Consider the following 72089-nt stretch of genomic DNA (forward strand, 5'->3'; position numbering starts at 1 on the left):
GTTTGGGGCTGGTTCACCACTAATGTTCTGAATGGGTTCTCTGTGCATTTGGAGAGCTCTGGACCTCATGAAACCACATGGAAACAAGCACTGACCTTTGTCTCTGCTGCCATTTACATTGTCCCAGAGACACAGGAAACACCTTAGGGAACAAGTGAAACACAGAGCATCAAAGAGGACAGAGATGAGTGAGCTCTGGACTGAGGGGAAGGAGCAGAAAGCCAATGGAACTAAGATGTTAGGACTTTCAGCATAATGGGCCATGGGCATGAAGGCCGGGTCCCAGTGGGTCCAGGGATCCTGTTTTTTTCCGTTCAGAGGACCTGACAGGAAACCCAGGTTCCTAGGGGACCATGGAAGAACTTCCTTACAATCACCAGCCTGCTGATGGCTGCAAGTGTGGACAGCTGAGAGCACAAGAAGAGGCACACATTACTAGGGACAAATCCACCAAGAGTCACACCCTTGACTTTTCCCTTCATGTGAGCACTCAGGGAGGCTTGTATCCACTTTTGGGACAAATGACCTTTCATTGCTCCTCAAGTCTCTGGGGTAGAGAGTAAGAGGTCTCTCAAATGCTGCCCTATGGACTTGTGTTGACAAAGGGTTTCCCACACATACAGCTTTGGGGGTCTTGGTGATGGTGGCAGAACCCACAGTCACATCCACCTGAATATCCACAGTGAGGCCAACAGTTAAGGCAAGTGGCTTTAACATCCCCATGTAGTGGGGTCCCTGGAAGGGGTGGGATATTTATGACCATGGAGCAACGAGGGCTCCACAACTAAATGTGACCTCATCTCTTTTAGCAGCCCAGCATCCTCTCCACTGTTTCTAAGAAAGCCATCAATTACAAACTGTAAATCAGGAGCTGACGTGATTGACAGCTTAGAACGATGTCCAACGGAATGATGAACATGAGGTCTAGTGGCTCCCCTAGGTGTCCATCACCAGATGAGTGACATAAAGCATTGTGTGTTATGCATGGCAGAGGTTTCCTGAGCCACATGGAAGACGAGAATGATTCCATTTGTAGGAAAGAAAGTGCACGGCACTAAAGGCCATCATGTCAAGTGAAATAAGCCGGACACAGAAAAGCAAATATAATACAATTGATTTATCTCACAGGCAGAACCTAGAACGTAAAGAAAACTTGAAAGTGGAAGAGAGGTTTGGGGGGTGGGGTGGGGATCATCATGAGAGGGGGTAGGGAACTGAGAAGATGGTGGCAGCAGTGAATATGATCCTGAAATGTGTGCATGAAATGCAATTAAAAACTGTAATTTTGCACCGTGAATATATGCTTGTACAAATGGCCAGTCGCTTAACAAAGCAAGAAGCGTGGTTTATAAATCTCCATCTTCTGACAGGAGAGTAAAATCCACTCAGGAGTGACAGCATCCTGTATACAGTAAGCACATACTAAATGCTGATGATCCTGATGCTCTGATATGGTTAGTACAGCTCTGGTCATTTGGCACAATCCTGGACTAATATATGCCCTCAGAGTGACCTAGAAGAATAGAGTACCTTAGCTTTTGCAAGCCTCCCAGGTATCACCATGGCCCTGGGAAAGGATGACTTCTACGCAGGCTGAGGCAGAGGTATCTCTATTAAGGCCAAGTTCACTGAGCATCTGAGGCTCTAAAATCACCAGGGAATTGTGATCCCGGGGTATGGCCTAGCTGAACCTGCTGGCGGAGCTAAGCATGCTTCTGTTTAGAGATCTAAATGGCACGGCCTGGGCTCGTATCTTACCGCATAATAAATTGTAGCCCTCACGTTAACCGGTCAAGCTTCACTGATAACTGAAATGCCGGCTGCTGGTAGGGCCTTGATCAATACAATTTTCTATTTATAGGATTGGTACAAATGGAAGTTTTATTTAAATGAGACAAAGCCGAGAACTACACAGGCAATCGATCTGATAAGATACAGTAAAAGAGTTTAATTTCAGGGTGATATGCAGTACACACACACACACACACACACTAACACACCTTCCCCTGAGGTCTGAAGATGCTTCAGGCATAGCAATGTCCTGCACACACTCTCTTAAAAACCAAGCTGTGACAACATGCTGGGAAGCAGAGTTAAATAAAAGTCAGTCAGCAGGCAGAAGAAATAAGCAAGTTCATTAGACATTGTAGAAAGGTGCTGTTTTCTTTAAGCTCCCCAAGGAGATTTTGGACTTTAGTTCCTCTGCTGCTCTGTGATGCTGGAGAGGGCGCCATCTGGCCTGCCATTCTCCCATCCCTTCTAGAAATGAGCCTACCTAACTCTGAACCTCCATAGTTCTCCAGGAAGATGCCACTGTAAGGAAAAAGGCACAGGGAGAAGGCACATCCTAACAGCATCCTGGTACTTAGACAGCCACAGAGACCAGGTTTAATTACTAAACCCTTACAACTACAACCATACAACCTCAAGCAAGAGGATGGGAGCTGTGTTCCCCAACTGTGAGCAGATTTGAACACTTGGTTCCCAGCTGTCCTGGGAGGTTGTGGAACTTTTAGAAGTAGGACCTACCTGGAAGAAGCAGACCACCAGGGACAAGTTTGAAGGTTGTCTCCAGTTCTGCATCTGGTCTGGATTTCCACTTCCCTATCTCTTAAGATGACAAGGAAGCAGCATCTTCCTGACAGCATGAATTCAGTTGTTCCAAGTTCTGTGCCTTTCCCACCATGATGGAACGTACCCACTGAACTGTGAACCAAAAGAAGTCTCTGATCCTTGAAGTTGTCACATCAAAGGGGTCTGTAACTAACACACCAAGGTGTGGCTTCTCTGAGTCTACATATAGGCAGGCTCACAAACCTCCCCCATTGACTTCTGTTTATCCTCCAAAGACGGGGCCAGCAATTTTTCCATTTGCAGAGTAGTCATGGATATGCTAAGAAACCACACTTGAGGAGTGCTTGGTCAGAGCTTGGCAAAAGAAATGTACTCTTGGCCTTGGGGATTTGGCTGTGCTCCATGGAAGTAGGTAACCAGGGGTTCCTGAGCCAAGAATATGGGTGAAGTTGTTAAGCTGCCAATGTCAAGTCCCAGACAGCACCAGTATCAGCCTGGCATTGGCTTCCACTCTCATATCAGCAGGGAAAATGGCACTAGCCAGGCATGGAGGAAAAGACTGATCCGATGTTCCCAGGTGTAGTGGTATGATCATGCTGTCACCTGAATGGAAGGGAAGATGCTGGCAGTGGCTAATGTCACATCCTCCACGACATTCTCCAGAGTCCTCTGCTATGGTTGAGGTAGATGCTGACTCCATGGCCCCTGGGGATCCTAACTCATCAGTGCCATCTCAGTACAGCCATTCCAATGCCTTCGTCTTTCTTCCACTGTTTTATAACAATGTGGGGTGGTTCCCAACCCTTTAATGTGTACATTTTGTGTTATATTCATATATGTGCAGTGGCACATGTGCATGTCTATGGATATGTACATTCATTTGTGTGCAGTGGTACATATATATATTCATATATGTACAGTAACGTGTGCATGTGTATGAGTGTGTTACATTAATATATGTGCATTGGTACATGTACCTGTGGGGGGTATATATACATTCATTTATGTGTAGTGGTATGTGTGTGTGTGTGTGTGTGTGTGTGGATGTGTGTACCTGTGTAGAGGCCAACAACCACAGGACAACCTCAGGTGTCACTCCTCAGGCACCATCTAATCTGTGTTTTGAGAGAGAGTTTTTCACTGTCCTTGAGATCATCAACTAGGGTAGGCTGGCTGGTCATGAGCCCCAGGGAACCATCTGTCTCCGCCTTCCCAGCTCCAGGAATAGAAACGTGTGTACCATGCCCACCTTTTAATTTTTTTTTTTTTCATGGATTCAACTCAGGATCCTCATGGTCTCCTGGCAAGTACCTAAGCAGATAAGTTTTCTCTCCGGGTGTTTGTGTTTGTTGCTTTTTTTAAAACTTGCTTATTTGTTTTTTGAGAGGGTAGCCCACTGTCACCCTGGTTAGTTTTGAACTCACAACTCTCCTTGCCATGGGCTCTTGAGAGCTGAGATTGCAGGCTTGTGCCATCGTGTCCAGCCAGGGTCTGAGGAAAGGAGAGACGGGATACCTGTTTTCCTCCTTAGGATAAATCTGTCTGCTGTAATCTAGGGAAATGAAGTTTATCTTTTTAACAGCATTGAGAGACTTCATCTTGCATATTAGAAGTTCACCAGGTATTAGGTAATTTAGATTGTAAATTCTCTTCAAAGTGACCCGTCATCGTCTCTATATTTATTTTTTTTTTCTCTGAGAGGATGGGAGGCATAAAAGCAGACTTTGTAGTTTTATATCTGTCAGCTTGTCACATAAATATCTCAGTAACTACTGATCTTATCATCATAAAACTTCCATTTATATTGTTAGACATGTCACCTTAACCCACTGCACAAAAAGTCAACTGCACAGAAGATGCAAACTCATTCGGGGTGCAGGCCATTGACTCTTCACCTCAATGTCTTTCTGTCCAAAGGTCTGGAGTGGGCTAGAGGTGAAAAGAGACCCATCACAGACTAGGCTTCCAACAAAGCCATAGAGCACCTCCGAAGCTTTGTTCCCCACACCAAAGGGTACCTCTGCCATGTGGACACAACCAGGTCCTTTAGAGTGGTGGCTACCTAGTGAGGGCACCATTACAAAACACCCTGCTAAACACAAACCAGCTCCCTCATGAGCCACTGTGGCTGATCAGGATGGAAACCTTTCAGGTTTACTCTACTTTTGAAGGGAGATGTGGAGAATAACACTAATCTAGATGCACATATTCATTGAGAATTTATAGTGTTCATTGAGAACTTACAGTGTGTCAGTATGGCAGGGTTTAGGGGACACAAAGACAAACCCTCTTTCCCAGCCAGCCTAGACTGTAATGTGTGAAAACTGAAGTCCCTCATGGGGAATGACAACAGATATATGTGTACGGCAACACAACTGCCGAAGGCTGGCAGGGTTTAGCTTGGCATGGTACTGCTGCTTAATAGGAGTAAGGGGTGGCCAATGTCCTGGGTTATGAAAGAAATACTTGGTTTGAGATTTCAACACAGGACTGGGCATGCATACCATTAGATGTGAGTCCTTCGATCATTATTTACTGGGGTTTGTTTTTACTTGTTGTTAGTTAGTTAGGTAGGTAGGTAGAGACAATGTTTTATCATACAGTTCTTGTTGACTTTGAACCTGATATCTTCCTCCCTCAGCCCCACAAGTGCTTGGATTGCAGGCAATACAATAACATCTGAAGGCCACACAACCCAGAGCTTATGGTCCAATGAGATGGGGTCTGACAAAGAGAATAATAATACAAATAACCAGCGACAATCTTGGAAGGGACTGTATAATATAGGTATACACACATATTATATAATATATATATATATATATATATATACATATATATACATATATATACATATATATACATATATACATATATACATACATATCTCCCAAGACTGGCAAGACAGAGACACAAGAATCCCTGGGGCTTGTTGGACTGCCAACCTAGTTGAAATTGTGAACTTTAGGTTCAGTGAGAGACCCTGCCTCAGAAACTAAGATGGAGAGAAGATTCTAATCAGCTTTCACCTGTCAATATGATGCAGCCTCAGAGTCATCTGAAGGAGTCCCAATTGGGGGATTGCCAAAAGAAGATTGGAATGTGGACATGACAGTATGGGATTATCTTGTTTCTTGATCAGTGTTGGAGGGCCTAGCCCACTGTGGGCATCACCAGCCCTATGCATGCAGTCCTGGTCTATATAAGAAAGCTAACTAAGCATGAGCCAAATGAAGTTAGAGAGTGAGCTGGTGAGTAGCTGTCCTCTATGGCTTTTGCTTCAGTTCTTGTCTTGAGTCTCCCTCTGACTTCCCTCGGTAATGGACTGTGTCATGCTACTGTGAACTGGAATAAATCTTTTCCTTTCCAAGTTGCCTTGAGTCAGAGTGTTTCCTCACAGCAAGAGAAAGCAAACTAACTCAGAAAACGATAGGTAATGCCACTGGAAGTCAACCTTGCCTCTAGACACACCTGCACAGGGAAGCACATACACGTAAGCACACACACAACTCAAAACGAATTCTAAATCGTTGACCTCTGTGGCTCTTTAATTAACATAAATACCTTTTTCTTTTCTCCCTAACCTAGAAAAATAGCAACAGCTGCCACTGGATAGTTTTGTTACTTACTTACTTATTCTGTGCTTAGGAGCAAACCCAGGGCCTTGAGCATCCTAACAAGTACAATAGACCACGCCTTTGCAACCTGCCAGGGTGGGTGCACTGTGTCTCACCACCCCTTAGAACTCTGTGGCTGGACAGATACTACTTACAGACAAGGCACAAAGATAGAGACACAGTGTTAGTTCCTAGACTCTAACCTACACCTCTGGACTCATCTCTGTGATGTGTGTAGAGGACTTTTTCATCTATAGCATTTGAGTCATTATTCTTAACGTCCCTGGCTCCAGTTTAGTATTCCTTTGTTTCTTGAGCCCAGAACACACCCCCTTTTCCTGTCACCAATTGTCTTTTCCACAAAGGGGCAGCCATCATTTCACAGGGCTATGGTGTGCCTCTGTGTCACTTTCTTCTCTTGCTCCAACATGGTATCTTCCCTGTATGCTGTATGATCATTAGTGTTCAGATACCTAGATTGCCCCAGGGTTGACTTGTCTGTACTTTAGCAGACTTTGAACATGACCTAGGTTGTCCCAGGTGAGTTGAGGAACAATGAACAAAAAGTGTTCATAGGATGGGTCTGGGGAAATCAGAGCTTCAAAGCAAGAACAGAATCAAGTTTGAACATTTCGGGCCATGGGCAATGCAGACAGCCACGATTCACCAGAGACCCCAAGGGCCAACCAACTACAGTGAAGTAATGAAGGCTCAATGTAACCCATATCTCTTAAACATTCACTTGCTGCACACAAAGAGAAACAGGAAAGCAAAATCAAAAGGAAAAGGTGGCTCCAGAACTAGTAGTATAGGCCTGCCTTTGGAAAGGCTGATGAGATAGTAAGGTCATGAGGTCAAGTCCTTTATGGGCTACAGAGTAAGCTCACGGGCAGACTGAACAAGTCAGTGAGAATTTATACTATAAGGAGAAGTAAACCAAGGGCTGGAAATACAGTTTAGAAGTAAAAATCTTTGCTTAGTCTCAATCAATGAGGAGCTAGAGGCATGGCTCAATGGTAGAGACCCTGCCTGGAATCCCCCAGTGAGGGGCTGGGGGCGTGGCTCAGTGGTAGAGCCCCTGCCTAGACTCCCCCAGTGAGGGGCTAGGGGCGTGGCTCAGTGGTAGAGCTCCTGCCTAGACTCCCCCAGTGAGGGGCTGGGGGCGTGGCTCAGCAGTAGAGAGATCTTGTGTGGCCTGTACCTCTCCAGACAAAAAAAAAAACAAAAAACAAAAAACAAGTAGATGAGAAACTAGACCCACAGCCTGCCCTCCAGCAGGGTCACCCTCACTTGATTTAGTTTCTTATCAACATGAGGATCTTAAACATTCGTAATCTTGGACAGAAGGTCAGTAGTAGCTATCCACTGTCTGGAGGAGCCTGTGCTTTGCCCCTGGACTACGTTGTTCTCATCACAGTTTTGGACTCCTCAAGCTCAGCCTATTTAATGCCCAAGAAATTTAAGTCTTTTCATTAAGTGAAGGTGTACAAAATGAATAAATAAAAATTTAAAAAGTAAAAGTAAAAATAAAATCGGTCAATGGTCCTTTCTGAAAGGCGGTCCCAGTAGACTTCGCAGGTTTCCCAGGGTGAACAGAATGAAGACCACGTTGAGAATGGAGACAGCGGGAACAGAAAGCCGTGTCCTCTTCCACTGACCCAATTTGAAAAGTAAAAAAATGATGAGCAGACCAGCTGGGAGTGCAGACGCAGACCACAGCATTTGCATGTACTGCTAAGAGTGTTATTCACAGCTTCCAGCAGAAGAACCAGGCACGTCTCTGCATCCAAAGTGGCCATAATTGCCACGGAGAAACTGCTACCTTCACTACCTCTGTGTGAGGCCAGTGAGACACTAGACACTGCCCCTGGGCCACAGTGAAGTGGGAAGAAAAGGCTACTGGGGAAGCCTCTGGCATCTGTCAACTCAATTGCTCTGGGGGACTGTGCAGGGACACCAGAACAGGGTTTCCAGAGCCCCTTAACTGTATATGTTTTTCTGGGATTCTTCTACTTACCAGTGGGCAAGAAAAAGAAAATGTAAATTACTAAAGGAATTTTTAAAATTTAAGTCATAATTTATATGTTATCAATAGGTGGCTCCTTGGTGTAGGGTTTGATGAACACATACACATGCACATGCATGTACATGCATGTGCACACACACACATACACACACACACACACACACACACACACCTTCATGGAAGTACCATCCCAGGTGAAGCGCAGGATATGCACTTGTCCCCAAGAACTCCAACATGCCTCTTTTCTGAAAATGTTCTCCACGACTACAGCAATCCACACTGCAGCTTCTGCCCACCCCAGGGCTGGAGCGCTGCATGCAAGCAGGCATGCTGCAGCATTGTGTCTTAACCAGCCCTGGCCACTGTTTTTGTTTGTATCTGAGTGCATTAGCAGTTTGTTTATTTATTTCCTGTTACTGCTGAGTAACAGACCATTATATAGTTAAACACCGCTTGTTTGTCTACTCATGGTTTGACGGCCAGGAACGTTGAAGTGAAGAAAGGAAGTCACGGTTCCTGTCAGAATGAAACAATTCATTCTATGGGCGTTCTTGAATGCCAGTTGTGAGCCGGGCATGGTTCTGGGAAGGGAGAAGACAACTCTGAGGGAGAACATCGGGGCCTGATCTGTAGGTGCTGGAATTAGTGGGAAATGCAGGTTACAGACAGCAGCTGAGGCCATGTTAAACTGTGGTTACGTTCGCAAAGACAATGCTGTTCAGACAACAAGCCAAACATTACCTGTTAGGGCAGAACATTTGGTCTGTCTTCTTTGCCTTTTTATTTGAAGTGATTATTTGATCTTGGGAGACAGTCTTAATATGTAGCCCAGGCTAGCCTCAAACTCAGCAACCCTCCAGCCCCAGTCTCCTGTGTGTCAGGAATATATAACTGTGTGCCAGGCTAAAGTCTCTTTATATAATGTTTGCTGAAATACGACAAATCTGAAAAAAATGATGACCATTTCATCTGTTTGTGATTTTATTTCTTAAAAGAAAAATCACTAGCCCCTGATTTTGTGTGAAATGTGCAATGCACACCTTGTAGTGGGCCTTTCTCTGTTTGTGTTACTGTGTCTATTTCTTATCATCTCTTGGTTTTACAGACATATTTGTGACCAATCTATAGGGTTTTTTTTTTTTTTTCAAATACAAATAGAACCAAGGAACACATGTGCTGTGAGATTTGAAATTTTTTCTTCTAAAGCTGCCATCACTCTCTCTGTATTCAAGTCTCTGTATTCAGGATCGTCCGTACAAATATTTTTAAAGAAAGAACGCCCCCCCCCGCCCCTAAACACAGGCATTCTCTCTTGAGTCCCTTCTTCTGCTCCATTGAGGAAGGAGACATGGGGAGGTGCTTTAGCATTCTGTAATAAAGTAGTTCACGACACAATTAAAATGATGTAGCGGAAGGGTGGCGTGATAGGCTGAATTTAAATAACTAAAGCTGATTCAGGAGGCCATCAGAATTAAATGCTTGACGGAATGGACACAACAAATCCAAGATGGCTTCTCCGCATTTCAGCCGTGAGACGGAGTCGGCCGTTGATATTTTCCTGGCAAATTTGTTGATAGATAAAACATTTTTATAGACTTTCCATTATTCCTTGTAGCCATCAGCTTTTAATTTTCTCTTTCTAGTTAATATACTTGTGTATAATTTAAGCAGAAAACTGCTCTGTTTCATCATAAAAGATTTGCCTGTTACTGGGGCTGTGTAAATCGAGCAGACAGCCCGACATCCTTGAACCTTGTTTTTGGAGGCATTTGTTGACAACAACAGAGAGAAGATCACAGACGCCGCCAATAAGCGTGGACATCAATTATTTTTTAATTGTATAGGAGTACAGTACACTAATTAAAACTAGTATATCTTGCAATGCCAAAGGCAAAATTAATTATTAATTTTTATTAATATTCAGAAGTAGCACAAGGAATGCATTAATAAAGATTTGCTGGTTGTGACTGAGATCTTGTTTAGCTTTATATTTTAGGAAGAAAGAAGACGGGCGGTTTTCTGGCTTGATGTGACTAGCAAAGCTGCATGGAAGGGATGATCTTTATTGAAACGTACTTTTCAGAACAGGCGCTGAGTGATGGAGATGAGATCTGGTGTCATGGGGACATTCCACATAACCCCCCCCCCCCCCGAAGCTGGTCTATAACATTTTTACCTTGACAACTCTACATTCACCTGTAAAATTGTTACCCTTACCTTATATACATTTGGGATACAGAATTGGATATTTTAGTTAAGCCATCTTGAGTTGACAGTTAATAATTCATTTAGGAGCTGTGCATATCATATTATCCAAATCCAAGATGAATGCAATTAGTTTTGTGCACTAAAAAGAGTTTGATAAGGCTACCCCTCCATTTCACACTATCCTTCCTTCTTCTTCTTTTCCTCTATCCTTCTCTCTGTCTCTCTGTCCACCTCTCTGTCTCCCTAGCTCCTCTCCCCCTCTCACAATCTAAAGAAAGTCTTTAAGTCTTTCTTGTCGTAGCTGACTAAGATACGCACACTTTTGCGGCTTTTCAGCTGAGTCCTTTAAGCCCGGTGAGCTGAGTCTTCCCCTCATGGAGTGGACAGATGGACCATAAATTCTGCATTTCTTCTGTGCACTTGTTGGTGTCTTGCGTGTGCTGCCACTGATCTGGTCAATACTGTTCACGTCAACTTGCTTCAAAAGGACTTTAGAAAGTGTATCTGTCTCAATATAAAAATTGTCCACGAAACCCAAATTTTAGACACTGCCTCGATGGAAAGCCTGTGTGTAGAAGGACTGACTGTTCAACCTCAGGCACCAATGTTTCCATACCCATGGCTCTCCAACCCAGTGGAGTGAACCATCAGATCCACATGCGTCTTTGCCTACCAAGTGGGGAACACTCTCCATCACACAGCTAGATCCTGTATGTTCTCAAATCATCAAGGGTAAAGGGGAGAGGGGCAGAGTGTTCACAGCTACAATAAAGCCGCATGCGTTTGTAGGCAAAACTGTACAGTATGGCATATGCACAGTTCAGCCTTCCCTTCACACCTCAGAATACAACAGGACTCCCCGTCAGGCACAAGCTGTCGCTGCTCCCCGGGGAAAGCAGCTCTCTGAAGAATACGCCTTCCACCTGATGCTCTACCTTCCGGGGCGTTGCTGGCGAGAGACAGTGGGGATGGCTTGTGTTCCCTCGGATGTGTCTCAGATGTGTGCCCTAGGATCAGGAAATAGCCTTCTGAAAAAGAGGAAATTGTGAGTGGGTGTGCCTTGCAGCTGGCTACCTCTGGCTGGTCTTTGAGGTCTCAGGATAAAGATGGCCATAACATGTAGAGTCAGCATAGAATGCAGGTAAATGTCTGGCAGGTAAATGTTCATCCCATCCAGTCAGAAGCTGGCAAGAAGTGAAACAGGTTGACTGCCTCTGGGGTGATGTCACAGCTTGACAAGTGACCCCAGACCTTGATTCCTAGGACATTAAGTGCATAATGGACCACATCATGCGACATTATTATCTTCCTTTCTTAATTTTTATACCCTAACAGAAAAATCACATGGGTAGATATTGGTTTATCTGCCCACTGTAATGGAAACATTCTTAGCCCAAAGCAAAAGCTGATTCACCCATTCATTCAAACCACAAATACCTATGGAACATCCCATCTAACTGGGTCTCAAAGATTCAAACTTGACAAAGAATCCTCATGTATGAATCACTTGTTGCAGCATAACAAACATTTCCAAAGCTCGGGGGATTTAAACGGCAATTTATACAGTGTCACCAATGTGACTGCAAGCGGGGTAGGACTGAGCTGATCTAAGACAGGCTTGGTTGGGCAGCTCTGTTTCAAGCCAGGATGTTTCAAGCTGAGGTGGTTTTCCTCTCTCTTCACATACAATGTGCATCTCCTTTGCTATTAGAAGGCTGCCTGAAGCATGTTTGCCATGTGGTGGGATCAGAAGCAAATGACTCTCAACACTGGCACACTGGTACTTCTTCAATTGACAGGCCTCTAACTTAACTCTAACCATGGAGACGGTTGCTGAATCAAGAGTCTCCGTTCTCCATAAGGAGACCACAGAAAGTATGGACAATGGAAGGTGTGAGTAGACTGGCAGACAAATCAACTGTGGGAGCATTCCTTCTGACATTGTTGGGCAAAGAGAGGTGGTTTATTCCATTGGTATCCCTGCCAAAAAATACTATAGTCTGAACAGCTTATGGACAAAATTGATTCCTTGAAGTTCTGCAGGCTGGAGGGGTCCCAGTTCAAGACCATGCTTGGAACAGAGCAGAGTTTGGTGAGTCCTGCTTTCTGGTCTACAGAGCATGTTATCTTACTACGTCCTTGACTGATGGAAGAGTAAGTGGTCTCCATGGGGCCTCTTTTAATAAGATCATGAATCCCATTTGTGAAGGCTGTATCAGCATGTGCTAACTCCCTGTAATGCCTCGGGGATTATGATTTTCACACGAGTCTTGAGTTTGCACAGACATTGAGACCCTAGCCAATGGTGGATTTGCCTTAAAAGTGAATTTGTGCCTTTAAGAACCATGCTGCCCAATCCTTTCCTCCATTCCCTCTCTGCTTAAAGAAGAGATGTGATTTCATTCCTGGATGAGAACAGTCTGAGACCCATGGGCGGCTCAAGCAGGAACAGTGTGCCATTTTCTTCACTTTCACTACGTTGATTATTGGGCAAGGAAGCTCCTTGCTCCAGCCTCCATGTGGCAGAGATGTCTTCCAGTACATCAAGGGCCTGTCTTGGCCTGTGCCTTCAGGCACTATGTGGAGGAATCCAGGGGAGACTGTGTGGGCACCCTACAGGTAACCTCGAAGCTAGCATTTTAAACCCTCTCTGACCCTTGGTATAGCCCTTACTTGATGACTCAGAGTCTCTAGCAAGAAGCTCAGAACCTCCCCCAGTGGCACACACATTGTGTGTGCCTTTGAAAGCTTCCTGAGTTGAGGTTGTGCCTAGGACCAAGGCTTGACAACCATAAGCACAGAGCATCCTCCTCTGCTGGGGTCACTGGGAAGCTCTATCTTCCTTCTCTCCCTACACTACTTCCTATTGATCTAGTGCAGTAAATTATAGGCTCCATCTCTCCATGTGATAAAACAGTAGTCTTTGCCAGGCAATTACCCCAGTGGATACAAGAGGCCAGGCTTGGTTGTTGTGATTTTAAAATCTTGATCCCTGAGGTTTGAACAACCTTGTAATGCAACCCGCTGCTTTTCTGTCTACTTTGATTGCCAGTATTCCAACTCCTCTGTGACAATGATGGGCTGGCTAGTTTTATATCAAGTTAATATTAGCTAGAGTCACTGGGAAGAGGGAATCTCAACTGAGAAAATGCCAACACCAGACTGGCTTAGGGTCAAGCCTGAGGGGACATTTTCTTGATTGGTGGTTGATGATTGATGGGGGAGGTCCCAACTCACTGTGGGTAGTGCCACTCTGGGATAATGGTCAGAATTATGACTGCTATCAGAATGTGGGCTAAGCAAACCACAAGGATCAAGCCAGTAAGCCATGTTCCTCCAAGGCCTCCTTCTGCCTCCAGGCTTCTGCCTAGATGGTAGACTACAGCTCTAAGACAAAATAAACCCTTTCCTCGTCAACTTGTTTTTGGCCGTGGTGTCTTATCCCAGGACTAGAAACCCTAAGACACCATGGGTAATTTTTCCCTCTTTCTAAGCTTCAGTGTCTTCATCTGAAACATTTGAAAACAAGACACAGCCCTTCAAATGGCTGGAGAGTCCAGTGGATGGAAGGTACCTAATGCCATGCCTGGCTGGCAGGAAGGACACTAGGAAAGACTGGTCATCATTTTATTCCCAGTCAAGTATCCCCGGCTTTTGAGGCAGACTCTGACAGACACTCAAGCATGGCCCCCCTTTAACAGATGTGCATCCTGCTTATCACGGCCTTTCATCTTTGCTTACAGCTATGTGGTGGTGATTCTCTAAGCAGATTTGAGAGAAGGTTTGTTTTCATAAATCATGTTTATATGTTACTGAGGCCTTGTTTACTGTATTGGGACAAGTTAAGAACATCAGGATTCACGTCTGCAGGGAAGGGAGGAAGAGGGAGATGTTCTGGGGAGCTGTTTGGTATACACAAAGGTGGGAACGGGGCCAAGAGCCTGACTTTAAAGTCAAATGCAGGGACATTTCACCATATGACAGACATCCCCCAAGCAGAACTTGGTATGGCCTTTTCTCCCACATCCTAAAGCTATCCAAGTCCCCAGAACCCTTGGCTTGATTCTGTCAAGATCTTCTGTCAAGAGTTAGCTCCAGTTCCTAACCCTGAGCCTGGAGGATGTCATATTGGCATTGGCTGGACAGAGAGAGCGAAATGAAATAAGTTAGACATCTGTTAGAAGTCATATGCTGTCGACAGGGCTTCCCTGTGCTGGTCTGCATTCTCACGCTCAGCAGGAGCCAGACAAGTTCCTTCACAGTGGAGATGTGGTGTCTTACGTTGGGGGGCTTTGTGTGAGCCAGACAGGCCCTGAAACTGCTGTGCCTACTGTGTACTCCTGAGGAGGCAGCAGTGGGTGTGGCATGTGGATCTCTTCAGTCACCGGAAGGGCACCGGAGCAGACTGTGGAACACAGATATTCATCTATAATGCACAACTGTTGCTTTTTGCTTTTAACTGTCAAATCGTTCCACTTTGAATGTGTGTGTATGTTTATGTTTTTATACACACACATATATATATGTGTGTGTGTGTGTGTAAAATATTGATTTATTTTATTGAGATGGACGATAGACTTTCTTATCCTGTGTGGTCTTTGGTTGATTGGTTGGTTTTCAGTGATGATATTTGAACCTAGAACCTTGCACATGTTTGACAAGCACACTAGTACTGAGCTACATCCCCACCTCACTCTTTCTTTAGTTTGAGACATAGTCTCCTTAAGTTGTTCAGGCAGGTCTTCCACCAATTCTTTTTCCCAAGTTGGCCTTCAGTTTATGATTCAACTGCCTCAGCCTCCCAAGTAGCTGAGACAATAGGTGTGCCCGACCATGTCCATTTTCTAGTGTGTTTTGTTAAAAGACTTTTTACCTTCTTTGTAAATATTCTCTGAAGATTCCAGAACATTCTACTTCTATGGCCTCTGAGGTATCACTCAAAATTGTGGCTACTGATCAAGCCAGTCTTCACTAGTGGCCCTGAACCCAGGACAGGTGCACATCCTTTACTTTTTATATTCCTGGTGACTGACAGGCTTGGGAGGGGTTTCTGGAAGCCATGGGGTTGAGTTAATGCCTCTTATTCTGCTCAGTTAATTATAGGAGCAGTCACTGATCACACTGACCACTGGGTCTGTTAACCACTTGGCTGGAGAGAATGGGCTGACCAGGGGGAATCTTTTATTCAGTTGTGAGTATAAGGGAAGAGGGGCACATTTACTCTTTGTAGAGACATTTCAAAATTCTCCTTCATTCAACCAATAAATATTTGTTTAGCATATCCATATGCAAAGTCCTGCTGCTGACATCAGTGCTGAGATTCTGGTATTAATATTCTAGGCATTAGTATATAGATACACCAGTGAACAAAAAGAAAATATCACAGACCGTAAGTTCTAACAAAAGTCAAACCACCAGTCAGGCCATAATATGAAAAGTGTTGGGCTGAAGAGGATACTACGTGGCAGAACCCTGCAATGTTAAATGCACCATTAAAGGAGCAAAAGGCACCAAGAGGGAACCAACTCGACAGGTAACTGGAAAAGCAACGTTTTAACGTTTGAAGCAGAAGCAATGATATATGCAAAGTCTCCAAGAACTACTAAAGTTAGTTATTTAGTTAGAAAGCAAGCCTGTGTTGAAAGCTAGATGTTCAAAAGTAGTACATAAAGATGAAGCAAGCCATAGTGGTAAATAGTAGTAATGACGAAGCATGCTTTATTTTTTGATATGAAGAAATTTCAAGGGTAATAGGTAGATAGACAGACAGACAGACAGATAGATAGATAGATAGATAGACAGACAGACAGACAGACAGACAGATAGGAATTATAGGATGTATAACACTTGTGTAGCTCCAAACATTTGTGAAATTCCTTTCTATAGACTCATAGCACAAAGAGTGGGAGAAGTGAAAGAGGAAAGTAGGAGATTTTATTCTGAAGTTCTCAGAGGTCTCATGGAATAACATCATAGACTGTGAACATATCATGTGGGAAAAATGGACACATGGCAAACCACGAGGAACCAGGATCAAATGAACAAGATGTTTCAGCTGCCAACCAAGGTGGAAATAGAATACTTTTCATTTCTTGGAATACTTCCATTTCTTGGAAGAGAAATTATCAACTTCTCCCTGGGAAGAGAGAATCGCAACTGATGAGGTGCCTACAAAAACCTTGTCCCTAGGATGTCCATATGGCATTTTCTTGATGGTTGGTTGATGTGGGAAGGCCTAGCCTATAGACTGTGTCAACACTTGGTAGGTGGCCCTGGGGTGTGTAAGAAAGGTGAGCTTGGGAACAAGCCAGTAGGCAACGTTCCTCCGTGCTTCCTGCCTTCAGGTTTCCTCTTTAAGTTCCTGCCCCAACTCCCCTCAATGATGGATGTAACATGAAACAAATCTCTTTCTTCCCATGTTGCTTCAGGTCATTGTATTTATCACCACAACAGAGAAACAAATGATGAGGGTCCTCAGGCGATTTAAAAGAAGAAAGTAAGAGAGGCAAAAAATGAAAATATAAATGGTAGAAATATGAGACAATTGAGAAAAAATAGGAAAACTCTAAATGTTGGGTTTGTGTTGAAGGTTGGCAAGGAAGAGGGAAGTGTTAATGGTTTTTTAGTAATCTGCTGAGGTTGAGTCAAAAATCAGAGCAGGAAGTGTTGCTTCTCAGGATCTAAGGTCATGATAAACATTTACAGGAACCAAGGAAGGAGCAGGTTGGCGAGAAGCAGCTGTGATCTGGTGAGTCTGCATCCTGTAAATACGTGTGTAAATGTATTCCCTGAAACATTGCTGGAACCTGATCCAAAATCTGAATATCAAGAAGAATGTCAATTTCAGCAGAAAAAAAAAAAGAAAAAGAAAAATCGAGCAAAAGACAAAAATAATCTTATATGAAGAAACATAATGTAAGCCCGACTTGCAAGTTCCTTTAGACACACTGTTAGGAGTTCAGCAAATGTTTGTGGAGAATAAAAACATGAAAGGAAATTCTCCATGTTTATGCTATTTTGCTTAAATTTGGTAAAGGTTGGTGCATGGGACAACTGAGGCTTTCAATGTTTTAGTTTTAAAAATGATGCTTTCACACAGTCAACTTTATAGTGCTAAAGGATGGAACGATGGCTCAGCGGTCAAGAGCACTTGATGTTTTTTCCAGAGGACCCAGATTTGGTTCCCATCAGTCATATGGCAGCTCACAACTGCCTGTAACTCCAGTGCCATATGATTCCATGCCCTCTTCTAGCTACCAGGAACTCCAGACACTCATGTGGTGCACAGATACACACCAGACACTCATGTGGTGCACAGATACACATGCAGGCAAACCCTTCCACCTCTCTCTCTCTCTCTCTCTCTCTCTCTCTCTCTCTCTCTCTCTCTCTCTAACTCTATATCTATATCTGCATACTTATATTGTATTTGTTTTCAAAATCCTAAGTGTATGTGATATTTGTCTTCAGGGATCATTCATTCTGAAATCATGCTGATTATCAAATCTCTGTGTCCAGTGGAGGTCATTTGTGGATGTTCTAGGACAATATTTACATAGGATCATGCACTTGAGCCAAGAAGAATTTTCTGGAAAACACAGAATAGTATGAGTTAAGGACTACAGTGACATCTTTTGGGTCCTGAATACCAAAACTGAGAAGGTCTTTATAAGAAACTTACCTCAAAAGTAAAAACACAAATGACTTTACAGAAAAGCACAAGAAGAGGCAGGTGGATTTCTGAGTTCGAGGCCAGCCTGGTTTACAGAGTGAGTTCCAGGACAGCCAGGGCTACACAGAGAAACCCTGTCTCTAAAAACAAAAAAAAAAAAAAAAAAAACAAAAAAAAAAAAAAAAAAAAAAAAGAAAGAAAAGAAAAGCACAAGAAAAAGCATTTATCACACAAAAGGAAATATCCAGAGAAATGGGACATGTTTCATGACTTTATAATATTCAAATCCAAATGGGAAAAAAAACGTGATTATATATGAAGCCACCAAGATTGCACAAAGTGCATAAAAATCATAGAATTAAAGAGGGCAGGGCAGATAAACAAAATACAATTGGTGATTTCAACACTTTCTCATGAACTGATAGAAAATCTTTAAGAATACAGAATCCCTGAATCAATTAAGGAGACCTAACTGACATTTTGTTTTAAACAGGAAAAAACATTTTGATATTTTTTTATTGATCTTTAAGTTTTAAAATTTTATTTTAAACTTTTATTCTAAAATCACTGTGAACAACAATCGAAATATGGACATGCACATGCGTGCACATGCCTGCAAAGACCAGAAGTGGGTGTCAGGCCCTGGAGCTTGGGTCGCAAGTGGTAGTGAGCTGCCTAACATAGGTTGTTGGAACTGAACCCCGGTCCTCTAAAAGAGAGATACGAACCCTTAACCACTGAGCTATCATTCTATCCCCTAATACAGTAAATTTTACTATCCCAAGGTATCATTTGCAAAGGTAAGACATCCAAAATTTTCCTATGCATTTTAAGAAAAACACAAATACTGAGAATTTCCTCTTTTGTTCTTAATATTGAGTTGTCTCTCCAGCCTGTTGACACTTCTCAAACATTTTATCCAACAGGCACAAAACACATACTCTTTTCTGTTGCACACTGGGAATTCACCATAAGAAACAACATGTTGGGCCATTTAAAAAAAAGTGTGGTTGTGTTTAAAGGGGTATGGATTAATCAATAAGATATAGTTATAATAAGATATAAATCAATCATTTAAAAAGAAGGTGACTTGGGGGGGGATTACTTCTGAGAATTTCATGGATGAAAAAGGAAAATCAGGAGACAACCCAAAAAGCTTAGAATCAGATGAATATGAAACATGACGTGTTTGATCACCCAGGAGCAGCCAAAGCAGTTTGTTAGAGGAAAATATATACTCCCAAATGGTTATTGTCTGATAAAAAAATATTTAAAATAAACAGCTCATACATTAAGAAGCTGGACAAAAAGAAAAGCAAATTAAACTCTGACAAGCAGAAGAAAAGGAAGCAGAAATCACTAACAAGAGGAATACACAGATTGCAGAAAGACAAATAACAGACTCAAAGATACTTAACTGGAAGAAAATCAGAAACTCATAGCTAGCTTTATCAAGGTGAATGGGAAGATACAAATGAAAAGAGGAACCCAAGACATAGGGGCCGGGAAGATGGCACAGGAGTAAAGTGCTTTTTCAGAGAACCAGAGTCTGGATTCTGGCAACAACTTCAGGATGCTCATAGCTGCTTATAAGTCTGGGTGCAGAAAATCCATAGGGGTCAAATACCTTCCTCAGACTGCTGCACATACAGCACTCACTGGCACATACCTGTACACAGACACACATAAATATAGAAGTAAAATAAATTAAGCGGAAAAGGATAAAGAGAGAGGTCATATACAGGAAGACCAGATGCTGGGGTAATTATAAATGGTACATGGTGTCAGCACATGCCCAGTGGTAAGCATAGGTTAAAAAATCATGTAATCAAAGTTACTCTTAAGGATGCTTTAAATCATCCAGTGGTTTGTCCGTATACTGCTAAGCCAGTGGTCCTCGATGTTCCCAAGGCTATGGCCCTTTAATACAGTTCCTCATGCTGTGGTGACCCCCCAACTATAAAATTATTTTTGTTGCTACTTCATACCTGTCATATTGCTACTTTTATGAATAGTAATGTAAACATGTAATATGCAGGATATCTAATATGTGACCCCAATAAAAGAGGGGAGTGTTGTGACCCAGAGGTTGAAAAACATTGTGCTTTACCAATGTTTAACAAATCTAATGGAACTGGGTTTTTTTCTCTATGGTGTGTGTTCAGAAGTCATGTGATCTCACACACACACACACACACACACACACACACCTTTAGAACTAAAAAGGTTGTTAATGGGGTTGATGCCCAAGGCCCCGAATTTTGTCCCTATCACTACTCTATCAAAGCCCTATGTATTCGCCCGGCATGGTGGTGCACAAACGTTTAATCTAATCTCTGTGAATCAAGGTCACACTGGTCTATATAGTAAGTTCCAGGTTGGTCAAGACTACACAGCAAGACTCTATCAAAAACTAAAAACAAACAAATAAAAAACAAAGCAAAAAGCCCTACAATCTACAGATCTATAGCATTTAAAAGGATGTGTATAAATGCATTCATTGTTGTAGTTTAATGCATACGTATAGACAAATATTTAAAGCTTGAGTTTACACAGGGTGATAACGCGCTAACATTATAATCCACTAAAGGACTGTAAAGGCTGCTGTTCGTGGTGGGTAAAATACTAATTTTCTATTTCCCTTAATCCTTCTTGTAACCTCTCCTTCCTCCTCTCCTCCTCCCCTCCTTCTCCCCTCCCTCCTGCTCTTCCCCCTCTTCCTCCCCCCCCTTGTTCCTCTTCAGCAAGGACTCCCATCACTTTGTTGCTTCTGTGATGGGCCTCAGCTGTTCCTTGTAGCTGGCAGCTGCAGTGGAGAGATTTTATCTACACTTGTTTTCACTGCAGGCTTACATCAAGCCCCAGAATTTCAAGAGGACAGAGTGTGACCTTCTCGTTTCTCAGCCAGGCAAACTGGGTATCATAGAGGTCAGGGCATCTATGAGTCTTAGAACCGATCTATCTGATACCCCTTTGCCCAGACTTTCCAGGTGGGAACCGGGATCTTGGCATGAAGTCTCCCACAAAGCCACTGTCTGCTCTGTTTTCTGCTTCCCAATCCTGTGATAAGAGTATTCTAAAACTGTATTCCCAATCCTACGATCAGAATATTCTAAAACTGTATTCTTCTATTTAAAACAAACAAACAAACAAACAAACAAACTCCCCATGTGGGCTCTGTAATCTCTGCCTCAAATTCTCTTTGGCAGTTGCAGTTAAAAAAAAATACTTGGCTGTGTCTTTAACTCCATTTTGTCATTCTTTGTTAAACCTTGCTTTCCCCTGGTGGCTCCTTGAGAATGCCTTCCGAATCCTAGAGCAATGTCCCATGGCTCCCCTCTTTCCTATGTCTTCCCTTACTCCATGCTTACTTCCACACTGGCTTCTTTTCAAACTCCATGCTTGAGTTTATTGTCTTTGAGCCAGATCCAAAGCCTGATAAAAGGACTTTGGCCCCTTTCTTCTTATTCTTCACAAACCCCGAATTAGATGGGAACATGGAAACCTAAGTCCAAACCATCTGGAAAAGAACCTTTACCCTGGCTTTCCTCGGATATATCAACTGGACCATGACACCATAAGGACCTTCTGCGGACTAAGTGTAAAACACCATAAAAAATGTAGATTTATCTTAGGTCAACCTAAATAATTGTTAGAAACATCTAACAGTGGCAGGACTCTTGCTTCTGAGACTCAGACTCAGAAGTTGAGCCCATAGCAAGCCTGGACCATACACTGTCACCACTGATCTGTAAAAGTAAGCCCCGCCTTACTCTGTTGCTGTGATGAAACCCCATGACCAAAAGCGACTTATGGAAGGAGGAGCTTATTTGGGATTACAGTTCTAGAGTAGAAGAGTCCATCATGGTGAGCAGGCATGGAAGCAAGCAGCAGGCTTGGTGGCTTGGGCAGGAAGTTGAGAGCTCACAGCCTCTAAGGCAAGCATGAAGCAGGGAAAGACAACTGGAAGTAATTTGTGAGTTAAACTCAAAACCAGCCTCCAGTAACATACTTTCTTATCAAGGCCACAGATCCTAAAGTAGTACCACCACTGAGACCAAGTGTTAAGATGCCTGCAGCTATGGGGAAACTTTCCCACACAAACCCCCAAAATCACCTCATCCCCTTTGACCATGCTGGAAACCAAGCTTAGGATTTTGTACATGTCTGGCAAGTACACTGAGCCAGATTCTCAACCCCAGCGTACACACTTTGGTTTGTCTATTTGTTCCCTTTAAATCGTATTCTTTCCTTCCCGTAGAAAACCATCTGTGTTAGTTGTTTATTGATTCCTTAGTGTGCATTCTTGGTGAGTGTATGTTGGTGTGTTTTGTGATAGTGTGCATGCATTTCAATTTGTATAAAAGCTAAGAGCAGCCTTGCTGTGTGAAATCACTTCATTGGGTGGCTACATAGTTCCTCATTTTATTCATCTCCCCAGAACCATATATACAGGCGTCTAAATCCTGTCCCCTCTGCTAGTACTGCTTTATCTACATACCCCTAAGATGGTCCATGAGAACTTCTTTGAGAGATGGCTCAACCTCTTGTCTATGGCATGCAGTGCATGAGGACAGTGTGCCACTGAGATGTCCTCTTTCGACCAAGGAAGCTCCAGATCCTGGAAGTGGTGGCTCTCAAGAAGATGAATAGAACTACCTTATCTAAAGTTCCTGTCCTCAAGGCTGAGACAAAGCTGATAACTGGAGGGTCAAGTCCACAGCTCTTGTAGGATAGAGTAGCAGATCTTGTGGTAATTTCATTGTGGTTCATTTCTGTTGACTTCCTTCTTCTGAATAAGTTTCTGTGTGTTGCTTAGAATGAACACCGACTTTGCCAGGAACCAACCTGTACCATAGACAACTTAGCCACTTAGTTTACCTCATTAATGGAAGCTGTCTCCCAGGGTGGATGAACCACCCACTGCCTTCCATATAGCCCACGTGCAGGCTAGTCCCTCGCCCCTGCAATGGTCTACCAAAACATTTATTTTCCTTGTTTGGCTTGTGTTCTGACTTGAATGCAGGGTTTATGATATCAAGACTGGCCTTGAGTTTGGGATCTCCCTCCATCATCTGCCAGAAGGATGGGATTAAGATACCTGGCCTAACCGTCCCTTTTGTGTTTTGCTTTGTACTGTCTTCTGTGACTCATAGTTTTTTAACCTATATGAAGGTACTGACTTGTGAACGTTTTTCTTGTAATAAATTGCCTGGAGACACACTTTTTGGTCCTTCTTCCCACTCCCAACCCCTGCCCCCAGGAATGACTGCCTAGGTATTATTTCTTTCGTTTGACTTATTATCTTCATCCAAAATGTCCTTCACTGAATCATAAAATTCTAGGATCGGGCGATTGAGGGTGTCTGATTTGTGTTGCTTGTGATTTGAGTTTTTTCTTGTTTACATTATTTCATCTGTGTTCAGAGCAGCATCTCTCTTTACGGCATTTGGCATTTTAGCTATGGCACCCAGCATACTTAGCTTGGTTGATCCTTTCCCAGCCCATTTCTGACCTCTCTCTTCTTCCTCCATCTCTACTTGTAGCCTTGTGATTTTAAATTCTGTTTAGAAATTTCTCTGTATTCCCAAAGTTATGGAGATGCTGTATTTTCTTTTAATAACATTATTTCTAGTTATAAATATTTCATTTTTAATTTAAAATATGTTTATTAACTCATTGATAATTTAATAAATTTAATACATATTTTGGTCATACTCACTCTCTGCCCTTCCCCCAGCTCCTCCCAGACCCCAGTTCCTTTTCCTGTCCATCCAACTTTGGGTCTTTTTAAAACAAAAAAATAAACCCAAAAGCCATTGGGTCTGGTTTGTGCCACTCATATTCTTTTGAATGTGGAGCCATCCATCATCCACTGAAGTGAAGTGGCCTACAAGCTACCCTCCCCTTAAAGAAGATAGACTCGCCCTCTCTTAGACACTGCCAGCTGCCTATAGCTCTCCAGCCAGCTGTGGGACTTCGTGCCCACCTCCTCTCTCCACACTGTGATCAATGCTTGTCTGATTGAGCTTATACAGGTCTTGTGTGTGCTACCTTGTTGTGTCTGGGAAACTCCACTTGGTTGTAATCATCTACCATCTCTGGATATTACAACCTTCCCCCCTCTCCCTCCCTCCCTTTCCCTTTCTCTCTAGCTTCTCCCTCTACCTCTCTCCTTCTCTTTCCTTCTCCTCCTCCTCCTCCTTCTCCTCCTCCTCTTCTTCTTCTTCTTCTTCCTCTCTCTCTCTCTCTCTCTCTCTCTCTCTCTCTCTCTCTCTCTCTCTCTCTCTCTCTCTCTCTCCTGAAATGGGATGTCCATGTGGGCTGAGTACCCTGCAGTCTGAGCTATATATGGAATTGAGTATCATCCAGAATAAATGGGTCAGTGTCCTCTCCTCACAAATACATATCTATCTATCTATCTGTCTGTCTGTCTATCTATCTATCTATCTATCTATCATCTATCTACCTATCTGGATATAGATAGATATAGATAAATATAGATAATAGATATAGAAATGGATTTTTATCTCATTTTGAATTAACTTGAATGTGATATCAAGAAATGATTTTGTTTGATACTTCTCTAAAGATTGATCTGATTTTATGCAGAATTCCTTGTTAATAGCCATATCCCTTGTCTTTAGACTTGTACCACTGTGTCTTACTTTATTATTTTTTCTCTGTCAATACCGCACCACTTGCATTGCTGTGACTTTGTATTTGGTATAAGGATCAACAAATGTAAATTGCTCCTTCCTTTTAAAATGTTATTTATTATTATTTTGTATGTATGTGTGCTTTGCCTGCCTATGTGTGTGAGTGCACCACGTGTGTACAGAATCTGTGGAGGCCAGTAGAAGTCACCAGATCCCCTTGAATTAGACTCATGGAAAGTTGTGAGCAGCAATGTGTGGGCTAGGAAACCAACCCTCTAAGAGCAGCCAGCACTCTAAGCCATTGGACCATCTCTCCAGCCCCAAATTCTTCCCTCTAATTATTCCCATTTTATATTAAATTATTAAGCTTTATGTATATTGTCACCTAACTTTAAAGTAAACCCTTAGCAATTTTGTAGTGAATCTGTCATTTTTAAAAAAGAATTTTTTCTTCTACCTAGATATAGTGTTTGTGTAGAGGGGCAGTGTGTACATGTGAGTGCAGTACCTGACTATCCCAGGAGAGGGCGCTGGTCTGTTCAGAGCTAGAGAAACCATCCACTGTGAGCTGTCTTCAGTAGGCGCTCAGAACAAAATTCCGGTTCTCTGCAAGAGCAGTTTGTGCTGTTAGTCACTCAGCCATCTCTCCAGATCCCAAATTTGTCAATTTTATTTAAAAAACCAACTAGCATTTTGAGTTAGATTCAATGTACACAATAAATGCCAGGGGATGTCATGTCTTCAGAGTTTATAAAGTCAGTTTCTCTTTACTTCACATGCTAGTGCTATTGCAAATGACACCATATAGTTATATTTCTTAGCCGTGGCTGGGAAGATGACATAATACTAATTTTTCCAGTGTAATGTTCTGCCCAGCCATCTTCATGAGCTTTCCTGCCACAGCTATTGTGGTATAAACTGAACCCCAATTTATTTTATTAATTGAAACAGTTCTCGTGCTGATCTTGGATTTTCCATTTGTGTTTGGTACATGCTCATATCACCTACACACGGTGATGATGTGACTCCCTCCTCCCCCACTTCTTTCTTTTCGGTTGTTGGCATTGAGGGCGATCCAGTCTGCATCCTAATTTTTATTACTCAATATGGAAGTTAAACATAAATGCCTGTTGTTGTTAGCTTGCAGAAGAGGTTTAATTTCTAATTATGTGTTATGAGCTTCCTTAACTTGACCACACAGGCCGGGAAGCATGGTACATGCACACATGGATGTGTTTCTCAGTCATTTCCATGACTCCCTCATCATTCTGTACCAATGACTATGTGAGACCAACCCTGTTCTTGAGCCAAGGTCTTGTTTCTCCTCCCTTTATTGTGTCTTTATGGTCACTGTAACAGCATACCAGAGGATGAGAGACACAAGGAGCTAAATGGCTCCTGCATGGTCCAGACAGGATTACAGACAAAAGAGCCAGAGCCGGGGATCAGTCCAACCAAGCTCACCAATGTCCATGACACGCCCAAAACCCATCCAATTTCTGCATGTACTGAGGTAGTTCAGCTCTGGGTGTTTAGTTACCAAACCATCATCACTTGCTGGTGGGCCATAGGCTAGCCACCCAGTTGCTAAAGCCAACGGCCTTTGAATCCGTTACTTTTCTCATTGCTCTGGCCAAATAATATGTGGCAAAAGCCGCCCAAGAGAGGAAGGGTTTGTTCTGGCTTCCAGTTGAACAGGGTGCAGTCCACTGTGGCAGAAGTGAGTTTAGGGGAGCCAGCTTGTGGCATTTTGGAGTCTTGAGAAGCAAAGAGCTTGAGGCAGAAAGCAGAAACCCAATGCCATCTCCCAAAGCCACAATCTTCATCCAGCAAAACCTCATCTCCCAAGGGCTCCATGACCTCACCAAACAGCTCCAGCCTCTGGGATGAAGAGTTCAAACTCACTACCCTTCATACCACAGCACCCAACCCCCAGCATATCAGCATGCAGGACAGTGTGCAGACCCTCACAGGCTTCATTGCCAACAGAGGTCAGAAATAGTACCAAGACTCATTAGGGAATCTCCCTGAAGGTGTCAGGATAGTCACGTGGCTGCATTCCCAAGGACACTGAAGAGCTGACCGTCAAACTTTGCCCCAACAAAAAAGACCCCTAAATAAATAATCAAAAACTGTCTGCACTTCAAAAGCCCTCTGGAATCTTAACAGTTCTAGTCAGCATGCCCACCTGTGATGCCCACGTGAACCTTAAGTTTCCAGGAACACCTGAGACCCGTGATCTAGTCTGCTTAAGCCTTGGCAAGGGACATGGCTGGAGATGGCAGCCAAGGTGGCAGCCACTAGGTTGGCAAGGCCAGTGGCACTCTTGGTTAGAGAGTCACAGGAGATTTCTTTTATATTTTATATTATTTTTTTTTATTTTTACCAGTTCTTATTGTTGTCCACTTCCGGGTTTTGCTGCTTTTCTATAGATCCTGGGTATCAATTTTAGCTGAAAAATGCTGTAAAAACAAAAAGGTAATGCCACTTCCCACACTGTTCCAAAAGGTTTTTAAGTGGAAAAAGGTATTTAGTATTTTTAATAAGCATCTTCAATACTATTGAGTTGGTTTCTTTGTTCATATCACAAGATTAATTATGCTGTCAGACACTTTCAAGGCCTGCTTAACAAAGATTCAGCGATATAATGGTTTGCTTTCGCTGCCTTTTTTCTGCATAGCAATCACAATCAGCATTAGACAATTTAAAACCCTTTCACCAGCCGGAAGTTCTGAAGAGCCTTTTAATCAACAAAAGTAATTTTGCAAACAACTAGATACAGCATTTTTCATATTAACTAACTTGCATTTAAACTCTGCAGGCTTGATTCTTGCCGGCCTCTTATTTCAGGAAACTGGGTTAGATGCCCGTGGCCTAGAATTTGCAAGTAGGGGGGGGGATCTGCAGTGCACTGTCTGCCCTGGGTACCCCCTAAATTCTCGTGTCTTGTTACCTCCTTCTGCTTATTAAAAAAGATAAGACCAGTGCTCCGATGTAATTCATTCATTTTAATTATCTCTTAATATGCATATCTTGTCTGATCAATTAAATTCTTGTTTGTTTTTTTTTTTAAATTTGGTTGCTCAGAGAGCTTCAACTACATTGGTGTTACTATATTGTAGCCGTATGTAGTTTCTTTTTAATTTGTGAGTTTCTATCCGTATATGCCTTGGATTTAAAAACTCAGTGAATATCACCCCTGAGAGTCTGAAACACAATTGTTTCATTTGTTTGGTGTATGGGCTGTATACAGCAGACTGGACTTGAACCCACAATCCTCCTGCCTCAGCCTCCTGGGATAATAAGCATGTGCCACCATGGCCGGCCTAATTTTTTTTTTTTTTTTTGTCTCTTTGAGATTGGAAATGCCAGTGTTTCAAGTGGAGTGCTCTGCGCATGCGCAGGCAGCTCTAGTTAGGACGGCGGCTTTTGAGGCTTTGTATTTGAAAGATGGCTTCTCTGGAGGCAGACGCAGGGAGGCACATTTATTTTTTTATTATTATTATTTTAATATACATATCAGGCACATTTTAAAAAATGTAACTAACCTGTTAATGACACCTTTAAAACATTCATTAAAAAAAGGGGAGGGGGAGAGAAAGGCCCAGTCAGCAGCTGTAATTTGTGGCATTGCTCTGTGTAGTAATTAGCCGCGTGCGGGAGCGATTCCTGCACCCCAAACCTCCTTGTGTTTGACACTATTTCAACCCCGGCGAGAAGTGACCCAGGGATCTGGAGCCACAGGACAAGAGGAGCAAGTCCTGTCACGAGCAATAACAGGGTCAGGAGACACGACTAATGAAGTCATAGCAACTGCCGCACGGAGCCAATCAGAAGAGGCGCCAATCTGTAAATGAGGATGTAATTAGCAGAAAAAATAACATGCTTTGGTTGAATTCGAGGGGAGCCTGTAATGACTGGATATTGAGAAAGATTCCAAAAGATTAGAGCAAACATTATGCAACAAAGAATACCTAATTAGGGGAAAAAAGTGAATATGCCTTAATTAGAGGGGTACATGATTGAAAGACGCAGAGTTGTCTTTTAATATGAATGTAGTGATGAAGGTTAGCTCTCTGCCCTGCTTGGGCTCTGTGAATCGGTGAAACCCGCATGCTCACATCTTTCTGCAAATGCTACCTTTCTGCAAAGAGGCAGAGGGACACTTCTGGGTATCCTTTGCCCTTTGGAGTGGAGGGCACCTGCCATGGCCTCCGACAATTCCACCTCCTGGCACAGGCAACCCTGCCGTGTGCCATGGTGCTTAAGGTGCAGAAATCATCAAATAAATGGAAACATCCAGCACCTAGATACACGGCTTACCTTTGATGGCTGCCTTTCTGATGTGCAGTCAGCAAGGTATGCTTTTTATTTAACAGAGCCTGGCCCAAGTAGATCTGTGCTGTCACACCAGCAGGGATCCTGTGAGGTTTTGTGTCTCAGGACAATGAGAAGAGACCTTCTCAGCCACCCTTCCTGTACTGTAGCCGATATTTAGGAGTGTAAACACCACTAATTTTTCCTCTAACAGACAAACTACATGTTCTTTCAATTCCTCTCTTTCCCCCCAAACTGTTCTGAGTATTGATTTTCATTTATTCCACGCGATCCTTAATTGTCGTCATTGGCTATCAGCCACAGCCCCCTGCTTAAATATACGCTGTCAATTTTGAAGCATATTTATAGATTAATTTAAATGTGTTTTTAAATTTATGGCCCCATACCTTTGGTATGTTGGTAACATTAAAATACTTATGGTACAGAATTTTTTAATTAAAACTATTCATCAAAGAACGTCCAGGTAGCTAGCATCTCCCTGTTTGCGGTGGGGGTTCTGGCAGCCAGAGCGAGCAAAATAATAGGTCAATTAAAAAAAATCTAAAGATAGCGTTTTCAAAGACCCAGTTGTTTAATGAGCATTTGCCAACGGATCCCCCAAATTAAATTATGATCCTGAATTTTAGTTATGGGCGTCAGGGCTGTATCTGGCAGAGGAAGAGCGAGAGGCCCCGGAAGAGAAATGCTTCCCACCTCACTGTTCGTGAGGAGGCGTGTCTTCTGGGAGTAAGAAGGACAGGGATGCTTTAGCTGAACTGGGACCCTTGAATGGGGATATTATAACTGCACAGCCTCGAATCTGCCCTGCTTTAGCCAGTTCACCTGTGCGTCTTAAAACACTCTGTCCTACACTAGCAGGCTTCCTTGGGGGCTGGCTCTGGGAAAAGAGAGTGCTGGTCTCTTGGTCCACGCTGGACTCGGAAGACCCACATGAAGCAGACTGAAGTCTGAGGCTTTTCTTAGGCCATACTGCTGAGCACCATAGCCGTGGTTGCCTCAGCAGAAGGCACAACAGTGAGCCTTGCAAGCCATCTGAGAAGAACAAATGTGCAGTTAAGGCAATGCAAACTCCAAACAGCATCCCAAAATGAGGTATGAGGCATCGTGTCTTTATACTAGAAAGCACTGGAAGCTTGGTGGCACTCTGGTTAGCATGCAGAAGACAGGAGTGTGTCCTTTGACTTGACCAGAAAGGGCAGAGCCTGTGCTATGTCTTAAGAATCCCCTAACTGCTCTATCTTCTTAATTTTGAGTTTGCCTTAATTCTTAGTATTTCTCCTACTATCTACAGAATTGTTTATGTATGAATGTATGAATGTATGTATGTATATATGTATGTGTGTATACATATATACACATACATATATATATGTATATATATACATACACAATATATATATATATATATATATATATATATATATATTAGTAAGTACTAATTTATTTGTTTTTAAGTAGTGGGTCATATGCCCAAGGTGCCAGTTTAAAATTTTTTTTTTTTAATTTTTTAAAGATCCCATTCCTCAATATGGAAGAGGTGAAGGGAACTGGGTTGTAAGTGTGGAAGTAGACCAGTCTACACAGAAAGATCTGTTTCCAACCCATACCAACAACAAATATAATATGTAAAGAACATGATGAAATAAACTATGATGAGATTTCTAGAGTAATAGATACTATACTAACCTGCCTGCTACAAAGACACATGCTCATGTGCACTGGCACACACACACACACACACACACACAGACACACACACAGGTACATAAACACACATGCACACACACTACACACAGACACACATACACAGAGTTACATACACACGTTCACATACACAGGTACATACACACATGCACATACACACAGGTACATACATACACATACACACACACACACACACACACACACACACACACACACACACACAGAGAGAGAGAGAGAGAGATACATGTTTTTTCCTAGAAAGCAATGACACTTTTCATCAGCATCTGTACTCTCATACTATCTTATATTTTTTCCTTTTTCTCTCTTACCTCCACTTTTGTTTCATTTAACATGTATTTCTATTATTTTTAGAAATTTATATGAGTACTGTGTTTACATCAGTTCCACCCCACAACTGATCCTTCCAACTCCTTCTGTGTTCCCTAGTCCCTCTCAGCTTCATGACTTCTTCTTTAATTTATATATATATATATATATATATATATATATATATATATATATATTCACACACACATACACACACAGCCTGCTGAGTCCATTTCATTTTGCTCACATACATACATACATACATACATACATACACTTAGGGCTGACCACTTGGTATTAGATAATCTATCGGGGCATATCCCTGGAGAAGTCTGATCCTCCCTGTCTCAGTGGTCACTCATTACCTATAGGTCTTTATCAGAGGGTGGGGCCTTATAAGATTTCCCTTTCCATGCTAGGATGTCACCTGGTGTTATCATTGTGCAGGTTTTATTTAGGCAGCCATGTTGCTAAGATTTCATGGGTGTAGCTTCCCTGTCACGTACGGAAGACACGTTCTACAGATTCCCCGTGGTCTGGCTCTCACAGTCTTTCTGTCCCCTCCTAATCGGCATTCCCTGAGCCTTAATTGTAGGGATTGTGTTACCTGTGACTCAGCCTGTGGTGAATTTCCTATGACTGAGCCTCACGGAGGTGTGACGCTCTCAGGGAGCTCGTGGCTGCTGGTGGCATAATGGCTACTGAAGGTCCTTCTGCTGTTATTACTGCTTCAGCATTCAGAGCTGACTCGGAGAACACAAACTTCTCTGACAGTGCTCGGTTTGGATTTGGGCTTTGAAACGAGTGGCTTATATGATGGAATCTTTTTCATTGTCTTCTGCCCTAAGCGGAGACAGTTGTTAAGGATGCGAGAAGGTTTTAATTGTGTACCCATGTCTGGCTGACCCAGGTGGAACAGCCAGAAGACTGATGGATTCATCTCCTCCCTAGTCCCCGGGTCCTCCTTGGGTATTCTAACAGCAGACTCAGTTCATGCACACAGGGTCCCAGTGGCTTGTGGGAAAGCTATGCACCCTGCCATTCACCCCTTGATTTATCTCTGACTTGAGCTTTTATTAAAATGTCCCCACAGACAAGAGGGGGGCCAGGGTGGATAATCATAGATAACAGCCAGTGGGTCCAGGTTGCATTGGAGCTGGACCAAGCTCTCCTTTTATCGACTCTGAATGCTGAATGAATCACTCAGATTTATATGGAGGCGGAAGCTGCACGAGGTCCACATCAGGGCAAAATAGGGTTACAATTCAATAAAATGCACGCGATGCTTTATTGACTAATGAACCTACCGTGTGGCCAACTGCGGTATTTTACTGTCGTGGACTGTAACTGCCTGGCAATTACATTGTGAGTGTTTGCTAAAGATGCGCCTGTCTTTTCCTAGATCTGGAAACAGGTTCAGCTCTGGAGGAAGCAGGTCACACACCTTCCCCGAGTCTTTTGGGGACAGAATTGAGGCGCTGATGAAACAGTGCAAACAAGTAGAGGCTGCTATTTTTAAATAAGCTGTTATTATTGACTAACAGAGGTTGCTGCGGGTGGGAGGACAAAGCCTTGCAGCTGAGAGTTGCTGCAGAGACTTCAACTGGGAGCTGCTAATGAGAGCTAGTGAGGCGCCCGCTTCGTCTTCTCGGAGAAGAAACCAGCCAGCATCGGCAGCTGCTGTGCCTGGCCATGCCCTCTTCATCCCTGCCAGTCCCCACACATTTTACCGAGTCATCAGAGAAGGTCAGAGAAGGTGAAGGGGTCAAGGACACGAGGCTTTAAATGGCAGAGATGGTGGCTATTTGCTGATAATCAGGAATTTTTTCTGTTAAATATGGATACCTGGTGTAACCACCACTGCAAGTGTCTCTGCTTCCAGAGGATCCTTCAAGACACACAAACAGATCCCAATGCATGGGTGACTTCCAGAGTGACTGCATACATGCACATGAAAATGCACACACACAGGCATGCAGGCATGTGTGCAGACACACACACACACACACACACACACACACACAGAGAGAGAGAGAGAGAGAGAGAGAGAGAGAGAGAGAGAGAGAGAGAATTTATTCCTGATTATTCTGTGCCTCCAAAAGTATACAATGAGACTGTGCTTTGAGCTTATCACCTGCACCTTGTGGATGCAGAGGAGAGGATCAGGACTTGAAACTTCTTTAAAACTCTGAACAGCTTCACCACAGTGATTTCACTGACCAGTACAGTGAGCCAAGGTCTCCTCCCTAACCTGCTCCCTGTCTGTATAATACTGCTTGTGATCTTGGGAGCCTTAGTGTGGGGCTGTGCTGAGGAGGAACTGAGGACACAGACTACTTCAAAACTAGTTGAGAAATGATTCATGATCCATTGTTCCTTCTGATTATTTTTAAACCAACAAAATCCACTGAATGTATTTATGTTGTTCATAAATGCATAGGAATGATCTAGAAAGAGCCATGCTGACCCAAGAAGAATATGCCATGCAGCCCTCACACAGAGTCAGGCACTGTTATGACCATACTATGTATTTTAACATACCTATGACATTTATGACAGCCCTATGCGGCAGTTGACCATCTGTCTTTCATCGTAGGATGGAGAAGGGAATTAAAGTTCACAGAGGTGAAGCCACTTGTTCAAGCTTACATAGCATGGAGACAGAATTCAAATTCAGTTCCAGGAGCCAGAGTTTACAGTCCACGCATACAACCTCATAACATTTGTTTTTGTTTTTGTTTTTTTCTGTCCCAAGGACCTGAGAGAGGCTAATGTCAGTGATCAAAGGGAACACTAGATCAATCTTTCATGTCTTCACTGTTAACTAGGAGTGTAATCACTCACACTATGTCATAAGTCAGGGTACATCCATCCTGACCAGTGTGGCCTGCTGTCAGAGCCCATGTTCAACTTTGTGAGTCCATCAATTCGGCAACATCACACACTATCAGCTGCTGTGGGAGGAGAAGAGAGCGAAGAGGCCTGGCGTGTAAGCGCCATGTTCTCTCTGCATGTCAGCCTCACAGGACACACTGTATACAGATGGAAAGTTTTCTCTGTGGCCTGTGAAGGAGAACCACCCCAGCACATGGAAGGTCTGGCTCAGCTTGCTTGGTGCCACCCCCTACCACTCAGACATGATGACTGATTCTGCTGGATCAAGAGTGTTGATTTGAACTTCAGTGGGCTTCCATATTTTTTATTTTAACTGAGCTGTCTTATGTTTTTGTTTGCATTTAACTTGCACATTTATGTGGGCTGCTGCTGGGTACGAATTCCAAGCTGGAGTGGCACAGAAGGTAGAGATGACTTGGGGGTTTGCCTGAGCCCATGCTTTCTCCAAGGTGCCATCAGGACAGGCATCCCCAAACGCAGCTGACCCCCAATCCTCTTCTTGCCCTCTTCTTCCTCTGTGGTGGGTCTGTATGCTTCTGCTTGAGTCAGCTGTTCTCCCAGGTAGGACTTACTGTGGTTTCTCTTTGGGTCCATCCCTACTCTTGTGTCTAGCCTTCTTTGGTATCATAAAATACATCTTGATAAGGCAACTGGAAAATTGGCTTGTAGTGGAGTCAGTTCTGTGTGGATGCTGGGGTGTAGTGCAAAGGAGTCTGATGCACAAATTGAACTCAGTGGGTTTAATAAATAGAGAGTATAAAGTTGGTGTGGGTAGAAAGAAGAGGGATGGAGGAGGCTTGGGAGGGAGAGGCACGGGGATGAACGTGATCTATATACATTGTGTGAGTGTATGACTTTCTCAAAGATTAATGAAGAGATTCCTTTTAAGGAGTCTGATGGGACAGACAAAGAAAATCTCAAGATGGGATTTCAGCCACTCCAGGACAGAAGGAATAGGACACACTTCTTCCCATGTATCAGTTTCACCTTTGGGGATGTGATGTGTTGGAGGCCTTAGCTGGCACCTGAGATGGACCATTTCCAAGGAAAGGACAATACAAAGGTGGACACATGAGGGAAAGGGAGCTGTGGGTATCTGGATGCAAAGGACTTCTCTGTAGCATGGCGCCTGGGCCTCCCTTTTGCTGGGGAGGAAAGCTCAAGGATGTCACTATGGCCTCTGCATCCACCTTGTTTTCTCTTTGCAGCTGCTTTCTCAATAATAAAATGAAGACTTTGAAAATGGATATCTAGAGTCCTTTTAAGCATGAGAACCACAAGACCCAGGTTAACTGCCCTAACTTCCAAGAGGAACATTCCAGAAAGCTGTGGACCTCATTTCCAGGACTCTTTTCTCCTGACCCTGAGAGAGCCCCTTAGGAGTGAATCCAAGCCCCTTAGCTCACTAGCAGGAAGGCTGTCCTCCCTCACTACCCTCCTTCACTGCTAAGCCAACTGGGAGATATCTAGCTGTGTGGAGGGACCAATTTGCCTCACTGAAACTCCAAAGCCAGATCCCAGAGCTGGGGCCATAACAGGAATTTGTGACACTCAGTGGGGAACTTTAGATCCATAAACCATAGACAATATGTAGTTGCTCATCTGTGACAGACATAATAAGGATAATCGTCACTTAATAAGTAATCCAAGGCTAATTAAATGTTACTAATATCCGTTGCAAACATCCCGTTTTTTCCTCACACAGTTCAGAGCATCCTCCTGTACCAAGGGCTGTAGGAGAAGCTCATGTACACAGGAAAAAAAATGAGAGAAACACAAGAAAAAAAAATATCACCTGGAGACGGGACACATGAGTGACTTTCTTCTTGGAAGACCCTTCTGTGATTATAAAGACAGCTAGGCTTCAGAGTCTGAGGAGCAGGCATGTTAAATGGTCTACCTGTCCACCCCTGCAGGTTTCTGGTCAATGTAGTGAGTTACTAGTCCTGAGGGCCTACCTATGGACAGGAGCCATGTCTGATTGGCTTGCCTGCTTGTATAGGGCACTGAGGCAGAGTCTAGCACATTCTGATTCCTCTATGCCAGGGGACTTGACTCTGACAGAGGGTTCTACTCTGTTTGGGTAGAGGTGATGTCATCATGGCTATCCAAACTCCATGCAGGTAACTTCCAGAGATAATTTCCCTGCTACTGGCAGCTGCTCAGAGTAGACAACTGAATTATTCTCAAGAATGGCCCTCTGCTGACAAAAACTACTTCTTCAAACGTATGTCCTTCACTAGGGACAGCCCTCATGCTGTGGCCTGATAGAGGAGATGGAAAAAACGCAGGACAGCTCCTGAGGTCTGTCCCTGGCCTTCATCTGTCTGGGCTTCTACAACACAAATTCCTTAGGCTGATGAACTGGCAAATAACAGAAGTTTATTTCCCATGGTTCTGGAGATTAGGAATATTCCATGTTGGAGGCTGTGGCAGATTGCATGTGCATTTAAGAGTACTCTTTCTGATCTGTCCATGACCGTCTTCCTGCTATGTATTCATGTGGTCAATGGTTGAAGGAGCCATCTCGGGTCTCTTTGTTAGGGCCTTCAATTTCACTTATGAGCTAACTCTCCACCATCATGACATAGTCACCTCCCTAATCACCCAGATTTTTACAATGTCAAAATGACAGAGGGGTGGGCAGAGGCAAGATCTCAGTCTACAGCAAAGCCATACCACATCATCTGAGGCCTTGGCCGTGAGTCCATCCCAGTTCAGCCCTTCCTCTGTTCATTGCCCCTCCTTTCATTTCGCTGTAACTCCAAGGGCTCTTTTTTCCAAAAGACACTTGTCGGCAAAGCTGGAGCATGGTGTGCGTTCCTAAGCATCTTTACTTCAGGTGTTCAGGGGGAGCACCTGAGAGGTGAGAAGGGGTGCTCTCACCCAGTCTTCTACCCCTTGTTGCTGTTATCAGGGCTTCTAGTAGCAGATCCTCCCCGGGAGACTTGTGGAACATGGTGTAAAAGGATACTGTGGGCCCAAGCCTGCTAAGAGATGCAGAACAGGGTTGCAGGGAACCCATCAGGCCATGGTCTAAACACCTCATAGATTCAGACCTACCAAGAAGATCTTAGGATCATGGGCTATAGCTTAGGGAAATTTTCTGGCCTTTTGTACAAGTCATTACCTGGCTATGAGTTATAAGAGATGATGGGGCATAGTGAGTCAGGCTGCAGCTATCATTAATAGAGGAACTTTATTTTGCTTTAGATATGGGACTTCCCCACTCCCTACATCTTGGAGACAGAGGCGTGGATGCTGGGGAGCATGTGAGTGGTATTTTCTGCACTGCTGGCCATGATACCAGAGGAAAACCTCATCTCCTATGAGCTATGCCATCTCTGGTTCTGGGGACTCAGTCTGAGTCCTGCCTTGGATACTGGCTCCATCTTTGGTGATTGTTCCAATTATTTTTTTCAATTGTTATGATAAACCTTATAGCCAAAAGCATCATGGGGAAGAAAATCTTATTGAGCTTGGGGGTTATCGTCCATCATCCATTGCTGAGGGAAGCTGAGGCAGGAACTGAAGCAGAGACCATGGATGACCTCTGCTGACTGGCTTGCTCCCTTGGCCTTGCTCAAACACCTTTCGTACACAGCCCGGTCCCATCTGCCTAGGGATGTTGCTGCCCGTAGTGGTATGGGCCTTCTCCACATCAGCTGACAAGAATGACATTGCCTCACCACAAGCCCACCACCCGGTCTAATAAAACAATCTCTCAACTGATGTTTCCTGCTTCCAAGTGTGTCCAGTTGACAACTGACACTATAAAAGTCTCAAAAATCACAGACCACTTTGAAGAGGGATAATAGTGACATCATTTGTTATGTCATTAGAGGGTGGGCTTCTCACCACACTCTCTTCTTTCTAACCACATTGAAGTGGGAAAAATGGCATTACCATGCCAGGTCACAGATGGGAAACACTGAGCTGAGGGGAGTAGTTCAGAGTTCCAGAGGCAAGGTAAAGGGTCCTGGAGTGCATCTAACAGAAATGTCCTCATCATGTTTATGCAGTGTGAAGCTTGTGGAATGATATGTAGAGTCCCTGCCCTCATTCATCCTGTCTTGAGCTTGGGACAGCCCATCCCAGCATCCTTAGAGATCCAACACTTACATGGGTAGTACACTCCTCACCAGCCTATCGCAGCCTGAGCTGTATCCAGCTGTATCCTCTCTTTCTTCTTATTTCTGTGCCTCAAATATCAGCTCATGCTGATTTGAGCTCATGTTGGCTCGGCTCATACTGAGTCGCAACCACAGAGGAGGTTGTAGATTGCTGTACTTGAAGTTTATTCTGATAACAATACTGTGGGCAGGACATAAGTGCAAAATGGCTGCTTTCCCTGTTATGCATCTGTGGGTAGGGCAGGGTCTACACATGCAAGTATGCAGAGCTTAGGAGTCCAAGGGAAGATGGATTAAGTTCCCGTCCTGTTGCCGGGGCGGTGGTGGCGTATGCCTTTAATCCCAGCACTTGGGAGGCAGAGGCAGGCGGATTTCTGAGTTCGAGGCCAGCCTGGTCTACAGAGTGAGCTCCAGGACAGCCAGGGCTATACAGAGAAACCCTGTCTCCAAAAAACCAAAAAACCAAAAAACCAAAAAAAAAAAAAAAGTTCCCGTCCTGTTAAAGTCTGTGATTCTGAGACTCAAACTATTTCCTCAGAAATAAACAATGAAGACAGAAACTGACCATCTGCATGGCAACCCATTAGTGGAAGTGCTTCCCATGCCCCTTTTGTCCACATCAACCAACCAACTGCTCACCATCTATAGTATGTGCTTGACATAGTTTCCCTGAACACTCAGATTTCTGTGCATTGCAGTCAAGGATGTGGTGCATGTCATCTGCCATAGCAGGGAGTGAGTTTTAGAGATGGAGAAGGGGAAAGGAGGTGGGGCTAAAAGGACACCAGATGTGATGTCAGAAGATCTGCTATGTGATGTTGACATTGGAGTGAGGGTCCATCTATGCTGCTGCTCCTTGTCTGAAAACTGGGTACAGTGACACTATGAGCCCCCCCCCCATGAGGTTCTGGAAATGGGGTAAGAGCATGCTTGTGAACACTGACCATGCTCATGGATTCCCCATGCATAAGTGTATATGTGCATTTTGTATAGATGATTGCACACATGTGTATATGCATGCACTACATATGGGAATGTGTGTGGATATGTTTCTGTGGATGTCTGCATGCAAGACTGTGTACATTTGTGTGGGTCTATGTGTGCATGCATGCCTGTGAAGGTATGTTGTACCTGTATGTGATATGCATATGTATATATGTGTATTGATGTTCACGCATGCGAGTGCAGATGTAGATGAGGATTTGCATGCATATATGTGGACATGTGTGTGTGTATAGAGGTAGGTGAGAGTGTGTGTGTGTATAAAGGTGAATGTGTGAAACTCCAGGCTTTGCTCTGTAGGACTTTTTCTACAGAGGACCTAAGGGCTGTCTTTTGTCCTGTCTGGTCTTTGACTGTCCGTGTCCCCCCTGGCCTTTACTTTCTCCTACTTCCATCCCTCCAGGTCTGAGTTGTGCAGCTAGACATTGCCCTTCTACTTACATATTTTCTTTTTTCTTTTCAGAACTCTCCCCCTCAGAGTAGAGGGGAGCCGTGCCTCATTTCCAACTCTCTCATACACAGTAGCTTGTTTTATGACTTTGTTTTAAAAACTATTGGCTTAGGGTGCAATAACACAGATGTCTCTCCTCACAGGAGAACCGTGAATTTCCACTTCTCTCTCCTCTGTGACAGCTCCATTACCTGCCTTGGAAAGTCTTTTCTTTGGACCTGGAAGAAGATGATCAAAAAATGGTGTCTTCTCCTACAATTGTCCCTTGCAATTGTGCAGTGATGTTATTGGATCAGTAGAGCTAGGGCCCACTCTACCAGGTTGCACCCTCCACCTAGTGTCCCAGAGCCCACCCACGCAGCATCCTTCTGGTGGCTGAAGAAGACTTACTGTCCACATCCCCAAAGGAGTGCTAAAGCCATTGCCAAAGAAATATCTGTTTTCTTGTGTGCATCCTGCAGGCACGTTTCTAAGTGGTGCCAACCTACGGGCTGGGAGACTTGGTTGGTTGCCTTACTAAATCTTCACCTGCCTGACCCCAGCCTGACAATTCCTTAACATTCATGGAGACTAGACAATGCTCTGCACAGCTGAGCTTCAGCAGCTGCAAAGCAGCAAACGTCAGAGTCCAGGCTGGATGAGGGTAAGAGAGCTTGGGAAGGCAGATCAGCACACACATCACGGCCCAGGCATGGTGGTGGCAGAGTCAGCCTGTCGTGTGCTCCTGTGCAGAACTCTTCCTGCTCTGTAACATGACAGGCTGTCGTGCTGCCTCTTCCCTTGTGTGTAAGTGGTAAGGTGTGAGTTTAATTAGCATAGAATAAAATTTCTCCTTCTCTAATAATAACACCTTGAATTTTTATGTTACCTTTTCTTCAAGAAGTTCAAGGCATGTGTGTGTGTGTGTGTGTGTGTGTGTGTGTGTGTGTGCCTTGACATATATATGCAGATATATGCATATATATATATATATAGATGCAAGATCCTATCCCCATTACACAGAAAGAGAAGTCAAGGAAAAGAGCCATTGATGGCTCTCAACAAAAACACCTGAGGTGCTCAGCTGTGACCTAAGGTTATAGTTTCTTTGAGTTCTGTGAAGAATCAATAGGTTAGCTCCCTTGAAATAAGGATAATGGAACCAACCAGGAGTAGCAACCACAGATGCCTGAAGACAACAGATGGGGAAAGTCCACAAATAGAGGGTGTAAAGTGTAAGACACTATGGAGAAGAAGAAGGCCACCAACCCCTGTTGGGAAGAACACCCACTGGGCACTGTTTGCTGAGTCAGTCAGGGTTCCCCCACTGTAACAAAATACCTGAGACATTCAGTTAAGAAGATTTCACTACTTTACAAATTCTGGTTCTGGTTCTTTGGTGCCCTGGCTCCAGGTCTCATATCACAGCATGAGCGTCCTTGAGGAAGAACTGCTTACCTGGTGGTGGCCAGGAAGCAAAAACTAGAGAGCAAAAGAGGCGGGAGTTCCCAATAGTTCCTTCAAGGACAAATCCCTAGAAACCTAACTTCCATCCTGTGGGTCTTGCCACTTCTCAATTAGTGGCTCAGGCTGGTGATCAAGTCTTCAACACATGGTTCTGGGGAGACATTTATCCAACTACAGTGCCACCCTTTTCTGTATTTACATATGTAAATAAGGAAAATTTAAAAAGCCTGTGTACCTAATATATCTCTTTATTGGGTGCATCCTAAGGCCACAGTTTGTGACCTCTAGACTGAAAGCATTAGCTACCCCGTGCAGTGTGTATGAAGGTGGGGTACAAAGGCCATGGCATCAGCTGGAGGCTGTACTCAAGCTTCGTTGTAGAGTGGCATGTGCCTGAATCCTGGGAGTGACAGGAGCATGAACAGAAAGATGAGTCTGAAGACATGGAAGAAAAGTTTAATGAATAGGGTCTGTTGGTTGAAGAGAAAGTTCTCAACAGTCCTGAAAAAGAGAAATCAGAGGTTAGTGTTGCCTCTGCTTGGGACAGACAGCTGACAGGGACATAGTCCCAGGGAAAAGTGACAATGCAGCTTTTGTTGAAATGTGCTAGAAGTATTAACACAGGAGTATGGCAGGGAGGTCCAGCATGTTCTTCAGCGTCTGTATATGCTAGTGGAGCAGACATCTAATTGTAACATTAATTTAATTTCTGATTGGAGGCCACTATTTTTTTTTATTTGACTGAGGGAATACATGAACAAAATCTATTTTGGCTCAGAGGAGGAAAGATTCCTTAAACCAGTGGTTCTCAGCCTGTAGGTGATGACCCCTCTGAGGATTGAATGGCCCTTTTCACAGGGGGTCACCTAAGATCATCTGCATATCAAATATTTACATTACGATTAATAACAGAAGCACAATTACAGTTATAAAATAGCAATAAAAATGATTTTATGGTTGAGGGGTCACCACAATATGAAGAACTATACTAAAGGGTTGCAGCATGAGGAAGGTTGAGAACCACTGCCTTAAACAAAGAAGGGCACATCTCCTAGTAGTCAGTCCTTCAAGAGAAAGCTTCTCCCTTTACTTAGAAAAGAAATATGCCTTTGTATGCAGGAGTGCGCGCAAGTGCCTGCATTCATGTGTGTGTGTGTGTGTGCACGTGTGTGTGTGTGTGTGCACATATGTGTGTGCGCATGTGTGTGTGAGAGGCTATGTGCATTTGAGTGTGAATGTATGTGCATGAATGTGTAACTATGTGAGTCTGTGTGCACAAGTGTGTGAATGTGTGACTACATGTGTCTGCATGTGTGTTAGTATGTGTGACTGTGTGCGTGCAAGTGAGCATGAGAAAGTGTGCGCACATGCTTATGAGTTTGTGAGTATGCATACATATGTTTGAGGGCATGTGACTATGTGTGCCTGTGTGTGTATGTGTGTGTCTGTGTGTGCAAGGATGTGAGGATTGGTGAGTAAGCATGTCTAAACATGTGTGATTTTGTGTGTGAATCAGTATATTGTAAGTCTATGTGTTAGTATACACGTGTGTGTGTGTGTGTGTGCGCGCACAAGTGCACGTGCACACGCATGCTCCGAGTCTCTGAAAGTAGCCAAGACCAAGTTGGTCTTTACACAAGGAAAGTGACTGGTAAGGGAAGTTACGTTCCTTGAAGAGAGATAGTGAATGGGTGAATACAAAGCCTACCTTGCAAGGAAAAAAAAAAAAAGGCATTGTAAGACCTGGAGAACTTTCTCAGTCAAGGGCTGGAGGAAGAAGAAACAGAAACAAAAGAAGGCTGCAGACTGCAAGAGCAGCTCCCTGGGATGGTGAAGTTGGCTCCGTTATAATATCCTGGGCTATTGACACGATCTGGGATCACTTGAGCCCTGTCCTTACCAATTTAGAGGCACAGACACAACCTCCCACATCCCTCCTGAGAGACTCAGAGCAGTGACAGCCACTCCTCCTCTCCTCAGAGACGAGGCAACTGTGCTCTGCAGAGTGGGCCTGCTTCCCTGGCACCCACAGTCCAAGCATAGTCGCTAAGGCTGTGAGCCATCACTTCCAGGTAGTCGTGTTGGGCTCTCTTGCTGGCACTGCTGGAGTGCTTCCATAGTGTATGAACAGATACCTTTTACTGGGATGGGACCTGACTACGGTCGTTAGTGGTGTGCAAAGCGGGAGCCCCCTCTCCATTCAGCAGAAGTGAATGCTTCCTGGGAATTAGACAATAATGGCTGTGGAATGGTGTTGGCAAATCCAGGTTTTGTGGTCTCCCTGGCAGCCATAAGCCAACGTTCCCACAAGCCACCTGGCTGCAGTTCCAGTTGGATCAGTGTTTGCCATTAAGCACAGCGAGGAGCTCGAGCCATTTAGCACAATGAATCTGGTGCCTAAATCCAGAAAGAAACGGTCATCTCCAAGTCAGAGCTGAGTCCCTCTGCCAGGAGCTAGTTAGGGGTGGCACTGATGGGTTATGGGAACGAGTTGTATGAAAAAAAAAAAGAATTCTATTCCTTTAGTTTTGCCTTTGGGTCTTGTCCAAGAGGCAACAATTTCCTCTGGTTTGCATGTTATCTGCTCACTTATTGAATGTCTCCTGGATTCTTACCATCCTAGCACCCTGTGGTGGGTGCTGGAATCAGATCTCATTCCCGTTTTGTGTTCTAGGAGAGAAGACATACATCATCCAAAATCCAAACAACACCAAAGTGTCATACAGACCCAAAGGGAAGAACACAAGAGGTTACTAGAGTTGTGACAGACAGAGCTCTTCAGAAGGAATAGAGAAGCCCCTTTGATAGAAGGTGGTGTTTGGATGTGTGGGGATCCACTCAGGTCTGCAGGTCTGACAAAAGATTATTCCAGGAAGAAATTGCAGCAGAGGCCAATGTTTTGGGTTAGAAAAGACTCTCAGGACGGAGGGTAAGACAGGACCAGGTGACAACGAGGTTGGAAAACAGGCAGAAGCCAGATCCTATGAAACAGTTAACCATGACAACGAGTATGGCCTTGGGAGAACCTACTGGTGAACCTGAAGCCTAGAGGTGGAATATAATCCAGGATAGAAGAGCTCGTGTCTCAGTAACAACCAAGAATCCTGGCTTAAAGGACGGATGTCAAACTGGGCACTATCTTTTCAAGGTGTCCAGCTAGAAGCAGCACAGGTTATTTCTGACAAATTTCACTTGCAAAAGAATCGACACATCTGGCCTATCCTCACTAGCAAGAACGACTCCACATGGGGTTCCTGATGGTGGATGGAGAGCCCGGGGGACCAGCAGTAATCACAAATGCTCATGGCTGTGCTCACTGCTTACCTAGTGTGAGATGTTGCACTGCCCGTCCCCAACAAGCCTAACTCAACCCTGGAGTTTGATCACAGATTTGGAAATAGGAATTAACAGTTGTTACCTGGCCCCATGGCTCTGAGAAAGCAGCCACTGGAGATCTTATAAAGGGCAAGGTCCATACTTTGGCTTGCTACCAGCCTGTTCCTTGTTTGTGGGCATCTAGCACCACCCACATTTGCAGCAGCCTGGGTTAGGCAGTTGTAGGCAGTTGTCTGAATCATATGGTTCTGTCAATATAAATCTACTGTTCCCTCCTAGGTAGTCATCCTTGGATGACCCAGATTATCCAGAGAGAACATCTTCTTTGCTGTCATTGTTAATCTCTACTGGCTGCAGCCGTTGTGGCTCATGTGAAGACATCTTTCCTGCTGGATCTCTCTTCTAGTTCCTTAGTGTCTCTTTCTACAGTTACCTGGAATCTCTGCCTTCCCTGGTGCTACTGTCTTTCTGTACATCTTCCTGGAAACCCTTTTACACATATCCAAAACTCAATTCCTAAGTCTCATTCCTGACTTCCTCGCTTTCCTGACATCATGGAACTCATAATCTGACCTAAGAAGGTAGGAAAGTCAGGACCTTTGTATTCACTGGTCTTGTGGTCCTGAGACTCAGAAATGGAACATCTGGCCTTAACTTCTACCTTTGCTGCCACTGACTCTGAAATCCCTTAGTCTCCTGTGTCCCATTTATCTGGTTTCACTTTGACTCCTGGTCCTAAATGTCCAGAGGACCTCTTCTATTTGCCCAAATGTTTTCCCAACTACCTGCATGGAGCCAGGTACTGTGTTGTCTGTAAACAGTTCAGAGGGGTCTTGACATGTCCTTTTGTTGAATCACACAAAGTCCCAAGCAAAGTCTGCAGCAGAAGCTGTGAGCATGAAAACATTGGAAAGTGTCTGGGGACCCAGAAGAGGACTAGCCTTACTAAACAGAGCATCTTCTGGGAGAACACTGGAAGAAGCAGGGACTTCTGGAAAAGAGAGCATCCGGAGTGGGCTGGAAGCAGGAACAAGATTCCTGGGACATCACCACCATCATCCTGGATAATCAAAAGCCTTCTGGGCTCCTCCAAGTGCCATATGGGAAGATCAGTTCTTCTCATGTTTGTACCCTGGCTCTTCATGTGACACTTACCCATAATCCAGGCACCTGCAAGTAAGTGAGCTCTCAAGGCCACCTCTGTTGCAAACAATGAAATCTCGGAGGATTCAGAAGAGAGGTTTCTGTCCCTCTTTACACTTGAATTTCAGATAGGCCATCCTGAAGTGGGCATTGCTGATAGGCGCTCTAAAATGCTGTGCTGGGACTCAGTGACCCCATCTTGGCCAAATAACTTATCAGCTCAGAGAGTATAAACAAATAGTCTTCCCTCCCCTGGCCTGGAGTCTCAAGTGAAACCATGATCTTTATACTACAAAAGTTTCCCTCTTTTTGTTTTTGGGGGTTTTTGCTTGGGTTTTTTGTTGTTGTTTGGGGGGGGTTGTTTGTTTTGTTGTTTTATGTTTTCTCTGTATAACAGCCCTGGCTGTCCTGGAGCCTGAAACTCACAGCAATCCATCTGCCTCTGCCTCCCAAGTTCTGGGATTAAAGGTATGCGCCACAACCTCCCAACCCCTTCCTCAGTTTTTTCCTTTTAATTTTTATTGTTTTGATAAACAATAAATAAATCTTTCATATCCCTTTACCTATATGCCTCATCACGGTTGGCAACTCTGTAGGGCTTCTGCTCATGCATTCATTCATGCTCATTCCCTCCCATTCATTAATTCTTTCACCAGCTACACTGGCTATGTACCAAGCCCAGTTCTAGATGATGGAGATCCCGAGCTGGATGGAACAGAACATGCAGGTATCCTCTGCTTCCGGTAGGGTGAGACAGGAAGATGGGTTAACACGTAAACAGAGGAAAGCCTGGTACTGGTACAGGACTGATGAGAATGCCTCTTTGTGCCTGCTAAAAAAGACAGACATGGAAAGTGGATTTTAGCTTTCCTTAAGCTTTTTAGGAAAGCTGCAGTTAGCTCTTCATGATAAAGAGATAATGAGCCCTCCCTTCATGTCATCATCTAAGAATGGTTTCCTTGTCACAAACATGAATCTGTTCTAATCCCTGTTTGCCATCTTATTTAGGTAAATGGGCCCATGGAGAATGGTCTGCTCTATCAAAGAGAAAACTAAGGCAGCCAAACAAGAGCTCTTTGAACTGCTTAGTGGTGGGGGTCTTGCTATTCTATGCTCTTCTCTTCTCTTTGACCTCTTTTTTGCATCTGCTTTTCCAGAGAACAGGGCTGGCTAGAGCTCTTGCAGTGTGAGTCACCCACTGATTCTGTGAATTCAACATAGTGGGTGGTCTGGGTTCCCTTGACTAGCAAGCATTCTTGTCTGGTTTGATTTATATACACCTTGGTTTATTTTTGCCTTAGCCACAGCCTGACTTTTGATGTGGCCCAACCACAATCTTAATCCCTCTCCATTCACTCGTACAGCCCATTCTGCCCCAGTTGACACATCCTATCTTCATTTCCCCATTCTAGACACCAGGGTTTGGGGAACAGTTGAAGTGAAAGGAATGCTAGGTGAGAGGTCATGTCTAGAATACCAAGGATGGGTTCATAGATGTGTGAGCATTGGCAGCCCAGGGCACAGGCCAGCTGGGCCTATTACTGGGCCAAACATCTGCTTGGAGATTAAAATCACCAGCTAGTTAGCTGCATGCTGAGAGAAATAAAAAAAAGAAAAAAACAACTTTCTAGGTTCTTAGAAGTTCCTGTGGAGGAGGGTAATTGATACACTCAGCTGTCTTAAAAACTTAGACCAGATGCACCAGCACAGACCTGGAATACCACTCTGGAGGCCAAGACAGGAGGCCTTTCTGGACTATTGAATGATTTCTTCAAAATTAAAACAACAAACAAACAAAAAAGAATAGCAATATACCTCCATGGAAGGGTGCTTTCCTAGAATCCCTCAGTGAGGTGGATACCTGTTTCAATGGTAGAACACTTACCTAGAATCCCCCCAGTGAGAAGCTGGAGGGATGGCTCAGTGGTAGAGCCCCTGCCTAAAATTCCCCATTGAGAAACTAGGATGTGGAACATCAATCGTAGAACGCTTGCCTAATATCTGCTAGTGAAGCTGTGGCTCAGTGGTAGAGCCCTTGCCTGGGATCCACCCGTGAGGGACTGGGAAGTGCCACAGTGGTATATTGCCCACAATCCACCAGTGAGCTAAGTGTTTAGAGAAGTAGAGCACTTGTTTTGCATGCTGGGGGCGGGGAGGGGAGGGGCTTGAATTCCATCCTCAGAACTCACGTCCCCAAAAGAAAAATTTGAAAGTTATTCAGGTCTCACATTTTATTGAAAACTACTTAGCCCCAAATATAGATTGATTCTCAAGCAAGAAAATGGAGTGTATCACCTGACTGTGTTGCTGTGCATACTGACTGTGAGAGCACTTGACACTTGAGTGACATTTGCAGGGAACTTCCCATGAGCCAAGTGTAGGATTAGCACCAGGGCTCTATCAATGGACACAAGATGGTTTCTGCCCTAATATGAACAGCTGTCTTCCACAATGGGGCCTGGTGTGTCAGCACAGACGGGGTTGATGGTGTGGTCTGCCACAGCTAGCTGAGTCCAGCCGTGAAGTTGAGGGTCAGAGAGCAGATGTTAGGAAAGGCTTGTACAGAGGCTGCAACACTGAGTCTTAAACCTCAGATTAGTAGGTAGGCAAAGGCATCTTGGCCAGCAGGGACACTATGAACAAAGGAATAGACATACAAATTATTTTTCAGAGAATTGAATATGGTTATATTCCTGTAGTATACTGTGTGGATGGGAACAGAAGATGGTCCTCTCTAGGGAAGGCACTGAGTCCCAAAATAAATGTCCTGGAAAGCCATGTGAGTTGGATTGACGAAGAAATGCCTCCTATAGGTTCATGTCTTTGAACACATGGCTCCCCATTGGTGGTGCTGTTTGGGGAGGTTTTATGGCTATAGGAAGTACAACACTGTGTGTAGGCTTTGAAGGTTTACAGCCTTGCCCCACCTCTCATTCCCTCTCTTGCTGACCTAGTGTGCAGATGTCAGCCAGCTTCCTGCTCCTGCTGCCATGCCAGGCCTCTCCAGACACTATGGATTCAGTCCTTCTGGATCTCCAAGCTAAAAAAGAGAAGTAACCAAAACACCAAGTCAAAGATGAAGGGATTCCATCCCTATCGAAGTATATGAGCCATGAAGTCAATTTTGTTCAATGATAAGAATTTTACTTCCTGGCAGTGTTAGAGATGAAAGCCAGAGTTTTAAACATGTAAGGCATACCACCAAGCTATATCCTTAGCCCTTCATTTTGCTTTGAGGAAGAGGATTTTAGCTGTAGTGTGGTGATATGTTAGACAAATTGAAGGCTGGCAAGATGGAAACTATGGTATTGATCAGGTAACAGAACATGACAGTAGGGATCTGGGTCACACCAGTGGCTATGGTAAGAACAGATAAATGGGGGAATCAATACCCAAGGGTGATTTATTAAACAGTGTCTTTATGAGAGAGAAAGGAACCCAGGATGACCTTTAGTCATTGATTGTGAAAAGAAGCTCAAAGTACATAAGCCAGGAATGACCTTAGAGAGGTATGAGAAGGCCAAGATTAGATGCTTGCAGAGTTTAGATCAGAAGTCATATGTGAAGTTAAAGAGGAGAAGCTGAACTTGCCTACAGAGACTGTAGTAGATTGAAAATTAGAAACAATGAAATTCCAAAATTACACATCTAATGAGGAGAAGGCCTTTGAGAAGGTAGTCTACGAATAAGAAGGTGGTCTATGATGGAGACCAAAAGGCTAATCAGGACTTGCCAGAAAGGTGAGATATGTGAACAAACCACACACACACACATACACACACACACACACACACACACACACACACACACACACACACACACACACACACACACACACACGGATATGCTGTCTTGTAAGTCAAAGTTTCAAAAAGTATTTTAACCCGAGAATTACAGTAAGAAAAACTTTCAGAGGAGCTAAAAAGTACCCAGTGTCCTTTGATTGTGAGTCAAGTGATGATTAAAATATGGTCTTTCTCCATGATGCAAAGCTCAGAGGCCAGTGGTATATATCTTGGATGGATGGATAGATGGATGGGTAGAAAGACAGAAAGACAGAAAAACAGATAGATGATAGATAAAGAAGTGGGTAGGATGAAAACAGATGACTCCATCAGAAACTTAATGTCAAGGGTAAGAAGACACTCAGCATTGTAGCTCTTGCTTTCTCTGAAAGGAGTAAAGTGTAGAGAGAGTTACAGAGAGTGGAGACAGCAGAGGCTGTTAACAATACAGGCTAGAAGAATGAAGTGGTCTAGCCACAGTCTCCTGGGGAGAAGGCTGGCACAGGTGGGAAGTTGGAGAACAGGTCTCTAACGTAGGGTGGATGGGTTTCCCACTGTGATAAATGGAGATAGGTGGGATCAAGGAGGTTGTAAAAGCAGAGGAACATAGAAGGCACATGTGACGACCCCTCCTTCCCAAAATAACAGTCTAGACAGAAAGCCATCAAAGCAAACTCTTAAAAACTGGGATAAGGGTGCTGAAGTGTAGCTCTCCACAGCTGATGGCTTTTGGTGGGGGTACGGATGGGGAAGGACTCAACTTTTTTAGGGGCTGGACATTGGGAATACATGGGTAACACAAATTGACCTTGTTTATCTCTCCTCTTCTTCCTCCTCCTCCTTTTCCTCCTCCTTCTTCTGTAGAGGATATCATAAGAGTTGGGAAGTGGGCCTGGGAGGGCTGGAAAGTGTGTGTGTGATGGGGATGCATGATGTGGATTCACAAGTAATTAATAAAACATATTCTGTTGAAAAAATTAAAAAAATCTTTAAAGTGATCCTTGAAGATAATTTGTTTTTCTTCAGAGAAAGTCAGACAGGAAAAGTAAGAAAAACATTGTTTGAGCAGCGACAAAGTTCTGCTGATCCTGAGCTGTTGGGCAAAACAATATGGATCCCCTATTGTTCTTCAGCAAGTTATAAAGGGGGATGGATAAACTCAGGGCTGGAGTGGACACTGAAGACTATAGTGAAGAACAAGATGCTCACATAAGAAAAGCAACAACAAGTCCCAAGGGATATGAGTGGAAATTCAGATGTGTTGGTAGAAAGGGAGTTAGTGTTTGTATCTAGAACTCAGATATCTCAGTAAAACAGAAGATGTTTCACTGAGGAAAACCTTCAAAAAATTAGAAGACGTTCATTGGGTTTAAGGATGAGATGCAGAAGAACTTAGGATTTTCTGTTAGTGGGAGGAAGAGTCCACTAGTGATGGCTACCACTTAGCTGCAGATGTAGATGGTGAAACACAGGTTGCTGAGATAAGCAGCTGGGTTAGTATGAAACATCAGTGAAGGGTAAGAGACATTCCATGTTTGGCTTGAAGACACATGTAGTGATGACCATGTGGGGGGTGTGTGTGTGTGTGTGTGTGTGAAGGTGTAGGAGATGTTGGCTCAGTTTTCATAGAATCTAGCGAATGAGGAGGTGCCTGGGGTAGTTGTACATACCAGAGAGCATAAGAGAATAAGAGTAGCACAGCCAAGCAGTGTTTATCTCAGTGTTCAGGGATCCAAGCAAGCATTCAGAAAGCTAAGGAATACTCCTGCTATCCACATACCTCACTAATGCAAAGCTTGTTTTTGAAGCATGTTGTCAGACCATGGTGCTGATAAAAGAACGAGAACATTGCCTAGATGAGGTTGTTTCAGTGGGTTTATCATGGGACACAATTTCCATAGAGCCATTTGGAGAAGTCAGAAACACCAGTGAAGTCAGGTGTACTGGTGAAGATGTCTTTGGAAATAGGCACAGAATAGAAGAAGGGGAGAACTAGGAAACTAGGTGACTGAGGTCAAGGATAGGGGCAGATATAAGGGGTATGGTCAGCTTAGCTTGATCTCTCAAGGTACAAAGGCATCAGTTTATCCATCTATATACCCATCAATACTTTATATACTATAGATGAGTAGAAAGGTAGGTGAGTGGTTGGTTGAATGGATGGATGGGAAAATGAGTAGATAGGTGGATAGATGTATATGTGCCCGGATGGGCTGGTAGATCGGATTCTGGATGGACAGTGAAATGGATGGGTGGACGTATAGATTAAGAAGTTTGTTCCCAGTATTCTTTCACCATTAGTTTAATAAATACCTGTAATATCTAAGAGTATATGCTGGGCAGAGGCCTGAGAGATCATAACTGCCCTGTGAAATACTCATTTCCCTGCTGAACTCAAATTGTCAGTCTAGAAAAATACAGGGTGAGGAGGACACATTTCTCTCTTCCTCTGGAGAGCCAGTCAGCAGGCTATGAGGTTCACTGGGCCATTAGATCTTTGCCAAGAGTTAGAACCACATCTTAAATCAGGCTCCATCATCTCGAGTACCATAGACTCATATGCTCCATGCCACTAAGAGCTCACCTAGAGCATCTGATTATCCAGACCCATGGTGGCCTGGTTATAGGAATTGAAACTTCCACAACTGTTGCCTTGACAAAGCTTGTGTTGTTCCATTACTGTGAAGCCAAGGTTCTAGAGACCAGTTCCACATTATGTAAGGGTAGATGATATTTTCTTCAATTAAGATCAAACAAAATCATTGTAAAATTGCGGTTTTCCTTTACTGAGTTCATATAAAAATGATGTAAGAAACTTTCTTAGAAGGGATTTATATAAAATGGAACATGTTGTATGCAAACATATTGACATGTATAAGTTACCAAAAAGAGGGGGTGGTAAGGAATGACAACCATTTAGAATGTAGCACAAGAAAGCCACTGAGATTATTGGAAGAATGATTCCATAAGACCATGGGCAGAATAAGCTATCTGTTGATGGTTATGCCGGAGGGAGCCAGACCTCCCCATTCTTCCTCCACATTTCCCTTAAAAGGCAGAGTGGGGATGGATGGGTCTAATAACTTTATTTCTAATGCTAGGATTTCCTATTTTGAATCAATTTTTCCAGAACCCATCTACTTCTCATCACTGTCTGGTTCATGAGTTGGCCTTATGCCATGCAGCTACACACAAAGCACATCGATGACAGATAGATGGGTTAATAGATGAATAATGAGATGCATGAATGCATGGATGGGTGGATGGATGAATGGATGGATAAAAGGATGGATGGATAAATGAATGGGTGGTAGGTGGGTGGATGGAGTGATATATAGATGGATGGGTGGGTGAGTGTGTAGATAGATAGATGGGTGGGTAAAATCAGGGTGAGTAAATGGATGAACGAGTGGCAAGATGGATGGGTAAGTAAATGGATGAGTGGGGAGATAGGTGGATTGATAGGTAGATGGAGGTATGTGGTTGGATTGGTGAATGAATGAATGGATGAGTGGATGGACCTATGCATGTATGCATGCATCCAAGGATGGGTGAGCAAGTGTGTAGACAAGTGAGTCAATTGATAGGCGAAGTGTAGGTGGATAAATGGATTGGTGGATGAGCTTGTGGTGGGCAGATTATGGACAAGGGGCTATCTGAATGCGTAAATGGATAGGTAGATGGGTAGTAGATGGAAGGTGAGTGGATCAGTAGATGGATGGACAGGTGGCTAGATGGATGGCGAGAACCACTCCTGATAGTCTCTCACTCTCAGTCTCAGCATCTCTATAACAGCTCAGAGAACATGCTGGCAGAACCCGGAGAGGCTGTGCCCCTCCCACACACATGAAGCTACCATTCACTGTCTTGGACCCAAATTAGAGAGACCACTTCTCAGTCCAGAAAGATTCTGCATGAGAAAGAAACTGTTGTCTACACAGACTCTGCACAGCTTCAACAGGCAGAGATTTGCTTCTGTCACCAAAGTGTGAAGCTGAAGCCCACTCTGGAAGCCACCTTCTTGTGCTCACTCCCTCCTGCAGGCATCATGCCAAGCATAAGAAACACCAATGGAACTTCTGCTTGGCTGTGCTAGAAGTAAAGTTCCAGAATCCACAACCGTCCTTGATGGTCCCAGCTGTCATTGCAATGACATTCAAACAAAGGCTCACACTCTTTCATGTGACCCATCATTGGGCAAGAAGTCAAGTTAGACACGTCAGCTCTGACGATGCCCCAGAACCCAGGACTTCCTCCTGCCTACTCTTCTCCTTTTACACATCTCTCTATCCTCTAGCCCATCTCTCCCCTACATCACCCGCCCAGAAAAGCAAGACCTTTTTCATCGGACCCCGTTAGAATCCGCAGCGCTTGCCTCCCTCCTTCTCTTCCCTGACACCTCCTCCACCTCATCTCAGCCAGCACTTGTGAAAATGACACTTGGAAATTCCACCTTCCCTGGCATGTCGGGATGAGGAAATGACTGGAAACCTGACAGTCTATCACTACCAGGGAGTGACAATTTAAAAAAAAAAATTCCAGTTATGAGTGTAAGTTTAAAAATGTAACTAAAAGCCTTCATCAAAGTTTAAAGAGCTTCTTGCGCTTTTAGCATTTGCTTATTTTGATTTATTGACAATGACACACCTAGGAACAGCCATCTCTCTGAAGCGGTGAAGTAATGGACTTTGGTGGGAGAGAGAGAGAAAAAAGGAGGGGGGTTGGAAAGGAGGACGGGGTGGGGGGGATGGAGACGGTACAGCTCGCAGGAGAGAGGCCTCTGATTACAGCCCACTAATTTGTTATGCACTCTGGTAAATCAGCAGTGAATCACATGACAAATAAGGAGAAAAAATTAACAGCTGTCATGTTGTGATGTGTTAATTTCCTGACAGTCTTTGCACTGAAGCCAATTACTGATTTAAGGGCAGAGAGAGAGAGCCCTGTTCAAGCTTCTAATTAGGGCTTCTTCAAGACTAAAAGGATAAAAGCAAAAATAAGAGAAAGAGAATGAGGCAGGTAGCTGGGCTCCGTGAAGCTCACATGCTTTTAAAGCCCCAGTTAAATAGCTTTAAGCTTAAGTGTGTTTAAGATAAGAATTTAGAAACATTTATTCGCTTTTATCCCTGACCCGATGGTTTAGGCTTTTGTGGAGTAATTGGGAGTCGAGCGGGCCCAGGGCTCTTGTTGCCCTCTTTCCAAGCGGTCCAGCCTCTCCGATGTAATCTGCTAATAATACCTTTGTTTAGTCATGTCAACAAGCATTCATCACTGAGGTAGACAAAGGGCGGCAAGCATCCCACCCGCCTCCTACACGGGCATCTGCAGACAGCACATGGCTGGTGTCTGAGCCTCCACTGCACTGTGTGGTCATGTGTAATACTGGACTCCGAGGAGAAATCTGGGTGTGGAGGAGAACTATTGGGGTCTTAGTGTGCAGATATGGAGGCTGCCTTCACACAGACCCAAGGGAAAGATGGGTTTGGTTGTGAGGGTTTTTTTGCTAACCTTGTGACTTACCTGGTTCTCCTTAACTTGGATACCTTCTTCATGGGTTCCACTGGTGCAGGGTAAGAGCAGACTTTCTCTGGAGATCTGGAAGTCTGCTGTAAAAAGAATTAGAGGGGGTTGACTGCTGAGAAACTCATCTAGGGCCGTTCCAGGTACATTGGGGTTTCCTCAAAGTTACATGTAACAGACACTCCCCTGGGAGTCCAGAGAAAAGTAGGACTCAAGAGATCATGTGACTTAACTCTGGCAAGACAAATGGTTGGTTTGAAAGTTTATACCTCCCAAGAAGGTCTCCCCTTCCTGCCTTTTCTCTTGTCCCTTCCCTTTTGTCCCTTCCCCCTGCCCCTTCCCCTTCTTCTCCTGCCACCTGCCCTCCACTTCCTTCCCCCTTCCCTCCAGCCCACAGATTGTTTGTTACAAGGCTCTTTGTGATAGTCATTCTGGGGACTAGAAACCAGGATCCCATAAGTGGGTACCATGGCTACTTGGGATGCTTCTTCAATGGGTTCCCTGGAGGGATTTCCTCTCCACAGACAGAAGTCTCTCAATGTCCTTGAGAGACTATTTCCTTGTGGCTGAGGGCTAGCCACTGGGATTCACTGCTTGTATATGTTAAGAATAATGAGAGGAAGGGGAAGGGAGAAGGAATTAAGGAAAGGAAAGAAGAATGGCTGATAGGAGAGAGAGACTAAGGAAGGAGGGAATGGAAGAAGAGACAAACTCCAGAGAGGGAATGAAAACAGAAGGGATAAATACAGAAAGGCTGCTCTAGCTAGACAGACACAGACCCTTGGTTGGCAGCCATGGGGTTGAGGACCATTGCCTTCACCTCTTGGCACTGCTTCCTTAGTGTGTGAGATTGTCAGACGGCATCTTCCCGAGTTGATGAGCCACCGAGGTGCCTTGTCAGGTTCACAGACTCCATTGAAAATGGAAACTTGTCTTTCTCTGTGACTCACCCTCAGTCCTGAGAGTCACCGTGCTTGGCATGGGCTGAGCTAGGCTGGGCAGCCAGTGGAGGTGAGTAGAACTTGGACCTGAATTCTGGGTCCATTCCCAAACTTAGGGAATGGCACTCTCAAGAGCTGGTCCCTAAGGGAGGCGTGCTCCTCAATCAAGTTCAGAGCATACGAGTGGAACCAAAAGGCGGCTTAGCAGAGAGCTGCCAGTCAATTCTGATGTTCTCAAATATCCCGGGTTTCTTAAGGTCGGCATTACCTTTTCCAAAGGGCTATAGGTAGAGGAGGAGGGGAGCAGAAGCCCCTGACCAGAATTTGTAAGCAGCCCATTCCTTTCCATCTTTGCAGGACTGACTCTGGAATTCAGAAACACAGCAGGTCCTCACTTATGGTGGGCCTTTCTTTCAACAGAGAGTTATCAGACATCTGAGAGTCAAACAGACCCTTAGCCTAGAGACCTCCCATCATAGCCCCTGGTGATGCAGCCTCGCTCAGGGACCTGCATAGCCCCAGCTGAGGTCACATCGACCCTCTGCCCCAGAGGGCTGCTGCCTTCTGCTGCCCCAATGACTGGGTCTAGGGTAAACACATCATTGCTACAATTAAAGAAGCACTCGTGCGCTGACCAGTGAGGGGGAAATAGATCCCTAGAGTCTAAGCCTCCTCCCGGATGGTTTCCTCCTTTCAGGCAGGTGGCCTGATTAAAAGGCTCTGATGGCTTATTTCATTAGGAGTCACCGTAGGTATTGCCCTAGACAAGAATCCTTCGTCATTGATTTTGTTGGTGGCTGCAACCCTAAAGTTGACGGGATGGCTAAAAGGTAATTCACTTGCCAAGCTTGGCTCAATCCTGACCCATTATCAATTGACTTGAAAGATGTCAGCACGGCAAGATGTGGAAAGTCTATGCTTTTGGAGGAGGGCTCAAGTATGAATAACATAGCGTAGGAGCATTCACCTGGCTAAGTGCTGTCTGGCAGACTTATGATGCATCAGTTCGCATGGCACCTCCATCAGCACCAAGATATTCTGTGTCCTGGGAAAACACTGTGCTACCTAGTTGTCCTTGGGGGAGAAGAGGCCACTTCCAGAGCCAGGGGCTTTTCCCTTTGAGACCTGTCTGGGCACTGTGAAGCCTTTACCCTGTTGGGTATACTATGGGAGCCCACTAGTGTCTATAACAGAAGATCAGGGGTCTCCTTTTGTGTGTGCGTGTCTCTGTTTCTGTCTTTCTCTCTCTGTCTCTGTCTGTCTCTCTGTCTCTGCCTCTCTCTCTCTCTCTCTCTCTCTCTCTCTCTCTCTCTCTCTCTCTCTCTCTGTGTGTGTGTGTGTGTTTTCAGGTATACTTAACTGTGCATCTTTGCATAGGTGTGTGTTAGTGTACCTGTGTAAACATGTATGTAGATGACAGGACAGCGTCGGGTATACTGACCCTGTCCTGTCATCTTCAGGAAGGATAACCTCCTTTGAGACAGTGTCACCCACTGGCTCATAACTCTCCCATTAGGTTTCTAACTGACCAGGGGGTCCCAGAAACTTTCCTGCCTCTGCCCTCCATGTGCTAGGTTTACAAAAGTGAGCCACAATTCTTGGCATTTTTACTTGGACTCAGGATCAGATTGTCAATGAGAACTTTATTGATTGAGGCATTCCCTCAGCCCCAGGGCCTCCTCTGCCCATTCATAACCTTTCTCATTCATATGTCTATTGGCCCACAAGGATAGAAAAGTAAAATAAAAACCACAGTGGTGTGGATAGCAATTTTAAGATCCTGACAAAGTTCATGCATACAAAGAACTCCATTCTTGTATAGTAGCTCAGGCTGACCTTGAACTCCCTATCCTATCTCTGCCTACAGTGTTGAAGGGGATACAGGTGTGCATTCCCAGTTGTAGCTGGCTTCCTCTCTTTCATTCAAAGACCATCAAGGTATTTTCCCATTATCTGCTCCCTCCATAGATGCCTGCAGGCTTATTTCTGGCCACAGAGTTAGGCAGCCCCTGCGTTTAAGAGGCATCATTTTGTAATGTGCAGGAGGCCTTATCAGCACCTGTCCTCCCTGCACCGTGAAGTGTTATCAGCCTCTCTGGGAAGCATACACGTTGGGGAAGCCAGCCTCTGTAAGAGGTGCTATTCGAGGACAAAGCTTTCAGATGATGGAGTGGCTGGTGCTGAAAGACACATTGAGATAGCAGGTCTCCTGAGAATGTTCTCTGTAAGATTAAACTGCAAGAACAGGTCAAGCGGGGTCCCACAGCTAAATGTGTATGTAAGGAGAGGAGCAATACAAATGTATAAGGTACCTTGGTAAAAGGACAGGGCAACCTTTCCACAGATGCAGTCCCTGGAAAGAACTCTGCCACCTACATATGAACAAACTGGATCTCTGTGACTTTCCTGACAGGTTCTGAAATGTTCTGGTTTCTTAAGGAACAATCCTTGGACCTTGTAAGCCAAGGTCTTTAGCCCTTCTTTGAAAGCAAAGGAGGCAGGGGAGTAGCTGCAAAGTCTTGCATGTCTGAGGGGAAGCAGAGTCTACAGGAGGTTACCTCCCAAACCTCAAGAGCTCAGACAAACTCAGGACTTGGCTTACTCTGGAAAAATATTTCACTCTCAAATTCTACCCATACCCATAGCAAATTTTGTCTGGAGACTGTCTCAGATACAGGAAATAGTTTTGAAAGAAGTGGGCATGGGAGACACAGCATTCTGTCAGACCTTATTCAGTTTAAACTGGGTAAAAAGACAAAATGAGCAGTCTGGTGGCCCTGGTGTCACATGATCTTCACTCTAGCTACTTTGAAGGTTTAGGTAGGAAGCTCTAATGTTCAAGTACTGTTAGGCCACAGAATAAGCTCAAGATCAGCGTGGAAATGTAGCAACACTTGTTTCCATTTTTTTTTTTTTTTAAGTTTGAGGATGTGACTCACTGGTAGAGCCCCTGCCTAGAATCCACCAGTGAGGGACTGGGGGCGTGGCTCACTGGTAGAGCCCCTGCCTAGAATCCACCAGTGAGGGGCTGGGGGCGTGGCTCAATGGAATGGTAGAGCCCCTGCCTAGAATCCACCAGTGAGGGACTGGGGGCATGGCTCAGTGGTAGAGCCCCTGCCTAGAATCCCCCAGTGAGGGGCTGGGGGCGTGGCTCAGTGGTAGAGCCCCTGCCTAGAATCCCTCATTAAGGGTCTGGGGGCGTGGCTCAGTGGCATGAAGGTGGGCATACATGCACCCAGTTCTCAAAGGAGACCGAGACTGTCAAGCATTTAATGCCTCTTTCCTTCCATCTTCTGAATCAGACTCTATCATTATACAGATCCAGATCTAGCCCATGTTCTTGAGACCACCAAATACAAGTTCTTTATCCACTGTGAACTATAATTTAAATTTTAAAATGACAGAAGTAACAAATCCAGGCCTGGTGGAGCAGGCCTGTAAATTCTGGGCTCAGTCTGATACAGAAGGATCATGAGTTTGAGACCTGACTGGGCTACAGGTTGAGGTAAGGTCCTGTCTGGCCACCTTAGTGAGGCTATCTCAGAAGAAAAAATAGAAGGAGGTCTCGAGATAGAGCTCAATGGCAAAGCATGGACGGGGCCTGGAGTTCAGCTCCAGCTCAGCAGAAAGAAAAGAAAGTCAGCAATTCTCTGAGGTCCCAGAGTCACTGTCAGGGTCAACTGAAGCCTGGCATATGAAGGAGTCTTTGAAGCTCTTGATGCAGACCGCAGCCCCAAAGTGCCTTTTCTCAGGATGTGTTTCCCATCTGTAAAATGGGTACAACATACTTCACTGCTACTCTGCAGGGCTGTTAGGAAGATGGCAGCACACAGCCTGGCTGAGAGAGGAGCTTCGATGGGTGAGTGGGCCAAGAAGTCTTTCTTCAGTGCGTCCTATCATAGGGCTGTTTCTGAAGGAGGGGCTGGCCTGGCCTATGTCCAGCAGGGTTACTGCTTGAAGGAGAGTTTGTAACCCCAACTACCAGCTGGCTTTTCCAGCATCCCTGTCTCAAGACCTTGACCTTTCTTAGAAGCTCAAGGGTAGCAGGGGGAGGGGAGATTGTCTTTTAATTTAATAGGAAAAGTAATTCGTAGGTTTATAATGAAATTGGACAAGCAGAACATAACAAGTAAATACAATACAACATACGTTGCAAGCCTCTAAGGTAACAGAAAATAACTAGTTTTAGTTGCCTTTTTAAAAAATCTATTATGAAGAATGTCAAGCATTTGACAACAGAGTATTTAATAAAAAATACTATAATTTGTGTTTAAGCGATAGCAATAGATATTACATTTATTTTATTTCTATCCAAGGAGACAGGTTTGGGATTTCTTAAAGGAATTAGGAAATACAAAGTGAGAGGTTTAATGGGCCTGAGATGAGTAGGCTGTGGGCTGGGCTCCCTGGGGCTTCCACATGGGGACATAGTCAGCTGGAATGGAGGGGGGGTGCCCAGCCCACATTAGCTCTGTGAGAACTGACAGAGAGATAAGGTAGAACATTGCAGGAAAAACAGAAAAGGTCCAGCTAGGTGGGGGGACATGGTGGGCACCTTGACATGTGGTCATTTTGATCCCAGAAGGTGTCACTCCAACTGTGTCCCATGACACACTCAGAGAAGGGTGACAGATAGGATGAAAACCAGAAGCAACGTGAATGTCCGTCAAAGGGAAAGTAGGAAAATCAAGTGGCATATCTCTCACAGAAGACTGCCTTGTCAAGCTGGGTGTGGGCAGAATACAGAAGGGTGGGAAAAGGCAAAGGAGATTTATATAGATTTAAACACGTGTGTAACCACAGAAAATGAACGTAGGCGTTGCCATGGATCTGGAAGACCAACAGCAGTGGGAGCCACCTTTGAAAGGATGGCGTGTTAGGGGACCCAGAAGGGGTAGAGAAGGAACTGGGGAGTGGCCGTGGTGGAGCACTTGCCCAGAGCTCTCAAGGTTCAATCTGTTTGAACGATGAGAGACCAATGGAAACCAAGGCTTAAGTAAGCCAGCTCCCTCGAATAAGAGTACAGAAACCTTGACTTTAAGAATGTCTCTGGCAAGTGTTATTTATTTTTAAATGAATGTTCAAGACATAGATATTTGGCTTTCGTGTGTGTGTGTGTGTGTGTGTGTGTCCTCCAAATATAAAATTGCAGAGTGCTTCAGATATCCCTGTAACTCGGAGGGTTTCCTGGAACGAGAGGGAAATGTCTGGACATAGAGTTGACCACATAGAAGGCCAGGTCTTGAATTTCATAATGGAAACCTGAAGGTTAAGTTCAGTTGTTTTAGGGATGGCAAGCTCTGGTCAGTTGGTCTGAGCAAAAGTGGGGCATCAGACAGTCTTCTCAAGTTCTTGGATATGAAGGCCAGACTGGGCTTTGGCAGAAGAAGAGAATGGAGTGTGTCACGTGGGTGATGTGGATGCTGCAGGGAGAGGAGGGGTAAAACTGGCTAGGGAAGGGTCAGAGGTGTGTGACTACCTTGTTGGGGTGCCTTCTGAACAGGATCCCGAGTTTGTCTAAAGCCCAACACTATGAAAGCAAATGTCAATCCAGGATCCAGGCTTCAAATTTTCAATAGATGCTAAAATCCCTTATTTCAATGAGAGATCTGAATTATTATTATTATTATTATTATTATTATTATTATTATTATTATTATTATTTAATTGATTCAAATGATTTGCATAACTTTTAAATACAGTGCACAGATCTTGGGCTTTATTGATCTTCAAATTGTGCATCAAGTCTACTAGGTCCTAGAGACTTTCTCATGGATACAACATAAAGACAACCCAAGGGACCCCTGAAGTGGCCCCATCTGATTCTCATGACCACACTTCTACTCCTTAGCTATTTGATCCCAGAGAAGTCCTTTAGACTCTCTGACCCTCCGATGCCTTCTGAGTCAAATGAGACTTGTTGGACCCAGATCCTGGGCCATAGGGAAGGTTAAAGAATGCTGCCTAATCAGAGAAAGCATGCAGCAAGCAGCAATGTCTACACAAACACCAAGAGTGAATGCTGCAAGAGTTTTTGTAAACACGGGGTCAATGTGAAATCCACCCAGTCCCAAGAATTCCTCTTGTGTGGATTAAGACAGGCAATGCCAGCACCCAGACTCTGTTGAAAACTATTTCTGTGTGGCCAGCCAGGATGCGAGCATAGATAAGACTGCATCTCCTGAACTGTCCTGTGCCCATCTGTCCCCAGAAAGGAACACCAAGAAAGGAGTCGCCTCTTTGCCTGAGTTCTCATCAGTAACACCACCTGGGACTGTTTCGCCTACAGCTGTTCTGAGCTAGCTGAGACCACACCAGAGGAGGGACTCAATGAGTGACCTATGAAGAAGAAGACCCCAGTGTCAAGACCCCTGCACATTAAGCTGTTGACATGTAAGGAGTTAGTAGGGATGAATGTCTTTGCTTTGGAGTGGTGGGTATGTGAAGCTGAACTAAGTGAACTGGCAACCCGAGTGGAACAGTCTTACAAAGTGAGATTTCAGAACCAAGAACCATGGCTCTTCCAGGGACATCAGTGACCTACAGAAAAATCTGACTACATGTCCTATGTAAAGGTCTCTACTAACACATCCTTCTAGAACATTCCAGCAATCAAACAGTACAGTCACCTCTGTAATCCCTTATGTATCACAGACTGAGGATCCCTCTATGAGTCAAACAGGCAGCAGCATCCTCCTTGGGTATGTCTTTCAATCTTAAGTCAGGAAAGGATCAAATGTATAGGCCGACAGTCCCCTGGCCCTCACCCACCCACCCATCCCAGGCTCTGCTCAGGTAGCCTGTGGCACAGCCTGAACAATTCATAATCTTGGCACCTGGATGGTAGGTTCCGCCTATTCTCCAGGCCCATAAATTAATTCCCTAATACATAATTAACTAGAAGTTGAAAGGTGAAGTTGAACTTGACCAATTTACTCTTCTGAAACTGGTTCGGTTCAGATCATGTGATTTTAATTCTTTCCGTGTGACCAGGTGATGGGGAAGGAAGAAGCTGGGGAGGGAAATGCACAGATTAATTTCATTCCTTAACCTCCCTAATGCGCCTGCTTGCTTGCATCGTGTTGCAGACAGCAGATCATCACATGATTTATGGGACTGACCGCTGCCTGCATCTCTCAGGCTAATGACACACACACTGGAGTCATTGATTTGTATGAGTAGCCCCCACTCTTCATTTATCACAATTTAATGTAAGAGTTTGCAATGCAGAAAAAAAATCCACATGGGAAACAGGGACCTATAGGCCCAGCCGCTAACCAGTTATGAATCATTTGCTGCCTTTAATATATAGACTGTTCTATTCTAGAAAATGCCCCCTAAGGTCATCGTCTTCTCCTGAACATCCCAACAATTAAAGTCCCCGAGAAGCTGTTTTAAGATGCATGACCCACTGGCACCTTTGTTAGCTCACACTGTCTTGTAATGCATGCTATTGATTTGCGTCTGAACTCTCCGGAACCCTTCATAAGCCATAACCCGCGAAAGTTTCTGAGGGTGGGGCTGGATGAATAGTTGCTGGGATGGACAGGTCAGCCAGGCTGAGTGTGGGTATAGGGCATGACCCTTTCTCCACACGAGCACCGTGAGCAAGCCAAAAATTACCTGTAGCTCTGAGTGATGGGGCTATTCACACACCCCAGACTAAGAATAACTCAACATAGGACTTTTTATATCTGATTATTAAAAGTGCCAGCGATTAATAATTTGGAAGATTGAGAAAAGGCACTAAAGATGTGTTGAACGCTAATGCTGAGAACACCTTGTACTTCCCTTGGGGCAACACCCTCAGGTCATGAGCAGCCTGGCCTGTCTTCCAGTAGGGACACATTTATTACATATTACACATTCCATTTTAAATACACATGACTTAGTAATTTTCCTGTTGCTGTAACAAATACCAGAGGTGGTGATGTCCATGATCAGATGGGTGTGTCTGGTGACATTCTTCTTGCTAGTGCAGACCCTCTGGAGAATGCTTCAAGTCCTGTGGGAACCATAGATAGCCAAGCTGGCTTTCCTATGATCCCAGGAATGGGTGACCCCATTCATGGGGGTAGAATGCTCATGACATCAGAACCTCATCTTTTCCATGGTCCCACCTGGACCAACCTCTTTTTACCTCACAATGATCAGAACCATAAGCACAACTGTATCTCCTTAAATGCAAAGCACAACTCTGTAAAGATAAAATGCAAACCTTCAAAGAAGCATACATATGTAGAAATCTTGACCATGCCTCAAAGCTGCTTTACAGCGAGGAGTAGCCTTGGACAGGGTGTTTCAGGAGGAAACATTTTGGAACATTGTTCTTATAAATCAGATCATAGGCCTGTTGGACAAAGAAGACACTTGGGAGGCAGAGTCAGGGCTCAGTATCCCAGAGGAAGTGAGGCACATCTCTAATTGCAAAACAATAGGTCCAGAACAACAATAGATATCCTCGTGTGGATGGAGGAAATCCCAGGAAGCCCCAACATGAGAAGTAGTCTTCTCCAGGGACAAGCACACCAACTGATTAGCCAATACCAAATGGTCAGCCCTGAAGACATACATTCAAGTAATGGTACACAGAGTGAGTGGGTTATGTTTATGTATTTAGAAGTGTGTGTGTGTGTGTGTGTGTGTGTGTGTGTGTGTGTGTGTGTGTGTAGCAAAAGTTACTGTCAAAAGAGGTCATGAGTTTGAAAGAAAGCAGAGAGGAGAATATGGGAGGGCTTGGAGGAGGGAAAGGAATGTGGATATATGTAATATTATAATTTCATAATATATAATATTATAATCTCTGTGTGGCCCAGCCTCCTGACTGTCTTCCAGAGAAGTACCAAATCCTGTCTTTACAATTGGAAACTGTATTTGTCTTTTTTTTTTTTTAATTGCTGTGACAGAATGCCTGGGGAAGTGAACTTAAAGAGGGAAAGTTACTTTGGGTCAGGGTTTCACAGGGCTTAGCCCAGGGTCACGTGGCTCTGTGTTGATGGGCTTGCATTGAAGTAAACATTGTTAATGGAGCAAAGCTGCCCATTAGCTGAGAGTCAGGAAAGGTGAGTCTCAAGATAAGTGCTACCTACTCTTCAAAGGCTCACCTTCAAAAGCTGTGACCTTCTTCTTCCAGCCACGCCCACCTCCCACTGCCTGCAATGCACTCATATTAAGCTTCCATATGGGAATTAACACTCATCTATGACATCAAAGCCATTGTGAGCCAGCCACTTCCCCTAAACCATCATTTGTCCAGAAAACCCATACAGGAGTCTTTGAGGGACAATTCAGATGCAAACCATAAACTAATTTTTACTTGTGTCTGTATAACAGAAAGAATGCAGCTGAGCCCAAACCAAACGCCAGTGTGAGGTGCTACTTATTGATGGGTCCCCCCTGGCTAATGAGCGCACATGAACCACACAGTCTGCCAAATCTTCTGACTCACTGGGGAAGAACATGGCCAGAGCCAGGAGGAATGCACATGCTTGCAGACCAAGGAACTCTCCAGAAGGGGCACTGGCACCCTGAGCAGCAATAGAAGTTTTGTGGATCCCAGTATGGCTTAGACATTGGATTCAGTATCAAAAGTAGAAATCTCAAATTACGAATTTTGGATGTGGGGCAAGGGGAGGAGAGCTTTCAGTTCGTCATCTTTATTGGGCAATGGTATAAAATCTCTTATGATGGGGTCATAGACTCTAGAAACCGACCATCCTCCTGGAAAGCATGAATGACAGAGCACCTGTTATTAATGCTATGGTGTTCTGCACTGGAAATCTGCTGAGAAGAGCTTTTCATGCTTCCTGTGGAGTGGGTGGGGGTGAGGGGAAAAGAGAGGGAGAGAGAGCAAGTCAGGAAGGGAGATGGGGAAACAGGGAGAGACAAATGGAGGCAAACCAAAGAAGAGAGACAAGGAGGGGGCAGAGAGAGAGGGGGGGGAGAAATGGGAGCCAGAGAATATCCTAAAACCCTCATGTAAGACCAGAATAAACCTCTCTCCATCTAAAGCATTCTTCTCAGGTATTTGGCTACATTCGTGGCCTCTACAGGGCCTCCTTACTGGGAGTCACACATTGCATGGCCTCAGAGGCTCTCTGGAACTTGAACAGGGATCTCTATAACCCCTTCAGTCTTGTCACTGTCAAGTCTGAGCGACCAGCACCGTAGATGGTACAGTTGGGTCCTGCTGCCAGTGGGAGGTGTAACCTGGTCCTCAGCTATGTGACCTCGGCATGTGTTGGCCTTCAACTCAGAGAAAACAGTTCCTTCCAGTTGTTTCTGAGGAGGGTGATCCTCTGGCTGCATTCTCACCTCAGGCTCTCTCCTTTCAAATGAATTTGCATTATTGAAATTTGTAGACTTCAGTGGGTGGGGTCTTATCCTGAAGCCACCTATTCCTATTGTCCCAGTGTAGAGCTGCATGTTTATTTGACTTCGTGTGTGTGTGTGTGTGTGTGTGTGTGTGTGTGTGTGTGTGTGTGTCTGTGTATATGTTGGAACCCCCCCCCCCCCATATGTCATGTGGGTGCTGGGAATCAAACTAAATCCTCTACAAGAGCAGCTAGTGATCTTAACCACTGGACCATCTCTCTAAGTCCTAGGTTCTCTTTAATGGTATTAATTCTTTTAGAAATACAGCAGCTTGTATATAACTGATGCTGCCTGTGCCCTGGACTACTGGCTGCCTGATTCTACCTGGCCCTGGGGTTTGGAGGTGAGGTGGCACAGAATCTATGACAGAGACTCCAGGAGCAGGTGAGAAACCCTGCAGCAAAGTTGCTGCAAGCTCCTTCAATACCTTCCACCCGCACCCCATTGGTCCCAAGAAAGCATCTCCTCTAAAAGGCAGTTCCCAATTGGCTGGCATTGTCTGCATCAGCAATCCTTGGTCTCTCAGGCAATCTTCAGTTAGGTCCTCCTTCAGGAGATGCCTTTGTAGCTTCACAGCACCCAAGTATTTATGCAGAGGCAGCCCTCCTACAATCCAACACCTTCATTTTTCAGCTGCTCAGGGGCAAGAAGCCGAGACAAGGGAGAACCAGGTTGGGGCCTGGCTAGAGCAATCTGCAGGTGAAGGGTGTAAAAGACAAACCCAAGACACAGGCAGAGAGAGGCACAAGGTGTAGGTGACATCAGGTTTCCATGAGGGGACAATGCGTTTTTACCTCCTCCACCTCGTCCTTGGACAGTCTCTGTTAAAAGAGAGTCAGCTCAGTATACGAGTCCCACAGAGAGGAACTGAGTCCTCCTCGTAGATACAGCTGTTACCATAGCACAGTGCTTTTGCCATTACATATTTTTGCCAAATGATGGACTCTCTGGTTTAGAGTAGTTTTCTTTTTAGCATTGTACTTGTACGTGTGAGGACGGTAAGAAAATATAACAAATGTAATTAAGGAACGAATGAGTGGATGGAAGAAATACCACGCAGCAGTAGTGGATGTGACCCAGAGACGAGGCAAGCACTGTGACAGAGAGATGAGGATGAACAAAAGGCAAGAGGCTGGGGCTCCACCCTGAAGTCACCCGCACTCAGGTCCTGTTTTCTGATCTCACCACAACCTAGTACAGAGCAGGGGCTATAGGCATAACGATGCCAAGGGCAGCAGCTACCACAGAGAGGATGGTAATCGTAACACCCAAAAAACACAGTCCCTGGCACAGCCTTCCTTGATTGCTATCTGATTATGTCACCTGAGTCTGCATCTTCCAGAATAATAATCTGGGCCAGAGACACTGTGCTGTACTTTGCAAACAGTTATGATTTGAGGGGCATAAAACAGCTGGGGCAGAGGCAAGCTTCCCAGAGTGAGTTGATCCTGGTCCTGCTCAGTCGGCGAGGTCTAGTGATGGCCCAAGTCCTTCTGCCTTCCGCTAATTAGCCTATATCTACTGCTGTGGATTCTCAACCCCACCAGGGCAGGGTACTTTTCTGCCATGTCCCTGTGCCTTAGGTACACTGCATAGCATGGCCCTTAGAGCATCACCATTTAAAAAGACAATTACTGCTTCCCTCTAAATTGTCCTGTGAAGATGCTGTGTGGAGGAAAATGGACTCCGACTGACATTTATGACCTTCGTTTTGTTGTTAGATCAAGGGCCTTTTACATGCTAGGCATGCACACTGTACCACTGAGCCACGCCCTCAGCCCCTCATTGGGTGATTCCAGGCCTCGCTCTACCACTGAACCACAGCCCCTCGTGGTTGAGCTCTAAGCAAGCGTTGTACCACTGAACCACCCTCACATCCTCAACATCTACTATAATGTAATGCTGTATAAATAGGTGGAATACTGTATTGTGTATTGAATAACAAAAGAAAACTATTTCGTTCCAAGCTTGATTACACTCTAGATGAGACTATAGGCTCTATCAACAATTATTTTTTGGCTAAAAAGACAAACGGGAAAATATTATAAAATATCAAAACTTTATTGTAGTGGGGCACACCTGTAGTCCCATCATCCAGACAGCAGAAGCAGGGGGATCATAGGTTCAAAGCGAGACTGTGCTACTCAGTGAAAACTGAGTAAAGAATGTAGTTCAATGGTGGAGTTCTTGCCTAGCATGCACAAGGCCCTGGGTTCTGTTTTCAGAATAGAAAAATAAATAATATCAATAAAAAGAATGAATGTATCCAAAGTATTTTTATTATATGGCATTTAGATTGCGATCACTGGTGATGCCACTTTGTGTCACCTTCCCCTTTACAGCAGTGATAAGAAGGACATTTGCCTTCTATGACCTCAACATAGTATATCTATCTATCTATCTATCTATCTATCTATCTATCTATCTATCTATCTATCTATATTTATATCTAAATAGATAGATAAATAGATATAGATATAGATATAGATATAGATATAGATATAGATATAGATATAGATATAGATATAGATATAGATATATTTGGGGAAAACCCAAACTGAGGAGCAGTCCATGCAATATCTGAGCAGCAGTCTTCAAGAGTGTGCAACAATGGCAACAAGCAAGCCGGAAACATTGAGACATCATCACAGACCAGAGGAACTTAAGGAGTCATAACAACTCAATTCAAATGCAAGCTCTTAGATGGAACTCCATGACAGAAAGGGGGATTAAAGGAAAGCCTGTGGAAAATAAGGTTGGACGTTTGGTAAGTAAATAACCATGTTCACTCAATTTGACAAATGCAAAGTCATTAAATAAAGCTTCAGTGTTGGAGAGAAAGAAGTAAAGGCATGTAGGAAATCTTAGTAATATCTTTCAGCTTGTCTGTTAATCTGACATTGTTATGAAATAATTTTTTGTAAAAATGAAAGCAGGGAAAATAAGTCACTGCATAAGTACTACCCAAAGGAGAGTGGCCATGTTAGTAACAGATAAGTACACTTAAAATTAGGAACATTGCCAGTCAGAAAGAGTTATATGTGAAGGCATATCAATACATTTGCCAAAAAGACATGGTATATCCAAGCACATGGGGACTTAATAACACAGCAAGGGGCTGAGGGTATAGACCACATGGTTAGTACACACCAGGCCCCAGGCTCCATCTCCAGTATAGCAATTAGCAGCAACAGCAAGATGGTTTTAAGAAACATCAAAACAAGGATGAAAAGAACCCAAAAGAGAATGAGAAGAAGAAAAAAAAAGGAACAGCTATTAATGAAGATTTAACCATCATTTTGAAACCATTGGTAATTGAAAATAAGAAGATCAAAAATGTCAATAAAGACACAGAAGCCTCTAATATGCTATTGCAGCAGTGTGTCAAGCAGATACGCTCTGGCTCACGGAGGGAATTTGTCTCTGTCTCCTCTCAGGTTCAGATTCGTGATGTCTCCTTAGCAGCTAAAAACGTCACAGGATGTCACATTAACATCTAACATGTCACAGAATGTCATGTTAGCAGCTAAAACGTCACAGGCTGTCACATTGACAGCTGAAATGTCATGCTGGTGGTTTAAGTGGCTGGTAGAATTCTTCATTCAGTTAGCTAGTTTTTCTCCATCAGAGCTTAAAAATTATTAATTCAGTTTCTTCAATAAAGAGCTCTTAGCCTTCTCTTTTTCCGCTTCTCCTTCTTTCTTTTTTGCTCTGTTGAGGGATGAACCAAGGATACCAAGAGTGTCATGAAGTGCTCTACCACAGAGCTAAGCCTTCAGCCCATGTGTTTCTTCTTGCTGATACCAGGCTTTGTTTTTTTCGGAGATCCAGTTAAATATTTCTTGAGATCCAGTTATCAACCAGAACCCAATAGCATTTAGTGGCATATAAAAACAACCAAGATGGTAGAAAAATATTTTTGTGTGTCTTTATCAGTCATTCACCAAGAGATCGTGGAAGATCATAAAACAGGCTTTAAAATATGAAAAAATATATAAAGTAACTCAAACCATAAGAAGTATATCCTTTATCTGCCATGAAACAAACCTAGACAGAAATAGAAATATATCACTAAAAAAAAAAACCTACAAATACTTGGAAGTTAAAAAATATACCCATAAATATCTCTAGGACCAAAAAACAAAGCAAAAACAGAGATACTTCAAGAGGAATAAATAAAAAAAAAATCGTGGAAATACTAACTGAATAAAAAGAGACCATCAAAATGCATGAGTTGTACCCAAAGCAGTGGTTGCTGAACACTTATAATACCAACTGCTTGTATTAGAAAGGATAACACTGAAATAAACGATCTCACCTTTTAATGGCAAAAATTAAAATGAATAAATGAAATGCAGAATTAAAATAAATACTAAGGCTCAGACATTAATGAAACAGAAATGAGAGAAGCATCTAAAGACACTTGAAAACAAAATCTGATTCTTTATGTGCTTCACACTGAGAAGCTTGCAGACAGAATAACTAATAATAAAAAGGGATGCACAGATTTCCAATACTGAGCATTCAGGAGGAGGCATTAGTACACATCCAACAGACATGAGGAAGGCAGTAGGGATACTATACATAACTTTTGTAGAGAAATTTTTAAGTATCTATGTGAATTGGATAAATTGCTTGAATGGTTCTTAGTAAATTAAATTCAAAAAGAAAAGAAGGAGAAACAGATGGGGTTAGGATTAGTTTCGTGGTAGAGGGTTTGATAGAAGATGTGATCTTGGGTTCCACCTTCAACAGAGAAGGAGGAGAAGGAAGAAGATGCAGAAGAGGAGAAGAAACAAGCGTTTGTTGAAGAAATTGAATCCATAATCCAAAAACTTCTGACAGAAACCAGGCTAGCTGATTGAAGACCTTCAATATTTCCTTATGGTGTAGACAATATCAATTGCACATACAAACTCCAAGAAATAAAAAATGAGAAAAAAAGCATTCCTATTTATTTGGCTAGCATTGACCTGATATCAAAGGTAGAAAACCATATGACTGTAAAGGGGAATTGTGCTCGAATGTACCTCATGAATGTAAAAATCTTTAACAAAGCCAGGTATGGTGGTGAACTCCTGTAATTTAGAATTTAGAAGGCTGGGGGTAAAAGATGGAGGGGCAAGCACCAGTTTGGGGTCCTATTTCTCAACAATAAAAAAATTCTGTCCATAATTTTTACAAATCCAGTCCATCAAAATACATATATGACCATACATGATTACATGGTGGTCTTACTCAAGGCGCAATGGACTAATGACAGCCCAAAATTAATTTATGTTATTCCCCTACATTAGAGAGCTGAAGTAAAGAACCAATGCATAGTAGTGGTGCTATAACACTGATTTTTAAATGTGCATTTGTCTCAACATGAATGGTCCATGAAGGGACAATTCGAAATAGACAAGCTGAATATGCACAATTGTGTCAAACACAACCCCAGCCTACAGCCCTCCCACAGCTGCAGTGAGGGGTGCAGTAACACACAAACCCCACAGCCATACAGCTCAACCAGCCCCCAGCAATTTCAGCTTAGCACATGTTGACTGAGCGACCTTCCTCTACTCCACTCTTCCCATGAATCCATGAGCTGAAGCCTCCCTGGCATGGTCTTCCACAAACAAACTCAATATTTTCCAGGGTAATACATGGTGTGCATAATTTGTAGTCATCTTACCTTTCTAATCCATAGGATGTACACAAACCAAGGCTGCCATTTTCTCCTCTCTGTCTTTCTGTCTCTCTATCTCTGTCTCTCTGTCTCTCTGTCTCTCTGTCTCTGTCTCTCTCTCTCTCTGTCTCTCTCTCTCTCTCTCTCTCTCTCTCTCTCTCTCTCTCTCTCTCTCTCTGTGTGTGTGTGTGTGTGTGTGTGTGTCACCAATACAGTTTTTGTCTGTTATGCTCTCACCCCAACTTTTCTATAAGCACTGAGGTTTTT

This window comes from Arvicanthis niloticus, chromosome 1, assembly GCF_011762505.2.
Source record: "Arvicanthis niloticus isolate mArvNil1 chromosome 1, mArvNil1.pat.X, whole genome shotgun sequence".
NCBI lineage: Eukaryota > Metazoa > Chordata > Mammalia > Rodentia > Muridae > Arvicanthis > Arvicanthis niloticus.